Source organism: Chiloscyllium plagiosum, unplaced genomic scaffold (genome assembly GCF_037043375.1).
Source record: "Chiloscyllium plagiosum isolate Xiang-an unplaced genomic scaffold, Cpla_swu_hap1 HiC_scaffold_5, whole genome shotgun sequence".
NCBI classification, from domain to species: domain Eukaryota; kingdom Metazoa; phylum Chordata; class Chondrichthyes; order Orectolobiformes; family Hemiscylliidae; genus Chiloscyllium; species Chiloscyllium plagiosum.
In genome coordinates this window covers 57,602,831-57,674,919 of record NW_028270143.1, presented here as the reverse complement: position 1 = coordinate 57,674,919, position 72,089 = coordinate 57,602,831, and the positions used below count along the sequence as shown (strand labels likewise).

The 72,089-nt window shown below is 41.9% G+C and overlaps 1 long non-coding RNA gene across 1 annotated transcript; it reads left to right on the top strand.

Annotated features, from left to right (window-relative positions):
- Window positions 1-13,811: 13,811 nt before the first annotated feature.
- LOC122549902 (uncharacterized) lies at window positions 13,812-32,220 on the top strand. The gene is made up of 4 exons (XR_006311702.2): window positions 13,812-14,260; window positions 24,089-24,291; window positions 28,712-28,958; window positions 31,665-32,220. It is a non-coding gene; the product is annotated as an uncharacterized LOC122549902 (long non-coding RNA).
- Window positions 32,221-72,089: the final 39,869 nt, after the last annotated feature.

The following is a 72,089-nucleotide window of genomic DNA, read 5'->3' as shown; positions in this document are numbered from 1 at the left end:
ATAATTGGTAGTGTATGGTAAAATAAGGCAGTGTCAACATGGTTTCATCAAGTGGAGGTCATGCCTGACAAATCTGCTAGAATTCTTTGAGGAGACAACAAGCAAGTTAGGCCAAGGAGAGTCAATTGATATTTTCCATGTGGACTTCAAGAAGCCTTTGACAACGTGCCACACAGGAGGCTATTGAGTAAGATAAGGGCCCATGGTGTCAGAGGCAAGGTGTTAGCATGGATACAAGCTTGGCTGTCTGGCAGAAAGCAGAGAGTGGGGATAAAAGGGTCCTTCTCAGGAAGGCAGCCGGTGACAAATGGTGTTCTGCAAGACTCAATGTTGGGACCACATCTTTTCACTTTTATGCATTAATGATCTCGATGAAGAAATTGAAGGTATTCTGGCTAGGTTTGCAGATGATACAAAGAAAGGTAGAGTGACAGGTAACACTGAGGAGGTGGGGAGGCAGCAGAAAAATTTGGACAGGTTAGGAGAGTGAGCAAAGAAGTGGCAGATGGAGTACAATGTGGGAAAGCGTAAGGTCATGCACTTTGATAGGAAGAATAGAGGCATGGACTATTTTTTAAATGGGGAGAAAATTCAGAAGTCTGAAGTGCAAAGAGACTTGGGAATTCTAGTCCAGGATTCTCTCAAGATAAACTTGCAGATTGAGTCAGTAGATATGAAGACAAATGCAATGATGGCATCTATTTTGAGAGGACTTGAATATTAAAGTAGGGATGTACATCTGAGGCTCTATAGGCTCTGGTCAGACCACATTTGGAGTATTGTGTGCAGTTTTGGGCCCCATATCTCAGGAAGGATATATGGCCCTGGAGCTTGTTCAGAGGAAAATCACGAGAATGGTCCCAGGAATGACCAACTTAACATATGAGGAACGTTTGATAACTCTGGGTTATCTCTGGATGACGGGGTGGGGGAATCTAATTGAAACATACAGAATACTGAATGGCCCAGACAAGCTGATGTTGGGAAGATGTTTCCGTTGGTATGAGAGACTAGGATCCGAGGGCACAGCCTTAGATAAGGGGAAGACCTTTTAGAACAGAGATAAAGAGAAACTTCTCCAGCCAGAGAGTGGTGAATCTATGGAATTCACTGACACAGAAGGCTGTGGAGGTCAGGTCATTGAGTATATTTAAGATTGAGATAGATAAGTTATTGAGTATCAAGGAGATCAAGTGTTATGGGGAGAAAGCAGGTCAACGGGGTTGAGAAACTCATCAGCTATGATTGAATAGTGGAGTGGGCTCAATGGACTGAATGGTCTATTTTCTGTTCCTATGTCTTATGGTTTCACAAAGCACAGCTGACTACAATATGGGCTGGTGAAAACAATGACTGCAGATGCTGGAAACCAGATTTGATGGCCACCTCCAAAAAGATCCCACCACCAGGGATATATTTCCCTCCCCACCCCTTTCCGCCTTCCGCAAAGACCGTTCCCTCCGTGACTACCTGGTCAGGTCCACTCCCCCCTACGACCCACCCTCCCATCCTGGCACTTTCCCCTGCCACCGCAGGAACTGTAAAACCTGCGCCCATACCTCCTCCCTCACCTCTATCCAATGCCGTAAAGGAGCCTTCCACATCCATCAAAGTTTTACCTGCACATCCACTAATATCATTTATTGTATCCGTTGCTCCCGATGTGGTCTCCTCTACATTGGGGAGACTGGAGCCTCCTAGCAGGGCGCTTTAGGGAATATCTCCAGGACACCCGCACCAATCAACCAAACCGCCCTGTGGCCCAACATTTCAACTCCCCCTCCCACTCTGCCGAGGACATGGAGGTCCTGGGCCTCCTTCACCGCCGCTCCCTCACCACCAGATGTCTGGGGGAAGAACGCCTCATCTTCCGCCTCGGAACACTTCAACCCCAGGGCATCAATGTGGACTTCAACAGCTTCCTCATTTCCCCTTCCCCCACCTCATCCTAGTTTCAAACTTCCAGCCCGCACTGTCCCCTTGACCTGTCCGGACTTGTCCGACCTGCCTAGCTCCTTTTCCACCTATCCACTCCACCCTCTCCTCCCTGACCTATCACCTTCATCTCCTCCCCCACTCACCTATTGTACTCTATGCTACTTTCTCCCCACCCCCACCCTCCTCTAGCTTATCTCTCCACGCTTCAGGCTCTCTGCCTTTATTCCTGATGAAGGGCTTTTGCCCGAAACGTTGATTTTGCTGCTCGTCGGATGCTGCTTGAATTGCTGTGCTCTTCCAGCACCACTGATCCAGAATACAATATGGGCTGCCTGAGTCAAAGGGGCCACAAACTGTAAATGTCAGTAAAGGCCATCTCTTGTTTGTCCTGATACAATAAGGCAAGTGGTGAAACTCTGACAGGGAATGAGCTTTTCCCACGTTCCATTTGGGGGTAATGGTTGGGCTAATTTCTTCACCAGAAACTTTTATTATTAACTTCTATTTAAATATCAAGCAAGTTGGGACTTAGTAGTAACGTGACTCGATTAGTAATCCAGACTTAGGACAAGGACTGAAAATCCTAACATGATGGTCAAACTGGAATTCAATAAAATCTCCAATTAAAAGATACCCAGTGATGACCACGTAACCACAGTTGAAATCCATCCGCTTTACAAATGCCTTTTAGGGAAGGAAGTTTTCAATAAGAAATCCTTATGGGGTCTGAGCTACTTGTTGCTCCAGAACCACATCAATGTGGTTGATTTTTACCTGCCCTCTGACATGGTCTAGTGAACTATTTAGTTGTTTCAAGATGGCTACACCGTGTAAGGAAAGGATGGACCACTTGGCATTGGAAATAACAACTGCAAGTCCTCTTTACCAATACTTGCACATCATATCAAAATTGGGAGATATATCACACACACCAGTGAAAAACATCCCACCATATTCATATTCACAAAATCTTACCTTACAAACAATGGCCAACACAAAGCTATCAAAGCCCTTAGGCATGTTCTCTCCCACTGGCAGGACAGGTGTAACTAATGTGATAGCGCTGTGGTATAGAGTCCAGAGGGATTTGTCCTGACAGTATTAATCATTGACTCTTGAACCCATGAAAACTCATAACATCACGAACCATCATGGACAAGGATTGGAACTACCTACTGTCCCGTCAGCTGATGAAATAGTATTCCTCCATGTTGAATACTACTGGGAGAAAGCACTGAAAAGGCATAGAGTGGACTCTGGGTGGGGAGCTTAAATATCCATTGGAACCCCAGTACTGACCAAACTAATCAAGTTCAAAAGGGTATCGTTGCTCTGCTAGGTCTGAGACAAGTTGTGAGGGAAACAAGACAAAAAAAAATTGAACTTGTGCTCACCAATGCACCCTCTACAGATATATCCATCAATTATGGTAGAGGTAAGAGAGACCACTGCATAGCCCTGCGAAGAGGAAGTCCCATCCTCACATTGAGGATATCATCCATTGTGATGTATTGTACTCCACAATGCAAAATGGGAAATATTTCAACTAATCTAGCAACTCAAAGGTGGACTTGAATGAGGTTCAGTGAGGTCCTGTGAGGGCATCAACAGCAGAACTGTTATGGAACAACAAAATCTGTAGCTTCATGGCCCAGTATACCATTCACCAGGAACAGAATTGGGTCGGCCATATAAATACTGTAACTACAAAAGCAAGTAGAGGCTGTATAATTCTGCAGGATGCAACTCAACTCATGACTCCCCAAAGCTTGACAACTATCTACAAGCCTAAGTCAGGTCTGTGATAGAACAGCATCCAATTGCCTGTCTTAATGTATCCAACAATGCTCAAGAATCACCAAGACAACAAGGCCACATAGCTCACTAAATTGGCACCAGCATAAACATTCACTCTCTTCACAACCAATGCAAATTAGCAGCTGTATGTACCATCCACAGGATACACAGCAGTAACTCACCAAAGCTCTTACATAAGCATTTTCCAAACCCACGATATCTACCCACTAGAAGAACTATGGAAGCAGGTATATGGATACACCACCACATGTGTCCCTAATAACAATGTGGGTGGCCTTATGCCACAAGTACTGTAGTATTTCTAGATGACATTTCACCACCACCTTCTTCAGGGCAGTTAGGGATGGGCAATAAATGCAAGCCTAGTCAGCACTCATACCCTGTCAATGAATGTAAAGAAAGTTCCCTTCCCAATGAAGGCTCCTTGACCAATAAGAGGGCTATCTCTCCATCTTGCCCAGGACAATGGCACTACCTGTCCACACACCATGTCTTTCAATCTCAATCACTCATGTTTGAAGGCATCGCAGCCATTGTTGTACCCTTGCCTTGTAAATGTACTGTGATTTTGCCCATAGCTCTTGGGAAGGGTTATATTTGGAGACACCATCGTCTTTAATTGGAAATAATGATCCTAATAGAGACCAGTTAACTGGCTACTGCCAGGAAGATACCTCTATATGTATTGCCACTGGTCAAGCATTTCTGCCTCCACATTTCAGGGAAAATTTAAACTATTATTTCTAAAATTATGCTAACTTCTAGTTCTAACTACTTATCCTTATTGCTAATTTAGTAATGAAAGGAACTGAACACTTCCATCAGAAAAATGGATCTTTATTACTTTATGTACTAATGGGAGATTGGTAGTATTTTTGAGATTTTCCCTGAATATTCTGATTCTCATATTCTCCTGCTTATTCTCAAGCTGAAATGACGTCCTGATATTATTTCTTCATTCCAAAAGAGAACTGAAAATTTCCTGAAAATTCAACATATTAATTTCCATATGCCTCTTACATTCTATCATTTTCTGAAACTACACTTCTTTGGATGGTATGGATAATTCAACTTACTTGGAATAAAATAATAGAAAATCAAATTTTGTGCCTACAATTAAATGTTTCCTGAACTTAGCATTTGAAGTGACCCTGAATATACACAAATTGCTCATTATAAAACTATACAGCTAAAAATTCCAAAGAAGATCACATTTAAACATATTCTGACTTTAAATTGTTTCTATTTTTAAGTCGATAAAATTATCTCTTTTTAGTAAACTGAAATAAATATTATAATCCTAAATTCTTTTTGACACGTAACTTTCTTGGAAATGTATGATGCAATGCTACCACACAAAATTTTGAATATCATAGAATGCTGAGTCATTAATTGTATAGTTTGGTCAGTTCAGAATATCTTATCTTCATTGCCAGTATACCTAATATTTGTTTCAATATGACTGGAATGTATTAAAGCATGCAACATGAAGACACTTCATGTGGTTATCTGATGTTACTGTCTGAATAAACCGTTTTACTGGAACTCCAAACATTCACAATATGTACTGTCAGAGAACAATTATAAACTATCATAAAAGATGCAGAGATGTACAGTGGATCTTATTATGGAACAATATTATTGTGTTTAAGAAATATCTGATGAAACTGATGCCTGCGTAGCAATATAGTTTTATGGTACAACAACACAAACAAATGCAGCTCAGTAAAGCCACTAACCCAGTTGTAGCTTCCCTTCTCCAGCAACAAAAGGAAGGGAGAAATAGGAAGTTTAGTACGACACTTTCTATGTGTTGCCATGTGTTAAAAACAAACCGCAAGTTTCCATAAGTACAAAGCAAGCAACTGTATTATTTGTTGCACAAAGTTCTGAAAAGATTCAATTTTAAACTATTTTCTCCAACTAATCTATCCTTTCTCACTAAATGTACTGCCCTTCAACAGTAAAGAGGTTGCTTCAAAGTAGCACACACAAATCAGCAGAAGTGCAACATTCTCAGTCATTAAAAACTGGGATAGAAAACTTCTCCTGGTGAGGTAACAGTTAAGGGAAGTTGGGTTTTCAGTTGAAATGCAGAAAAACAAAGTTGAATGATTAAAAGTCAATGTTTTCATACAATTGTGAAGAAATTTAAGAGAATTCCAAAAGCTATTTTTAGTCTTGAGGCATGGAACACATTTCTTTGAGCAATAAATACTTTGAAGATCAGTTGAACTTAACACAATTCTATGAAACCAAGTTATTTTGTGGATTTAGACTACACTGGGTTCACAAAGGAGATATAGTTATTATCCCACTGATCTAGGGTTTAGGCTTTGGTTTGTACTGTCTATTTCTGTGCTATTTGTGCGAGATAAACTGAAATACAACATTTTTATTTGCATTGAAACTTTCATGTCATGGAAAAGTTATTCTTTGAATGAGAAATTAATGGATTACTAAACAGCAGTGATTCATAATTAGCACTGAACAACCTCTCTATCCAAGAAAAATGAAATATTTGTGAATATCTAATAACTCCATTATGATGTAACACAATACTATAAATGTTTCAAAGTTTACGACATCTGAAGTATTACTTTAATACCAAGTGCTTTGCTGAATAAGCTTTGGCTATGCTAAGGGGATAGAAGAAACAAAGAAGTGCAATTTTGTACCTTCATCAGCCTCTCACTCAAAAGAAAAATGGGATGAGGAGAAAATGGAGTGAAAGAAGGAGGAGTTAGGAGAGCAGGTACCATAAATTGCTTCATCATTTCCAAAGGTAATGGCCTCAATGATGTTCCTTCCCTTAATGAACTACATTATTTTCTCCATGGGGTTAAATCATTAAGGCTTGCTTGTGCTCTCCACATATTTTTTGTTGTTTCCTGCCATTATGTAGCACTTTTTCCTGTAGGAGTGAAGTGTTGGTCATGCAATCTGTTTGGCTGATGATCCTGTCATGATTGACTAGCTTCCAGTATGTGCAGACTGTGAGTTGTGGATGTGAGGTGAAGTGTATGAATGTTAGGGTTGAGTTCCTAATTGACCGAGGTTGTTACTAGGTGGAGCAAATTGGGCAGTTGAACAGGCTGTTGATGCAATTGGTAACATATATCATTTGCAGATGAAGGCAAGTTTTAACAAGTTTTCAATATTATAATCAATCTTACAGCACTTGTACCATGTTTGACAAGCAGCAATGATTTAACAGTAGGTATACAAATAGGATTAGGCCAGTCCCACCATTCTCAGTCATGACTGATCATCTCCTCATTGCCACTTTCCCATATTATTTCCATATCCCTTAATGTCTTGAGTCTCCAGAAGCTTAGCATATTTTGTCCTGAACTTGCTCAATGATTGAGCTTCCACTGTCAGTGGGATAGAGAATTCCAAAGAACCACCATCTTTTAACTGAAGGATTTCCTCCTCATTTCAGTCTTAAATGGCTTGACCCTTATCTTGAGGTTATGGCCCATTGTTCTAGAGTCACCAACCGGGGAAAAATCCTACTTCTATCTGCTCTGTCACACCCTGTAAGAATTCTGAAAGTTCTGTTGATGTCTCCTCTTATTCTTCAAGACTCTGGAGAAGAAAGACTCTGCTTCCCTAATCTCTACTTTTAAAGCAGTCCCTGCTAATTTAGTGATAAATCTGATGAACCTCTGTTGCACTCCCATATCCATTGCTTTTTCCACTCCACTGTCTCAAGAACAGTTATCTGGAGGTCCTTCTACTTTCAATCATCCAATCCCAAACCCTGAGGATGCAGAACATTCTTTTCAGTTCAAAGCCTTCAACCTTCATCAGGAAACAGGAAATCTTGGTGTGTGCTCATGTTCAGCCTTTACCCAAACTACCACAACCTAAAGTGGGCTTTTTGAAAACTACCAGCATTTGGTGCAAACCTAATGTATCTCCCTTTTAAGAGTTGCAGTCTATCTTTAAGTAGTATGAGACATCAGCAACATTTATACCTATACTGATGACTGCAAACAGTGAGCAGTGCAAGTAGTGCTGGCTACATGGAGAAATCATTCATGTATCACAAATTTAACTCCCAGCAAAGCTACAAATGCATGCAGATCATGCACCACGATTTCTGTATTTGTTTCAAGGTCATATTCAAGTTTTGTACTGAGCTCCTTTGAGGGATAATTCTATATCAGACTTAAATTGTAAATAAGTGTTAGTGAAATACTTGATAATTATTTTAAAAAAGGCTGATGTTATGATTCCCACATAAACTAGTCACAGTTTAAAAGGAGAGAATCCCCTTGAAGCAAACGAAAAGAAAATTGACAAATAAGATTTAACTTTGCAAACATTTCCCTGCAATGAACCAAATAAAATGAAATAATCCAAAATTTAATTTACAGGCAAACAATAATTCAAGTCAAAAGGTAAACTCCACTTTAACCAGTCAATACAACAAAGTTACACCGCTTGTTGTTCTCAGCACTTGTATCAGTCCCCACCCAAATGTCATGCCACCTGCAATCTACATTTTTCTGATTGGCCTCCAGTACATAGGATCTCTCACCTCCATGCAATAGTTTTAGCTATCCAATTGCTTTCATTGGCAACCATATCTGACTCAAAGTTACTAGACGTGGGCGATTCCAACCAGGCATCCATCTACAAACCTTCTTTCACCTGCGTCTATAATGGTCTTAATGATATAGCTTTCCTGACTCCCTCTTCCATCAGTCAACTAATGCGCCTAATTTGAGGTCTGCTCCTCTAATACAAATGCTCAGCTTACTTGCATGTTGCTTCATCATGTGCATTTAAAGTTGTATTTTTGTCTTACTGACAAACAGAAAACTTGTCTATTTGTAGAAAGTTTTACTTGCTACTCCCACATGAAGTCTGTGTTCTAAACCACATGTTCTGAAACCAGCTATATTTTAATCAATTATCTGTATATTTACTCTTTATTTTCCATCCCTCATAACAAACCTAGGTCAAGTGACCCCAAACTGAGGAAAGCCAATAATTCCTGTTTGTGGAACTTCCTTAATTTCACTTTGATCTTAAAAAGACAGTGAAAAATAAAATAGAGGTTTTTTTGCAAAGCTCAATGATCATAATGTTGATACAACCTAATTCATTCAAACATAAAGTCATGAAAGATGAACATGTAAATAATAATATAGTACTTAGCTGAATTCACTGACTGTTGATGGAACAATAGAATGGACTAATGTACTAAGTGGGGGTGGATGTAGTCACTCAGTCCACAGTGTATGATTTCAAAATGATTATATCTTGAATTTGTTCCAGAACCTATTGGAAACAGTATGTTAAGTAGACTGAAAAGTGAGAAAACTAAAATAAAAGAAAATACAGGAGATGTTGCAGATCTAAAATAAAAACAGCAAGTTTCATTAAGTGCTGGAGAAACTCAACGGGTCTGTCAGCATCTATGGACAGAAAAATAGAGTTTATGTCATGTTTATGACAATTATTTGCATATGAACAATACCAGCTTTCCCCCTACATCAATTCATCAATTTTCTAAACCATTTAATTTAATAACCCAACATTTTCCTGTTGCTTAGACAACATATAAATGTTTATCATATAGATATAATTTCTAGAATTTATTGCAGTATAGTATCTATAATTGTGCCCAGTTAGTTTGACTTTTTGCTGCAGCTTTTCAACTCGAAATGTTTTATTTCCCTACAGGCTGCCTGAAATGCAAATGGATAATGGCATAGCAAGGACAATAGGACATCTGGGACTTTGGTGAAAGACAGGTCCAACAGTTAATCTCTGTAACCAATAAGACTGAATGGTTGAGAAATAAACAATAGAATAATTGTATAAATAGCAGAGAAGAAAAGTTTGTTTTAAGAGACCGAGAGAGGGAAAAGAGACATAAAGAAAAGGTTACAAATTTAAAAGTTATAAAATTTACAATTTGGCATTCTTAAAATCACCAACAATAAATTATCCACCCCTCATAACAAACCTAGGTCAAGTGAGCAACATCTTAGTAGACTTCACACTTGCATTTTTAGTTTTCTGTACTAAAGAGATTGATTGGCCATCATTAATAATTACCATGTCGTTAAATGGGTTAACTGTTAAGCCTACATTTCAGCATTTAGTTTCATGAATAATTAATGTGTAAGTACAGCAAATTCATGAAAAGTGAAATGCAGTTTTTTTTGCAGAGCTAATGATGGAATAGCACAAATCCTTGTGGTGCTTCATTACATAACTCTTCTTCACCACTGGCTGCAGGTTAATTTGCAAATGAATCATGATGGACTGAATTTTCTGTGGATGTTGTATCTTCCAGGAGTGGCACAGAAAATGGGTACCACTTTTAGTTCAAGTATCATGTGCAACTGGACCATTGGAATTACCCAGTAATTGGCCAGTTTAACATTGGAAAAAGCAATCCAAACCACTCAGAATCAGAGTCCAACAGAGTCCACCAGACAACCCTGAGAAAATAAGAACCTTATCACAGAGGAGCAATGGAACCAATTAGTTGCAGAAAGTACTAACACTAAACACATCAGCCAAGAAAAGATTTCAGTTACTAGAACTCTGTGCTAGTGCTATGGAACAGAATGTCTTATTGGCAAATGTAGTACTGTATTCAGCTTTGGCAAAAATGTGTCAGAACATAATAAATTGCACATAGAACATTATAGCTTAGCACAGACCCTTTGGCTCTCGATGTTGTGCCGACCTGTAGAACCAACCTGAAGCCCACCTAATCTACACTATTCCATTCTTGTCCATATGCCTATTCAATGACCATTTAAATGCCCTTAAAGTTGGCAAGTCTACTACTGTTGCAGGCAGTGTGTTCCACGTCCCTACTACTCTCTGAGGTAAGAAACTACCTCTGACATCTATCCTATATCTATCACCCCGCTACTTAAAGCTAAGTCCCTTCATGATAGTCGTTGCTATCTGAGGAAAAAGGCTGTCACTGTCCAACCTATCTAACCCTCTGATTATTTTATATGTCTCAATTAAATCACCTCTCAACCTTCTTCTCTAATGAAAACAGCCTCATGTCCCTCAGCCTTTCCTCGTAAGACCTTCCCTCCATACCAAGCAACATCCTAGTAAATCTACTCTGCATCTCTTCCCAAAGCTTCCACATCCTTCCTATAGTGCAGTGACCAGAACTGTATGCAATACTCCAAATGTGGCCTCACCAGAGTCTTGTACAGCTGAAGCATGATCTCATGGTTCCAAAACTCAATCCCTCTACCAATAAAAGCTAACACACCATATGCCTCTTTAACAACCGTATCAACCTGGGTGGCAACTTCCAAGGATCTATGTACTTCGACACCGAGATCTCTCTGCTCAACTACACTATCAAGAATTTTACCATTAGCCCAGTACCCTGCATTCCTGTTACTCCTTCCAATGTACTCTACTGTCTCACAGCGTGTAACCCTTACCCTGCTGAATATACACTGACTGTACTGCATTTTTCTGCATTAAAGTCCATTTGTCACCTATCAGCTCAGCTCTGCAGCTTAACTATGTCTCTTTGTAAACTCCAACATCCTTTGTCACTATCCACAACTCGACTGACCTTAGCGTCATCTGCAAATTTACTAACCCAACCTTCTGTGCCCTCATCCAGGTCATTTATAAAATGACAAACAACAGTGGACCCAAAACAGATCCTTACGGTCCCCCACTAGTCACTGAACTCCAGGATGAATATTTCCCATCAACCACCACCCTATCTTCTTTCAGTTAGTCAATTTCTGATCAAAACTGTTAAATCACATGCCTCCGTATTTTGTGCAATAGCCTACCGTGGGGAACCTTATCAAACACCTTACTGAAATCCATATACACCACATCAACTGCGTCACCTTCACCACCCGTGTGGTCACCTTCTCAAAGAACTCAATAAGGTTTGTGAGGTACAACCTACCCTTTACAAAACCATATTGATTATCCCTAATCAACTTATTCCTTTCTAGATGATTATAAATCTTATCTCTTACAACCCTTTCCAACACTTTACCCACAACCAAAGTAAGGCTCACAGGTCTATAATTTTCAGAGTTGTCTCTACACCCCTTCTTGAACAAGGGAATAACATTTGCTATCCTCCAGTCTTCTGGCACAATTCCTGTAGACAATGACAACATAAAAATCAAAGCCAAAGGCACTGCAATCTTCCTAGAGAATCCTAGATAAAGCTCATCTGGCCCAGGGACTTATCTATGTTTACACTTTCCAGAATTGCTAACACCTCCTCCTTGTACACCTCAATCCCATCAAGTCTAATACTCTGTATCTCAGTATTCTTCTTGACTACATTGTCTTTTTCTAATGTGAATACTGACGGAAAGTATTCATTTAGCACTTCCCCTATCTCCCCTGACTCCATGCACAACTTTCCACTACTATATTCAATTGGCCCTAATCGTACTCTAGTCATTTTTTTATTCTTGATATACCTACAGAAAGCCTTAAGATCTTCCTTGATTCTCTCTTCCAGTGACTTCTCATGTCCCCTCCTGGCTCTTCTTAGCTCTCTCTTTAGTCTATCCTGGCTAACTTGTAACTCTCAAGCCCCCTAACTTAACCTTCACATCTCATCCTAACATAAGCCTTCTTCTTCCTCTTGACAAGAGATTCAACTTCCTTACTAAAACACGGCTCCCTTGCTTGACCACTTCCTCTCTGCCTGACCAGTACATACTCATCAAGGACCCACAGTAGCTGGTCCTTGAATAAGCTCCACATTTCAACTGTGCCCAATCACTGCAGTTTCCTTTCCCCATCGTATGCATCCTAAATCTTGCCTACTCACATCGTAATTGCCTTTCCCCTAGTTATAACTTTTACCCTATGGTATACACCTACCCTTTTCCACCACTAAAGTAAACATAACTAAATTGTGGTGACTATCACCAAAGTGCTCACCTGCCTTCAAATCTAACATACGGTTGGGTTCATTACCCAGTGCCAAATCTAATCTGGCCTCTTCCCTTGTTACATCTATTAAAAAAAATTTGATCACTTCCAAAGTATGTGCAGAAATTGAAAACAATTTCAGAACAGCTCCATTAGTCAAGAGTTAAATTGATGCCTGCACTGGGGAGATATCTGAGGCTTTCCAAGGGGAAATAGGAGATCAGTTGCAACTGGACATAATTGAACCTGTTCATGTCAATAGACATCTTACTCAATCTAAACTTGATACAAAGCGAGTAGCACTGTTTTATTTGAATGGATATCAATGGCTGTTGAAAGTCTACAGGTCTGGACCTACTCTGAGGATTAAAGGGAAAATCAAGATAAAAACTGATCTACAGAGGTCTGTTGAAGAATTTTGCCTCATTTGGCAATCATGGCTGGACCCTTGAGACAATTACTCCATAAGGTGTAAGGATGAGAGAACTGACATTGGGAAAGGCCTTCTAAAAAATCAAAGACATGCTGTCTGTTGTCCATTGATCTCCTGCTCCATCTCAATCCATCTCTTCCAACAATTATAGCTGCAGATGCTCAGCCACAGCATAAGAGTAGTGACCTTTCAGAAAGAGTGGTGAGCCTGTGGAATTCATTACCACAGGAAATAATTGAATGTATTCAAGAGGCAGCTAGACATAGCACTTGGGGCTTTTGGGCTCAAAGGTTATCGGATTGGGCTATTGAGTTGGAGAATAAGCCATGATCGTGTTGAATGGCGGAGAAGCTCAAAGGGCTGAATGGCGTCCTCCTGTTCCTATCTTCTATGTTTCTACGTTCTTTAAAGGAAATGGATTTGTGTCAGAAACTAGTTTAATCTTCCTTCACAGCATTAATTGTCATGAAGACATGGAACACAGTTATAGAGAAGGGGTTCCTTTGGTCAAGAAGTTTGCAGCCTACATCTTTAGCCTGAAAGTTCCTATACAGATAGAACAAATGATCGATATTAGATGTCAAAGACCAGGCAAGGATGTGTCTAGGTTGAATGGACATGTCATCTTCACCTTATGAGATTTGCCTACGAAACCAAATATGTGCCTTGGAAGCTGCAACTGATGGTGGATGCTCTCTCCAGAATGACTGCCGACAGTTTGATAAGGAATTAATTGGTGAGTTTCAATTGTATAGTCAGGATACAGTGCTACAGTGGCCAACAATCCAAAAGATGCTCAATTAAATCTGGCAGGAATCAAAGGAAGATCTGGATTCGTCAGTATTGTGACAGATGTTAGCCAGACCAAAAGCTCATTGTGTTGGCCATGAAGCATCAACAACATTGCACTACTATAGATGACTTACTTGGATTTGATCATTTCAGTTTCATTCAGAGGCATCATGCTAAACATTCACACCTGGTACACATGCACATTTCAAAGTCTAAAGCAAGGGCTCAGATGGTGGCTCAGTGGCTAGGAGTCTCAAAGGATATTGATATTGAGCAGTCTACCGTGAAATCTGTTCTATTCTTAGGCCTGAATACAAGAAGTCACTGATCCCTACCTGATCACAGGAACAAGTGAGTACGAATGTATTTTTATTTGACAGATGGCTTAATGCTCTTGTTTTTGATCATTTATCATGGTGGATTGAAGTTAAAGTGTTAGAGTCTTATATGTAATGTTTCCATCACGCAACATCCCTGATGTGGTCATATTTGAAAGTCGACACAGTTTGCTAATAAATCTTTTAACTAATTTTCAGCCACTTCCAGATTTCAACTTGAAACCAGCTTGTTGAGATATCCACAGCCAAATGGCAAAACAGAGTGTGGTTTACAGAAAGCCAAATCCTTTTTGACAACATTGCAATTTTATGCAATTTTGTTAAATTACCGATCCGTCTTACTCCCATTATGGTTTATCACCATCATAATTACAAGGGCAGAAAACTGCAGACTAACATTCCCATCCTATCAAAGAGGTTAATTCCACAGTCGAGTCCAAAAGGCACAAAAGGGTTTGTAACAAGGAGTAGTCTTATTGACAGCAGCAGATTTCTCACTGCAAGAGATGCCACTATTCATGATGGCTGCCAAACCTTGAGTAAGAACACTGGATACGTGGACCTCAATGGGAGTGGTATGGTCATCAAACCTTTGGGGAGGACCAGCAACAACTGTACATTGCGTTTAGAACTGAGAAGGCATACAGAATAACTGGAAGATTTTTTTGAATTGTATGACCTTCATTCATATATGCTTTGTTAGAACAAACCCAGTGAGGAATGTCATGACAGCAATGGTCAAGATATTGATCAGCATCAATATCATTGATACTCAAGCCAATGACCTACAAATCTTAATGTGGCAAAGAGCAGTGGGAAACTAGAGGACTGGGAAGCTCACAAAAACCAATTGAGGGCAACAAGAAAAGAAATAAGGAGTGAGAAGATTAACTATGAGAGTAAGCTAGTCAGTAATATAAAGGATGACTGTAAGAGTTTCTTTAGATATATAAAGAGCAAAAGAGAGGAAAAAGTGGACATTAGGCTGCTATCAAATGACACCAGAGAGATACTAGTGGAGAACAAGGAAATGCCTGAGGAACTCAATAATTACTTCACATCAGTCTTCACAGTGGAAGACACGAGTAATATCCCAAAAATTAGAGGGAATGAGTGAGGGGGCAGAGCTGAGTATGTGGCCATTACCAAGGAGAAAGTGCTAGAAAATACTAAATGCCTGAAAGTGGAAAAATCAAGTGGACCAGGTGGACTACATCCAAGAGTTAGTGGAGGCATTAGTGGTGATCTTTCATGAATCACTAGAATCAGGGAGGATATCAGAGGAGTGAAAAATCGCTAACTTGACACCTCTGTTTAAAAAGAGAGCAATTAGCTTAACCTCAGTCGTGGGTATGATCTTGGAATCCATTGTGAAGGATGAGATTTCTGAATACTTGGAAGTGTATTGTAAAATAAGGCAGAATCAACATGGTTTCATCAAGGGGAGGTCATGCCTGACAAATCTGCTAGAATTCTTTGAGGAAGTAACAAGTAAGTTAGGCCAAGGAGAATCAATGGGTGTTATCCATCTGGACGTCAAGAAGGCCTTTGACAAGTTGCCACATAGGAGACTACTGAGTAAGATAAGTTCCCACAGCATTCGAGGCAAGGTGCTAGCATGGATAGAAGCTTGGCTGTCTGGCAGAAAGCAGAGAGTGAGGATAAAAGGGTCCTTCTCAGGATAGCAGCCAGTGACAAGTGGTGTTCTGCAAGGGTCAGTGTTGGGACCACAACTTGTCACTTTTATATATTAATGATCTCAATGAAGGAACTGAGGGCATTCTTTCTGTTTGCACTTTGAACTGAAGATCACAACCTTTTATTGCACACAAAAGGACAAAACATTAACTATATTACACTATGCAAGAATTGCTTAAAACAGTCTTATGATGAATATAAAATAAAGATTCAACCCTTTTACAATCAATGATAACCTTTCAGGTGTTCAGAACTCAGTGAGGTATCAACGTGTTTCCATTTTCAAGTTTCTTGTTCGGTTGGCACAGCTGTGATTATTTCTAGTGCTTTATTCTTACTGATTTCTAAACACTTTCAGAGCTAACAAGTGGGTTGTCTCTACACCCAGCTTCCTGTAAGATTTTCGCTGGATACCTTAGATAAGGTGTCAAAGATATCAGTCCAATAACGACTCAAAGAAGGGCAAAGCCAGAACATGTGCATACAATTTGCTAGGTTTGTTGACACTGATTGCACGACGGAGACACCTCCTCAAATACTTTTGCAAGTGAATCTTTGATGTAGTGGACGCTGTGTAGACTTTTGCATTGAATAAAATAAGTTTTGCACAGAGAGAAGATCTGTGCACCCTTTGTAAAATCTCATCCCACACATCACCTAGAATTACCTCTTCCAGATCTGCCTCCCAGACAGCTTTAATAGAATCAAGAGAATCTGAGCATACTTTATGAATGTTTGAATAAATAGCTGACATAGCCCCCTTTAATGAAGAAAGTGGTTCCAGAAAGATGTTAAAATCAGAATCATTAGGAAGAGTGGGGAAAACCTGAAATGAGCTACGGACAAAACTGTGAACTTGGAGGTATCTAAAGAAGTGGCTTTTAGGAAGTGAAAACTTGGCAACTAATTGTTGAAAAAATGCAAAAACGCCATCAACATATAAATCTTTCATAGTTTTTATTGCTAACTTAGCCCAACCAGAAAAGGAACTATCCACTAAAGATAGGGGAAAATTATGATTTACTGCCAGTGGTGCCTATAGAAAATAACTGAAAGCCAAAGTGGCATTTAAACTGAAACCAAATTTGAAGATAAAACAATTACATCATTTGTGTAAATAGTGGTTGAAGAAAGGAGAAGTGAATGCAATAAGGTCTTCAATGTTACCAGATGGGTCGAATTTGCCTCAATAGTCAAGCAAATTGGGAGATCATCAAAGTTCTCATATTGGAGCCTATGGTTCAAATTTCTAATGTTTGCTGCCCAAAAAAAAAACCGAAATATTCAGCAGCACTATTTCATTTCGTATCTTTGGCCTCTGTAACAGCTGTTTTTGTAACCTAGGAGATTTCCAAATAAATTCAAGAATAAGACAATCTACTTTACAGAAAAAGGAAAGATGGAGAAAAATAGTATACATTGAAATAAATAAGAATATCATGGAATTTTATTGGAATTAATTCTAGCAGCAGCTGCCAAATTAAGGAGAGACCATTGTTCAAAGTCTCGCTTAATTTGTACCAGTAACGGTTCAACTTTTTTCCTGTACAAATTGCCTAGTGTATCTGCTGTGTGTACACCAAGATAAACAAAATCAGAGTTGGCAATTTTAAATGGTAAATTATCTAGTGGGAATTTCCCGGCAGGATTATTGAGAGCAAATATCTCACTTTTGTTAAAATTCAACTTATACCCAGAAATCTTACTGCAAGATTCTAAGATTGAACGTGTGGTGGGAATGGAGAGAGATAAGTTTGAGACAAATAGCAAAGGGTCATCTGCATAGAGGGCAGTCTTCAACTCCACACCACTTCTAATAATGCCAGAGAAATCAGGATGAGTCCATTGAGCAATAGACAGAGGTTCAATTACAATGGCAAACAGCAGTGGGCTCAAGGGATAACCTTGTCTAGTGGAATGATAAAGGTAGAAATAATTCAGATTCATGTTATTAGTCCTAACAGAAGCCTGCAATGATGCATAGAGTAGTTTGATCCAAGAAATAAATTTTTCCCCAAAGCTAATTTCATCCAAACTTAAAAAAAGAGATAATTCACCCTCTCAAAGACTTTTTCAGCAGTTAAAGGTACCAAAACCTGAGGGAGAGTGGATGGGGAAAAATTGTAAACAACATTAAATACCCGCCGAAGACTAAAAAAAGAGTGCCTGTTGCGAATAAATCCACTTTGATCCAAGGATATGATAAATGGAAGGATGGTTTCCAGCATGGTGGCTCAGTGGTTAGCACTGCTGCCTCACAGCCAGGGACCCAGGTTTGATTCCAACCTTGGGCGACTGTCTGTGTGGAATTTATACATTCTCCCCGTGTCTGTGTGGGTTTCCTCCGGGTGGTCTGGTTTCCTCCCACAGCCCAAAGATCTGCAGGTCAAGTGAATTGGCCATGCTAAATTGCCCATAGTATTAGGTATGTTAGTCAAAGGGAAATGTGTCTGTGTGGATTACTCTTTGGAGGGTCGCTGTGGACTTGTTGGGCTGAAGGGCCTGTTTCCACATTGTAGGGAATCTAATCTAATCAAACATCGGGCCAATAGCTTTGCAATAATTTAAAGTCAACATTTCACAGACTGATCGGACAATATGAACCACAAAGGAATCTTTGCCTTTCTTTAAATGCAAAGAAATTGATGCTTGAGTTAAAGTTTGAGGAAGAGAGCCAGAATTAAACGCTTCAACAAACACATCTACCTAAAGCGGAGCCAGCTTTTTATAAAAGTTTGATTAGTGGGCGGCACGGTGGCACAGTGGCTAGCACTGCTGCCTCGCAGCGCCAGAGACCCGGGTTCAATTCCCGCCTCAGGCGACTGACTGTGTGGAGTTTGCACGTTCTCCCCGTGTCTGCGTGGGTTTCCTCCGGGTGCTCCGGTTTCCTCCCACAATCCAAAGATGGGCAGGTCAGGTGAATTGGCCATGCTAAATTGCCCGTAGTGTTAAGTAAGGGGCAAATGTAGGGGTATGGGTGGGTTGCGCTTCGGCGGGTCGGTGTGGACTTGTTGGGCCGAAGGGCCTGTTTCCGCAGTGTAATGTAATGTAATGTAATGAAATCTAATCTAATCTAAAACTCGGCTGGAAAATCATCGGCTCCAGGACTTTAACCACTTTGTGGTGATCTAGCTGCAGCCTCAAGTTCTATTGCTGTGGTTGATTGTTCCAATTCCTTTGCCATATTTTGATCAATAGTAGGAATGTCAATCTTATCAAAAAAGGTCTCAAAGTCTGCTGTAGCAGAAGAACATTCACATGAAAAAAGTGATACGTAAGATTCCTTAAAAGTTTTATTGATTTCTAATGGGTCTGACGTGACACCTGAATTAATCTGAATTTGTGGGATTAATTGAGATGAGGACACTTGGTGCAACTCATGAACCAACAGTCTACTAATTCTATCTCCTTGTTCATAAAATTTAGACCTAGAGTGAATTAAAAGCTCAGTGCTGTATTGTGACATTACAACATCATTCTCGGCCTATGCGTTCTTTATATACTTCTGAAGACTTAGAGATTGCATAAAGATAATCTAATTGAGATAGACATTGTGCTAACCATGCCAATTTCTCTTTCCTAAGTCTATTCTTATGTGCCGCATAAGAAATTATTTCACACCTGATGAATACCTTCAGGGTTTCCCACAGCAAGGAGGCTGTAATGTCTAGGGTTTTATTAAATTATTTAAAACAATCTATTCACTGAGAGACAAAATTAACAAAATATTCCTCTCAGAGTAAGTGTGTATTGAGATGCCAAGGTGGGCATGTATTAAGAAACTTCTGAAAGTGAACACTCAAAGAGACAGATCCAAGGTCTGATAAAACAATTGAATCATATTTGCAACCAGAAATAGATGTGAGCAGTCTGTCATCTACCAAAAAAGAAATCAACACGTGTAAACGTGTGGTGGACGTGCAAAAAAAAAAATTCCTTCTTAGAGGGATTAAAGAACTACCAGGGATCAACAACATTAAACTCCTCCATAAAATTCTTAATTATTTAGCAGATTTGGACTGGAACAGAGGAAGAACTGTCTAAGTAAGGATTCAATCAACAGTTAAAATCTCCTCCCAAGATTAACTGGCGTGAAGATAAATCTGGTAACATTGAAAGGCACTGTCTGAAGAAAGCCTCATCATCCCAGTTGGAGGCATAAACATTAGCCAAGATTACATCAATGTCAAAAATCCATCCAATAATAATAACAAATCTGCCAGTAAAATCAGAGATAGTTTTAACATAGACGAAAGGAGTAGATTTATGAAAAAGAATAGCAACTACTTTACATCTGCTAGAAAAAGAGGAAAAATACATTTGTCCAATTCAACCTTAGAGTCATAGAGATGTACAGCATGGAAACAGATCCTTCGGTCCAACCTATCCATGCCGACCAGATATCCCAACCCAATCTAGTCCCACCTGCCAGCACCCGGCCCATATCCCTCCAAACCCTTCCGATTCGCATACCCATCCAAATGCCTCTTAAATGCTGCAATTAGAACATAGAACATAGAACAATACAGCACAGAACAGGCCCTTCGGCCCACGATGTTGTGCCGAACATTTGTCCTAGCTTAAGCACCCATCCATGTACATATCCAATTGCCGCTTAAAGGTCACCAATGATTCTGACTCTGCCACTCCCACAGGCAGCGCATTCCATGCCCCCACCACTCTCTGAGTAAAGAACCCACCCCTGACATCCCCCCTATACCTTTCACCCTTCACCTTAAATTTATGTCCCCTTGTAACACTCTGTTGTACCTGCGGAAAAAGTCTCTGACTGTCTATCTATTCCCCTAATCATCTTATAAACCTCTATCAAGTCACCCCTCATCCTTCGCCGTTCCAATGAGAAAAGGCCTAGCACTCTCAACCTATCCTCGTACGACCTATTCTCCATTCCAGGCAACATCCTGGTAAATCTCCTCTGCAGCCTCTCCAAAGCTTCCACATCTTTCCTAAAGTGAGGCGACCAGAACTGCACACAGTACTCCAAATGTGGCCTTACCAAGGTCCTGTACAGCTGCAACATCACCTCACAACTCTTGAATTCAATCCCTCTGCTAATGAACACTAATACACCATAGGCCTTCTTACAAGCTCTATCCACCTGAGTGGCAACTTTCAAAGAGCTATGAACATAGACCCCAAGATCCCTCTGCTCCTCCACCTTACTAAGAACCCTACCGTTAACCCTATATTCCGCATTCTTATTTGTCTTTCCAAAATGGACAACCTCACACTTGGCAGGGTTGAACTCCATCTATCACTCCTCAGCCCAGCTCTGCATCATATATAAGTCCCTTTGCAGCCGACAACAGCCCTCCTCACTATCAACACTCCACCAATTTTCGTATCGTCTGCAAATTTACTGACCCACCCTTCGACTCCCTCTTCCAAGTCATTAATAAAAATTACAAACAGCAGAGGACCCAGAACTGATCCCTGCGGAACTCCACTTGTAACTGGGCTCCAGGCTGAATATTTACCATCTACCACCACTCTCTGACTTCGACTGGTTAGCCAGTTCTCTATCCAACTGTCCAAATTTCCCACTATCCCATGCCTCCTGACTTTCCGCATAATTGTACCAGCCTCCACCACATTCCATACACGTACCACTCAACTTTGGACTGTTTATATTTTTCAAGTGGGTTTCTCGTAAACAGATTATATGAACATTAAAATGGTGTAAATAATGTAAAACCTACTGCATTTAATGGCAGGCATATTTAATGTCCCCACCAACCAAGGGTGTTGAAGTATTAAATGTGTCATATGTAATAAACACACGTAAAATCCCAAATGTGAAATATTAGATAAACAAATATAAACCTTGTAAAAGTGAGGTATGTGCCGCCCCCCCCCCCCTCCATATCCCCATCAGAACAAAACAAACTCCACTATCCCCAATAGCAGTATCTTCCCAAATGGAATACCTGCCCACCAATCCCTCCCCCTCCCAGCAGAACCACCCTCTAGAAGGGTGTGTGTTCTCTGCCCCCCATAGTAAAAAACACTCTCACCTTTTGTTGCTCAAGCAAACTACATGACAACCTTGGGCAATATAAAAATTAACTGTACAAAAACTACGGAGCAAAAATGAATAAAAAATTAAATGTAATGAAAAAAATATATATAGTTAAACAATTAAACTCTGCATTCTTTGGTACCAAAAATGACAAAAATGAAGTCTTGAGTAAGGAAGCATGTACTTCTTGAAGAATGAAGCCAAATATAAGAAGAAAATCAAATCCAATCCGTAAACACAGCATACCATCCATCTTCATCTCCACAGTGGGAAATGTAGTCTTTGTCCATGGTAGTGTAAAGCAAATGTTTAATCAGCATAATTAGGCCCAACCGTCAATCCGGTTCTGGAACCACAATCTTTTTAAGCTTTTTATTCACAAAGTCCATCGCCCGACCCAGGTCATCAAACCTATGACTTAGGCCGCTTGGCAAGATGATACGTAATATCGCAGGATAATGAAGGCCAAATTTAACATTAGGACATGAGTGTCGCTCCTTCTTTACCTTGGCAAAAGTCACACCTGCTTAGCAACAGTTGAGGTGAAGTCTGGAAAAATGGATACTCTCTTTCCATTATCTACAAAGAGAGAAGCATCTGCAGCATGGCGTGGAATGTGATTTCTCACTTGAAACTGGTTCACCCTGAAGTCCATCGGGTGAGATAACCCACCTTCCTTTGGTTTAGCATGCAGTGTGCGATGAGCCCTATCCAACATGGGTTTAGTTTCAAGTCTGAACAAATCCTGTAAATGTTGGGCCATAAATTTTGTGGGGCATGGACCCTCTAATCCTTTGGGTAAACTCACAAGTTGAATATTACACCACCTGGAGTGAGCCTCCAAGTTTTCACCTTTCATAGTGAGAGACTCAGCTGCAGCAGATAATATACTAACATTAGCTTGGAGGCTAGCTATCTGGTTATCATGCTCATTAGCCAAACATGCCAGGTCCAAAATAGTCCTGCATTGTGAAGAAACTTGTTCCTCCAATGGCTTCAGGGCAATTGTTGCCTCCTTTTAACCATCTGAGTACATTTAAGACTGAGATAGACAGGTTCTTGAGTGTCAACGGGATCAAGGTTTAGAGGGATAAAGTGGGAGAATGAGGTTGAGAAACTTATCAGCCAAGATTGAATTGCACAGCAGACTTGATGGGCTGAATGACCTAATTTCTGCTCCTACGTCTTATGGACTTATGGTTTTATCTCCCAAGAGAATTAACAAATTAATAGTTCGCTTGAATTTATGAATCAAGAGACTTGGGAAGAGGCAATGGCCTAGTCGTATTATCGCTGGACTGATAATCCAGAGGCCCAGATAATGTTCTGGTGACTCAGGTTCGAATCTGGCCATGGCAGATGGTGTAATTTCAACTCAGTAAAATCTGGAAGTAAGACTCTAATGATAACTGTGAATCCATTGTCAATTGTCTGAAAAACCATCTAGTTCACTAATGTCCTTCAGAGAAGGAAACTGCCATTCTTATCTGGTCTGGCCTACATGTGACTCCAGACCCACAACAATAAGATTGACTCTTAATTGCCCTCTGGGCAATTAAGGATGGGCAATAAATGCTGGCCTGGCCAGTGATACCCTCATCCTATGAATGAATAAAAATAAAGGAAAGTAGTGTGTAAATGTAACATGTTTGTTTAGGCTGTTGTCTAATGGATTAACTATGAGATCAAAAGCTTGGGAGAGACATATGATTATGGATATGAAAACGCTAACATGAGCTAAGTTGAAACTCTGTCCACCCTGATATATGACACAGCCACTGGGGAGGGAACTGAACACTTGGAGCTGTTTGGGTTGGACTGTATATAAAGTTAATTGTGAACTTGTGATGAGTCACATGTCTTACCTACATCTCATTAGTAATGGCTAAAATACGTAAGCATTAAGGTAACCCAAATATAGATCAAGATTTAGTTCAGCCTTCACCAAAGTCTACTAGAATATCATTGGAAAAATCTTTGGAACAGTATTCTAACTTAACCACAATAGTAATACTCAGACATATACTAATATAACAGTTTACCCAGTATGGGTGTTCTATTAGTCTCTGTGTTGACACTAACAGTTTTAGCTTTTGCTTGCAGGCCTATGATAATAAAGTGAGGGCAAAACCATTGGAAGCCTCACAGCCCCACATTTCCTGACAGAGGAGAAGGGCTAAGAGTGTGATAGTCAGGCACCATCCCAGGAGCAGGAGAATTGACATTTTGAGCATTAGCTCTTCACCAGGAATGAGAAGATGGGCTTGTGAACAATTACTGATGGCTAAGTAGGACTGTCATTGCAGGTGAGTGAACGAGTGTAGGAGTACAAGGGTGCTTCTGAACCATACATGAGGCATAATGCCCATGTGTAAGATCATAAGAACTGCTAATGCAACTGTTACATTCCTCTGCAAAATTGCACTATAGAAAATTGCATTATGGAAAACTGCTATCGAAAATCATGCAGTAGAAGATTGTTCATAGAAAATCACTGTACCCGCTCAGTAGAAAGTTTGCACTATCCAAACAATGTCCACAATTCGTTAGTCACATTATTGCAAATTTGCAGTGATGAAATGTGTGTTATAGCAGAATGACATGAGAGGAGCTTTCAGTGCCTTGAGCCTGTTCTGCCAATTAATAAAGTCATGGCTGATCTAATTGTAACACTTTCCTGGCTGCTCCCTATTGCAAATGGCTTAGAACATAGAACATAGAACATAGAATGTTATAGCACAGAACAGACCCTTCAGCCCTCAATGTTGCACCAATCCGAAGTCAATCTATCCTACACTATTCCATTTTCATCCATATGTTTATCCAATGACCATTTAAATGCCCTTAAAGTTGGTGAGTCTACTACTGTTGCAGGCAGTGCATTCTGTGCCCGTACTACTCTCTGAGTAAAGAAACCACCTCTGACATTTGTCCTATATCTATCACTCCTCATGCTAGGTATCACCATCCAAGGAAAATGGCTCTCACTGTCCACCCTATCTAACCCTCTAATTATCTTATATGTCTCAATTAAGTCACCTCTCAACCTTCTTTTCTCTAACGAAAACAGCGTCAAGTCCCTCAACCTTTCCCCATTAGGCCTTCCCCCATACCAGGCAGCATCCTAGTAAATCTCCTCTGAACCCTTTCCAAAGCTTCCACATCCTTCCTACAATGCGGTGACCAGAATTGTATGCAAAATATTCCAAGTGCAGTAGCACCAGACTTCCATGTGTACTTTCATGTATACAAAAAAAACCTGTCTAACTCAACCTTGAATATATTCATTTTCTCAGCCTCCACTGTTCATTAGAAAAAATCATTTCAAGGAATAATAACCCTCTGAAAGAAGAAATTATATTTTTTTCACTTCCTTAAATGTAGACAGTTTATTTTGAAACTATGACCTTGGGTCTATATTTCCAAATAACATATTCTCAACAACTACCCTGTGAAATCCCCTCAGAATCTTAAAGATCACCTCTGATTGTGGTCAACCCCAGTAAGTCTAGGTCTAGGTTGTTCAAACACTCCTCATAGGACAAAACCTCCTTCCCCAGAATCAGCCTTGTGAATCTTTTATGAACAGCTTCCAATGGAAATGTATCCCTCCTTAAAGGGGATAAAACTGTACTAAGTACCAAGACTTTATACAGTTATAGCAAGATTTCCCTACATTTGTACCCTATCTCCTTTATGTTGAAGGCCAATATTCTAATTGCTTCCTAATTGTTTGCTGTACTCACGTGCTAACTATTCAAGATTTGTGTAAAAAGACAATGCAAATACACCGTGCTACACTATTTAGCAATCTCTCTTTATTTAAATAGTATTCTGCTTTTCTCTCCTTCTTGCTAAAGGGGACAACTTCAGAATTTTCCACATTATACTGAATCTGCTATATTTTTGCCCACTCAGTTAATTTACCTATATCCTTTTGCAAAGTTATTGTATCCCTCTCAAAACTTGGTCCCCCACCTATTTTTGCACAATCAGCAAATTTAGCTACAATTCAATTCAATCATGTCATTAAAAAGAACCTTAAATAATGGAGGTCCCAGCACAGACCCCTGTAAAATGTCACTAGTTATAATTTGCCAACCTGAAAATGACCCATTTGTTTTGAATCTTTGGGTTGAATCTTACTTTTGGATAAATGTGAACGGTGTTGAGTTTTTTGGAGCGAATCTTACCAAAAGTGCCACAATAATTGCCAACCCTACCCCTGAAGACATCTCTTCATCTGCTTTACTCTCTACCTTACCACATATCTTTCCTGGAAGAACTCATCACTGGTAACTCTTCACTGGGGCAGCATGCTGGAAGTCAAGCTCTGCTATTTTTGGAGATTTCGCAATTTATAAGGCCATCAGATCCAGATTGATAGAAAGCACAGACCAGGTTTCTGTACTGAAAGAAAATCACAATTTGTGATAAGCAATTCATTTCTAGCTACAAGTAAACAATTATAAATTGTTAGCATATAATACTATTAATGAAAATACTAACCTCTTCTAAATTTCTCCTTACACAAATAAAGGCAGAAAAATAATAAAGATAAATTGAAGGGAAATCTTGAAAGACAGTTCAGTACTCTTTGTTCCAGGTTTTAGTGTTGAGATAACACTTTTGCTAACCAGCACATTGCTTCAATTATCGTTGTTTGGTCATTTCCATTGGTTGGTAGCAGGCACCAGCTGGCTGGTTCAGTCAAAAAATGTCTCTGACTAATCAATTAAAAGTCGCAGATTATGATAACTGGTGTGGAAAAGTATAATTTTCTTCAGGATTAGAGTGAGTTTTGACTCAGAGAACAGAAGGACTGTTACTGAGCTGAACACTTCACTCTCTCTGTAACTTGTTCCCAGCTCCAAGCTAGATTAGAGTGGTGCTGGAAAAGCACAGCAGTTCAGGCAGCATCCGAGGAGCAGAAAAATCTACGTTTCGGGCAAAAGCCCTTAATCAGGAATAGAGGCAGGGTGCCTGCAGAGTGGAGAGATAAATGAGAGGGGGTGGGGTTGGGGAGAAAGTAGCATAGAGTACAATAGGTGAGTGGGGGGTGGAGATGGAGGTGATAGGTCAGAGAGGAGGGTGGAGTGGATAGGTGGGAAGGAAGATAGGCAGGTAGGACAGGTCATGAGGGCGGGGCTGAAGAGCTTCAGGGCAGAGGAATTGACCTGGGGGTTGCAGTGAGAGAGAGAGAGACTCATTGAGATTCTTGTAGAGAGAGGAGGAAAACTTCTTCAAGGCAGGCATCCTTGCAAGAGGATTCGCAGTAGGGTTAAAATCAATGAGGTAAAAACAATGATTGCAGATGCTGGAAACCAGAGTCTAGATTAGAGTCATGCTGGAAAAGCACGCAGGTTAGGCAGCATCCGAGGAGCAGGAAAATCTATGTTTCGGACAAACATAGGACAAACACTGTCCTCTTGACAGTGAGGAAGGATGTGGCAGGTTACAGCAGGATATAGAGAAGCTGCAGAGCTGGGCAGAAAGGTGGCAAATGGAATTCAATGTAGCTAAATGTGAGGTGATTCACTTTGGGAAGAATAACAAAAAGATGGGGTACTGGGCTAATGGTCGGATACTTGGTAGTGTGGATGAGCAGAGGGATCTTGGTGTCCATGTACACAGATCTCTGAAAGTTGCCACCCAGGTAAATAGTGCGGTGAGGAAGGCATATGGCGTACTGGCTTTTATTGGTAGAGGAATTGAGTTCCGGAGTCCTGAGGTCATGATGCAGTTGTATAAAACTCTGGTGCGGCCGCATCTGGAATATTGTGTGCAGTTTTGGTCGCCATACTATAGGAAGGATGTGGAGGCACTGGAACGGGTGCAGAGGAGGTTTACCAGGATGTTGCCTGGTATGGAAGGAAGATCGTATGAGGATAGACTGAGACACTTGGGGCTGTTTTCATTAGAGAAAAGAAGGTTTAGGGGTGACTTGATTGAGGTGTACAAGATGATTAGGGGGTTAGATAGGGTTGACAGCGTGAACCTTTTCCCGCGTATGGAGTCGGGTATTACAAGGGGGCATAGCTTTAAATTAAGGGGGGGTAGATATAGGACTGAAGTTAGGGGTAGGTTCTTCACTCAGCGAGTCGTAAGTTCATGGAATGCCCTGCCAGCAGCAGTGGTGGACTCTCCCTCTTTATGGGCATTTAAGCGGGCATTGGATAGGTATATGGAGGATAGTGGGTTAGTAGAGGTTAGGTGGGCTTGGATCGGCGCAACATCGAGGGCCAAAGGGCCTGTACTGCGCTGTATTCTTCTATGTTCTATGTTCTAAAAGCCCTTCATTAGGAATAGAGGCAGGGTGCCTGCAGAGTGGAGAATAAACAGCTCCAAGCTGTTCAGTTATCTGAGAACCAGTCACACAGTTGTTGTCAGACAATAGATCTCTGTCACTATCGACCAACTTTTGATTTCATCCGCATAACCCTTCAGCTCTAATTCATCTACAACTTAAACTCCAATTATTCTTGTTCAAGTAGTTGTTTGTAATGGGTATTAGGTTACTTTACAAACCTCACAAATGCAAAGACTAGTTTTAAAGCAGCGTTTTCTTATTTCAGTCCTCATTTAAAAAATATGAAGTTCAAAGACACTTTCCTTACATCACTCAGCAGCTATCCACCATAATAACAACATCTCTTGCAGCTGTGACATCTTTGAAAGCCCACTGTACATCTTGGATTGTGCTAATATCTGGAACTGCCCTGTTAGATTCTGGAGACAGAGGAGAGATGGCTGAGGAAGGGAAGTTTGCCTAGCCTTCTCCAACAGAGGCCTGCAGATCCTGGTCAAGGGTGCAACAAGCAGGTGTACTCTCTTGGAAGACTGTCAAAGGTATCCGCACCACCAGACATGCCAACCTAATAAAAAACTGCACTCAGTTTAATGCTAACTCAAGGCTGTGGAGAACTTGGCTGCAGTGCCAGAAGAGGGTCAAGGTATTCCCATCTTTACAAGGGTAAGTGCCGTACACTGCTGTCTGCAATCTCATACTCACTCTCTACGTTTACCACATATCCATATCTTACCAAGATTCGTGTTCTGATAACCCCTCTGTTCCATTCAAAATCTTCCCTCACTCACTCTGATTATCTCCCACTACACTGCCTTCTCACTCTCTTAAACTACCTTAACAGCTTTCCCCATGTTCACCAGCACTAATAACCATGTCATCCACTTGCATCCTATTTATTTGCCACTTTTACTGCCATAAAAAAGGCATCCCATAACAGAACAGGATGAGACCATTTGGGTGAATGAGTGCCTGGTATCCATGTCCTCACCCTCTATGAGGGCAGAATCTTTACATTCACAGGTGGAGAGAGAGCCGTGTCCCACCAACTGAGTAAGTACCCCTTATGGTTGTACTGCAGTGCTGACATTAACTAGTTGGTCAGTTTCAGGCATCAACCACCAGTTTGAACCAATAGCCTTGATGCCTCATGCCTGTTTTGTCTTACAAGTACAGCTAGTTTTCTGAGTTCAATTTCAGAGAATTGCTCATTCCTCCTGAAGACACATCTCAATCTCTGAGGCAGACAGTGTTGATTAATTAGATGAAGCATTGGAAAGGCTGCTTCCTGCTCTCCCTCAGCTCCAATACTCTGATACTTTTGTTAGCACCTGGATACCCAAGCACCCAAAAGGGCCACAGGGGTGGGCGAACACTGTCCAGGAACTGTTCCGCAAATGGGGAATGGAGAAACAGCCAGGCTGCTCACACTCGGACAACTGCTGGAGACCAGATAGTTGTGCAGTCCCTCTGAGTTGAAGATCCCATGGTCCCTGAGCAACTATCCCCACATGCACAGGATGGATCAGGAGCAGCAAACTGGCCTGTGGGACACATTGACTGGCAATGCCTCAAAACTGCAGCAGAGTAGTGAATCATGCAACTCTATGTCTGCCTCCATGGACAGGGTGGTGTCTGCTGTGGAGAACAAAGCTCAGCACCCTCAGGGGCTAATGGAGGAATGTACACTACTGCACTCCATTGCCCCAGCCACTGATCCTCAGGATCAAAGGCCAGATGAGAGAGCACTCCCCCCCCCCCCCCCCCCACCCCCCAATTCAGATATTCCTTCCTTACAAGGAGTCAGGGCAGTGCCCAGAGGCACTCAGCTGGAGGAGGGGCCATGCAAAGGTCTCGCTGCACTTTCCACTCTGGACACTGAAGAGTTAACTGGTCCTCCACCTCTACCTGGCCTTCCTTGCTCTGACTCTTGGAAACTCAGGCTGATGAGGATCAACTTGTTTCTGGCAGGGAACAAGCAAACATAGTGGGAAGGAGAAGTAGAAGCAAATGTTTCGAGACTATGTTGGTAGCATGGTTAAGACTGTTTTGTAAATAGTTGAGTTATATGTATCTCTGTGTAGGGTCCAGAACATTATTTACACTTTTTGAGGTGCACTGCATGGAGATGTGCACTGAGCTCCAAGTACATTATGTTGGAACAGGGGAGCAATGTACATGGCATTGGGTCAGTCTGATACCTTAGCACTATTCACCACCCCTGACTGTTCAGCTGTTTCTGTGCTCAGGAATGTAGCTCTCCAGTAAGTTCCCTGGCTGTACCAGGGAGGTACCACACACAGGATGATGAGAGAATAGGCACCTAATATGCCTGTGATGTGACCAGCTCTTGGGTTTCTGGCCAAAAGTCTTCTCCTATAGAAGCTTAATGACCGGTGCTTGCTGCAGCTGCTTGCCCCTCTTACCCTGTCCGTTCCGAGTGTCATCATTGCAATTTTCTCCACATTGTGCACCTTCCATTTACTTCATGATGGAAGGTGGCAGTGAGTGGTCCTCATCCTGAATGTGGCAGTAAGCCCTGAAATATGTGTCCATCCATCAACCCCACAGGCAGGTTTCACATTTCGCCACATCCACTCCCAAGGGATAAACCTGCCTATCTCTCCCCTAACACTACTCCACACCTAAACTACAGAGGAGAGAGCTGAAGCAAAGTCTATCAACACTCCCTGAGCAGCCTGACCAGCCAGCCTTGCCCAGACCACAGACTGGTGGCTACACAGGTCTATGCCTCACCCTGACGTAGACAAAGGCTTGACAGTGACCCATGCCCTGGAACACAGAAGCACTGAACTCCTTTGCAATGCTTCTTTGACCAAATGCCTGCCCGTGGCTCAGAGCCCTGGACTGTGGGGAAGGCTGAACTTGAGTCACTACACTAAACCCCCCGTTGCGGGATGATTGCCCACTTGGACTTCACTGAGTATTCCATTAAGACTTTGAGACATGGCCGACCACATGCTGCAGATATAGTGCCTTTTGTGTGAATGCTACTACATCATAATACAGGACAGTAGAGATGCCTCTTTTACAGTGCTGATGCTAGTGCTCCACTAATTGAAACTTACATCAGACTTTGAGAAATACTCCCTCTGATTTTATTTACCCCATTTGCCAATTTTCTTATGGCCCAAGTAGTAACTTCAAGATGGTTAACTATGTGACTCTGTTTTTACATTTGTCTCTGATTGCTCGTACTCCAAGCAGAACCTCCTTTTTGGTCCTACCGATGTCATTGGTTTCCATGTGGACCACAACTGGATCCTTCTCCTCTCACTCTAAGTTCCTCCTCTAGTATTTAACTCTGGCACCAGGCAGAGCCTTTGAATGTTACCTTGTGTTAACTTACAGACTCCCAGGATGTAGGATTGAAAATGCCTTGGAAACAGAGAAAGAGAGAGAAAGAGACACATATTAGAGTTGTTGTCATCTGTGGGGGGATAAGGGTGTCCTGCAATTGGCTATCAGGCAGGATGCTGTGAAACACTGACCACTGATTACTGATGGAACTTGCAACAACTTAAAAATGCTGCAAGATTAGCAGGAGAAGAAATCAGAGAGTGGACCTTCCTATTTCAAGTTTGTTTAGAACTTCAGAGGATGAGGATTTTCAACAGTCGTGGAACATTATGATTCAACAAAATGAACCCATTGAAATCTGAGTGTGAATGCAGACTGTTTCCTATAAAGACTGTAGCTCTGTGCAGAGCATGATGTAATGCATATATGCATTATGGGATTGTTATTTGAGATTAAGACATTAATAATCTATTCTGTACTTTACAGCATGAGTCATCCACTGCTTATCCACATGTTAACGTTTATTTCAGCTTGTTTTGTACAGTTAAAGGTTTAAAACTTAAAATCTTGTCATATGATCATTAAATTACTGAGAGTTCAATGGTTACTGGGAATTAAAATCTCTTGCTTAAAGTTAGCAGGTTTGGCAGGGCTGGAAGATTGCCCTTGCTTTTAGTGTCACTATAAACACTTTTGTATAATCCATAGAAACGCTAGAATATGGCTACTGGTCAGTCAGCACAGCAAGTCCACACGAATCGCCGAAGAACATCACACCCAGACTTACCTCCCCCTACCCTACAAACCTGCATTTCCCAAGGTTAACCCACACATCCCTTGACATTATAGGCAATTTGGTGTGTCCAATCCACCCTAACCTGCAATCTTTGGTCTCTGGGCGGAAACCGGAGCACCTGGAGGAAACCCACGCAGACATGGGGAGAATGTGCAAACTCCACACAGACTGTCGCCCAAGGCTGGAATCCAATCCAGGTACCCGACACTGTCAGGCAGCAGGGCTAGCCACCGAGCCACCCCAACATATTTTATCATACCTTCTTCCTTCTTGCTTTCCAAATTTCCTTTTTAATTTCATCCCAACACTTTATTCTATACTCCTCTGAAAACAGGACAGTACTGAGCTCTAGCTACCCGATATAAACCCGATATATTTGCCTTATTGTACTTTGTATCCTCCTTGACATGTGTGGGGGGTGGCTAGTTTTGGGAGTCCCACCGTTTTTGTTTGTGAGAACATATTCACTGTGTCCTCCTTAAATTCCTCTCAAAGCTCTGACACAGATTCACCTTCAAGTCCAGCTAGTCCATTTCTGCAAAATCTCTGATCAGATTAGTAAAAAATAGCCCTCCTCTAAATGAGACTTCTTGGTTCTTTAAATTCCTTTCCTTAACTGTGATAAATCTAACTGACTTCTGATTACCCATTTATATTCCTTCCACCATCCCAGCTTCATCCCTAAACCTATGGAACCAACCCTTCCTCTGTTGGACCTTTGATATTCTAGCTAAAAAGAACACCTGAATACATTTCAAAAACTCTGTGCCCTTTTATACTGATTCTATACAATTAACATAATAACAGCTGAAATTCCCTGCAATTATTCACAAATATTTTTGAACTTCCAGAATTTTTTCACATATTAGCTTGCCTAGACTTTTGAATCAACCTGTGCAGGTATGTTATTAAGCACCTCTGGAGCAGCTGTATATTTAATCCAGGCCTCCTGACCTAGAGGTAGGGATGTTACCACTGTTCCACAAGAGTCCTTGTTTGTACTATTCAATTCATCAATTTGACCTCATTTGCAAGATGGCGGCACCAGCATGGCAGGCAGCGTTATGGTTCCTGAGCCCGTACCTCCAGGTCGGCCACAGCCTTGTCTCTCTCTCTCGCTCTCTCTCTCACTCTCTCTCATACACCCTTTTCCATCTTTTTCTATGTATTTCATTTTCTTCATCTTCTGATGTCATGGGGAAGTTGGAGCGATGTGGAAGGGTGGTCAGCAGCGGTCCTCAGAGCAAAGGCTGCTGACTTTGGTCGGCCTGGAAACTGGGGTCTTGGGAAATTCAAGGGCTGTCAGTTGAAGAGATGCTTGGTGCCAGAGTGAGACTGTGGAAGGGCCAAAGCATGGTTTTGGGGACTATAGTCATAGAGTCATAGAGATTAGCACTGGTTCACTGCCTCTGCCTCACAGGCGCCAGAGACCTGGGTTCAATTCCCACCTCAGGCCGTGTGGAGTTTGTACATTGTCCCCGTGTCTGTGTGGGTTTCCCCCAGGTGCTCCGCTTTCCTCCCACAGTCCAAAAATGTGCAGGTTAGGTGAATTGGCCATGCTAAACTGCCCGTAGTGTTAGGTGAAGGGGTAAATATAGGGGAATGGGTCTGGGTGGGTTGCTCTTCGGCGGGTCGGTGTGAACTTGTTGAGCTGAAGGGCCCGTTTCCACACTGTAAGTAATCTAATCTAGATGTACATCATGGAAACAGACCCTTCGGTCCAACATGTCCATGCCAACCAGATATCCTAAATTAATCTAGTCCCATTTGCCAGCATTTGGCCCATATCCCTCTAAATCCTTCCTATTCATATACCCATCCAGATGCCTTTTAAATGTTATCATTGTACCAGTCTCCACCACTTCCTCAGGCAACTCACTCCATACGTGCACAACCCTCTGTGTGAAAATGTTGCCTCTTAGGTCCCTTTTAAATTTTTCTCCGCTCACCCTAAACCTATGTCCTCTAGTTTTGGACTCCCCCACCCCAGGGAAAAGACCTTGTCTTTTTATTCTATCCATGCCCCTCATGATTTTATAAACCTCTGTAAGGTCTCCCCTCAGCCTCCAGCCCCAGTGTATTCAGTCTCTCCCAATAGCTTAAACCCTCTAACTCTGACAATGTCCTTGTAAATCTTTTCTAACCCTTTCACGTTTCACAACATCCTTCTTATAGCTGAGAGACCAGAACTGCACACAATATTCCAAAAGTTGCCCAACTAATGTCCTGTACAGCCGCAACATGACCTCCCAACCACTATACTCAATGCTCTGACCAATAAAGGAAAGCATACCAAACACCTTCTTCACTATCCTATCTACCTGCGACTCCATTTTTGAGGAACTATGAATCTCTGCTCCAAGGTCTCTTTGTTCAGCAACATTCCCCAGGACCTTACCTGTCGGAAAGATGTTGTTAAACTTGAAAGGGTTCAGAAAAGATCTACAAGGATGTTGCCAGGGTTGGAGGATCTGAGCTACAGGGAGAGGCTAAACAGGCTGGGACTGTTTTCCCTGGAGTGTCGGAGGCTGAGGGGTGACCTTATAGAGGTTTACAAAATTATGAGGGACATAGATAGGATAAATAAGCAAAGTCTTTTCCCTGGGGTCGGGGAGTCCAGAACTAGAGGGCATAGGTTTAGGGTGAGAGGGGGAAGATATAAAAGAGACCTAAGGGGCAATATTTTCACGCAGAGGGTGGTACGTGTATGGAATGAGCTGCCAGAGGATGTGGTGGAGGCTGGTACAATTGCAACATTTAAGAGGCATTTGGATGGGTATATGAATAGGAATTGTTTGGAGGGATATGGGCGGGGTGCTGGCAGGTGGGACGAGATTGAGTTAGGATATCTGGTCGGCATTGAGGGGTTGGACCGAAGGGTCTGTTTCCATGCTGTACATCTCTATGACTCTATGACTTTGTTAAGTGTATAAGTCCTGCCCTGATTTGCTTTTCCAAAACGCAGCACCTCATATTTATCTAAATTAATCTCCATCTGCCACCCATCGGCTCACTGGCCCATCTGTTCAAGATCCCATTGTAATCTAAGGTATCCTTCTTTGCTGTCCATTACACCTCTAATTTTGGTGCTGCAGTGGTGCTTGATGGAGGTGCTCAGCAGATTGTTGGCTGCGGTGGTGCCCAGATGAGGTCTCCTGGCTTTGGGTAAGCCCACGGCATGGATGTGGGAACTCGGTGGGTTTTCAGCTACTGCAGTAACGGTGCCTGGAGTGGAGACTGCTGATTTCGGTAACCTGAATCATGGACTTGGCAGGTCTTGCACAGAAAATCAACTCGATTTTGTTATTTCTTTGTATTTTTTTTGTACCTAAAATGGCACTTTATTGTGGTGACAACACTTCTGACTATATCTCTTTAATAAATAAATAAATCATGTAATATACCTTCATCATTTGAGAATATTTTAACACATCATCTCTCGTCAGAGCACCAAATTGTTTCTTTAACCAATATTGCCACCTCTCTTCCTTTTTATTCTCCTCCCTATCTCTTCTCATTTCCCTTTTCTTGGTAACTCATCTTTAAACCTCATAACCGAATGTAGTGCTTTTATTCTTCAAACCATGATTGATTAATAGCTGTGATAGCGCAGCAGGTCAGGCAGCATCCAAGGAGCAGGAGAATCGATGTTTCGGGCATGAGCCTTTCTTCAGGAATGAGGAAAGTGTGCCAAGTAGGCTAAGATAAAAGGTAGGGAGGAGGGACTTGGGGAGGGGCATTGGAAATGCGATAGGTGGAAGGAGGTTAAGGTGAGGGTAATAGGCCGGAGTGGGGGTGGCGGCGGAGAGGTGAGGAAGAAGATTGCAGGTTAGAAAGGTGGTGCTGAGTTCGAGGGTTGGGACTGAGACAAGGTGGGGGGAGGGGAAGTGAGGAAACTGGAGAAATCTGAGTTCATCCCTTATGGTTGGAGGGTTCCTAGGCGGAAGATGAGGCACTCTTCCTCCAACTGTCGTGTTGCTATGGTCTGGCGATGGAGGAGTCTAAGGACCTGCATGTCCTTGGTGGAGTCCCAAGTCCCTCCTCCCTACCTTTTATCTTAGCCTGCTTGGCACACTTTCCTCATTCCTGAAGAAGGGCTCACGCCCGAAATGTCGATTCTCCTGCTCCTTGGATGCTGCCTGACCTGCTGCGCTTTTCCAGCAACACATTTTCAGCTCTGATCTCCAGCATCTGCAGTCCTCACTTTCTCCTAATAGCTGTGATAAGATGCAGTAGGTTTACATGGTTGCCTGGCCTCTCAGCTTTATTTACTGGACTTCTTACACTGAAGTGTATTATGTTTTGATGAAGCGTCACTGGGCTCAAAATGTTAACCGTGATTCCTTCCCACAGATGCTGCCAAACTTGTTGAGTTTTTGCTAGCAATTTCTGTCTTAGTTTCAGATCTCCAACATCTTCAGTTCTTTGTTTTATTTTAGTGTTTCTTAAATGAAACTGAACAGCTACAACCATGCCCAGGTGAGAGGTTAGTGTTTATAGATATGGATAAGATATATCAGCCTTTTATTTCACAAGCTTGGATGAACAATCTTTGCTTTTTAGATTTACAGAACAACCTTGATTATCCAAACATCAATTGTCCAAATTTCGGATTATCCAAATAATATCTTAAGTTCCTCTAAAAACATTGTCCGCTTTCTGAACAATCAGTTATCTAACAATCAGTTATTCAAACAAAATACTCCCTGTCCATCCCATTCAGATAATCGAGGTTATTCTGTATGTTTATTTAATGTGTCGATTATATACCAGGATTGATTTTTATTACTAGCTATTCACATGGTCTCTAGTTGAACATTCAGTGTTATTTCATTGGCAGTTGAGTGCATTGGTGGGAACTACAAATAATCATTTTTCTTATAGCTTGCAAAGCCAACATTGAAAGAATACTTTTAACCTGGCCTTGATGTTTTAATCTCTTCTGTTCAAGTGAAAATATAATGATCAGAGATCAGAAGAGTTAAGCATTAATTTAATTTCACATCTCAAAAGACAACATAAACAAATGTAATTCTCAGGTATTATGGTGTGTTTTCTTTATGAAATTCTGTTGAAGTACCTTGTTCAGGCAGAATAAATGCATTAACATAGCACCACAACAAATTTCCAAGGCAATATTTTGCTTTAATTTACGATCATTGTTATGTGAGCAAATGTAGCAATGAATGGCACACAGCAAGTTCGAGCAACAATTAACTGGGTTTCTGTTGGAGGGAGAATGTGGCCAGAATGGCAGGAGAAGTCATTGGCAAAAGTGAGGACTGCAGATGCTGGAAACCAGAGTTTAGCTCAGAGTGGTGCTGGAAAAGCACAGCAGGTCAAGCAGCATCCGAGGAGCAGGAAAATCGATGTTTCGGGCAAAAGCCCTTCATCAGGAATAGAGGCAGGAAGCCTCCAGGGTGGAGAGATAAGTTGGGGGTGGGGACGCTGCTGAGGAGAAGGAAGATTGGGGGTGAGGATGAAGGTGATCGGTCAGAGGGGAGGCTGGGGGAAGGTAGCAAAGAGTACAATGGGTGAATGGGGGTGGGGAAGTTATTGTTTTTGTTCTTTCTGTACCTGGGACAGTCCAGTATAAAAGGCAAGAGTGCTTCTTTTAAACCTGCCAATGAAATTATCATATTACATGGGTGGGGCTCCCCAGCAGGGCACTTTTAGAACTGTTGGGTACCCTGCTCAGTTCCTTGCATTGCCATGTTTAATGTACACACTGTATATTTCACCCACTTGCATGTGAAAATCCTATTTGAGGCCCTACAACTGGAACACAGATTTTCACGTGTAAGCAGCCCACCCTTTCTCTTGTTGTAAAGGGTCGAATTCTTTGCCTATTTGCAGACACAGTGGGAAAATATTTCAGGCCTCAATGGGATGGTCAAAGGCTATCCTATCCCACTCTGATTTTAAATTGTCATCTGCCATGTCTTCAGGTGAGAAATGGGTGACTGATAGTTGGCAATTTTTCCTGATGAATGAAAAGCAAATTCATGCAGCAATGAAACTCAGTATCAGGAGACCCACAACATGGGGACTGATGGAGGGACTGTCTGTTATATAGCTGGAGAATTCATTACTATATGTTTAGTGCCTGCCTCATTCCAGTTCACCCTCATCAAAGTTAAAATATGACAAAGCAGCAATTTGGCAATTGTTTTGAAGATACAAAGTAAAGGTGAGGCTGTGTCTCCTGTCAGGATGACTGGGTAGAAATCTCTCAGCAGCATATTTATCACTGAAGTAGCAATGGAATATGCTTTCCTGGCTGTCAGTGTAATTGCTGAATGGCAGCCAACCCATTTCTCATGGTTCAGTTTTGGTTATGATTATATGGCGGACTCCCAGACGATTTGCATTGCATTAGGTTGTGTGAGGAAGGGGAGAAAGGGTACTCAATTGATGTTAGAACTGGATAAAAAACCTAAACCAGCCATTTTGTATTTATAATAATGGCCAGGACATTCTGAAAAGAGGCAATCGCAGTCAGATTGCCATTCCACTTAATACTGAGCTTTGCATTTAAGGGTGGCTCAAATCAACAGCTCCATGGTGCAGGATAGTGCTGGGAGTGGGTGGGGAGGGGTTGGGGGTAGGTGAAGAAACCAATCCAAGCTCTCTTTTGCCTCAGCATGCTGTGTTGAATATTTTAAAAATATCCAGCAGCATGACCTGACGCTTTGACAAGTGTTTGCAGGAGGGAATGTCAGTGTTGCTAGTGGTCTACAAGGAGGGAGTCACTGTGACAATGTAATGGGTGTGGTGGCTGGTGTGGGAGGTGTTGTTAGGGTTGATGGGGGGGAAGGGGTTAGGGATTGAGGAGGTGTTGGAGAGTGAGGGGAATTGAGGATGAGGGGGAATAGCTGGGTGCAGGGGTGTTGGTCGGTGCAGGGGAGTTGGAGGTGAGGGGCATTGGGTGAAGGGGGAGTTTGGGAATGAGAGTTTATTTTGCTTGGTGAGGGGGGTCTTTGGGGGTTAGGGGCTGTAGAGTGGTGAGAGGGTGCTTGGGAATGAGGTGTAGTTTGGGGATGAGGGGCTGTAGGTGGGTAAGGAGGTGTTGGGGTTGAGGGACTGTGGGTGGGTGAGGGAGTATTGGGGGTGAGGGGCTGTAGGGTGGGGACTGTGGATGGGTGAGGTGGTGTTGGGGTTGAAGGACTGTGGATGGGTGAGGGAGTATTGGGGGTGAGGGGCTGTAGGGGGGTGATGGGGTGCTTATGGGTGAGGGTGTAGTTTGAGGGTGAGGGACTGTGGGTGGATGAGGGGATTGGGGGTGAAGGGCTGTAGGGGGGTGAGGGGGTGCTTATGGGTGAGGGTGTAGTTTGGGGTGAGGGACCGCAGGTGGGTGAGAGGGTGTTGGGGTTGAAGGACTGTGGGTGGATGAGGGAGTATTGGGGTGAGGGGCTGTGGGGGGTGAGGGGATCCTTATGGGTGAGGGTGTAGTTTGGGGGTGAGGGACTGCAGGTGGGTGAGGGAGTGTTGGGGTTGAAGGACTGTAGGTGGGCGAGGGGGGTGTTGGGGTGACAGGCTGTAGGGGGGTAATAGGGTGTTGGGGGTGGTGGAGAGGGTGTTGTATTTGGTGCGTGAGAAGGTATTAGGTGTCAGTGGAGTCGCAAGTTTGTTCTGCGGGGCTGTGTGTTGGACCCTGGTGGGTGGCACTTTTCTTTAGGGTGTGGATTCTGCTCAGGGTGGTGTTTTACAAATTTCTGGGTGCAGTTGAGGTGCTGTTCGCGGCATGTCAGGACATCAGCTTATGAGTTATCCAGGAGGTAGACAAGGTTTTTAAGCATCTACCTTTACTAGGTGACTCTTAGCACAAGCAGAAGCCTCCAATTTGTCTGATGTGAGGGATTTTTCAGAAAGTTCCAGATTTCCATGCTCTGCCTGGAATTCCAAGTGGTCCTGACACACAATTCCAGTCTGTGCTGCTCTAATGTCTATCCAGCCATTGGAATATTTTTGCCTACACTTTCACCACTTTCTTCTGAAAGAGGAAACAGCTAAACAACGAAAGACAAGGAAGTACCAAATCAATTCTAACAGTTCTACTGCTGCAAATCATTCTTCAGCTGCTTCAGGCTCCTGTCACTGTGGAAGAAGTCAGAGCTAGGCTAAAACTGAAAAAAGAAACACAGAAGTAGGTTGGAAGGAAAGATGTTATCAGTCGGAAATTTTGCCATATTTTCTGTCAAGAACAAGCACTGCTTGTGTGAAGGAATAGCAGAAATGCACTCCTGTGTAGTGTGAATCAGAATTCCCTATCAGCAAGTGACAGAATTGAAATTATTTCCCAAACAGACAAAATGTTTCCCCTGGCTAGTAGCTTAAAATGAGGGGACATTGTCTCCAGATAAGGGGAGGTCATTTAAGACTGAGGTGAGGACAAGTATCTTCACTCAGACAGTGGTGAATCGTTGGGATTCCCCAGCCCAGAGGTCTGTGGAAGTTTAACCAATGAGCATGTTCAAGACAGAAATTGACAGATTGCTGGAAGCCAATGACTTCAAGGGAGACAAGATAATGCAAGAAAGTGGCATCAAGGTAGATGACAGAACTGACTAGATGGACTGAACAGTCTACTCCTATTCATATCTTCCTCAAGGGGGTACAGACAATGTACATGGCTCTAATGTAGGGGGTGCTGTTGGTGGAGATGGGTGGTGGTTTGGGAATAGGAAGGTCAGGAAAGAAACAGGGATAGGAATTTAATAGTTAGGGAAATAGACAGGTATTCCCACAGTCCTAATGGCATTTTCAGCATGCCGGGGTGCCAGGGTCAAGGGTATCACTGAGCAGCTACAGAATTTTCTGACTGGAGAGGGTGAGCATCCAAAGCCTATTTTAATATTAGTATTGATTTCAGAAGGTGCTCTGACCAGATGCAGAACGGTGAAATTACTTTCCATTCTCCTGCTCATCATTTCCTTCTTTAGATTAGAGAGAGAGTTTGTGCTTTGCTAAATCTGAAGTTGTCCCTCTCTTTACACGTTGAAGATTTGAAGAATTGACTTAGACAGATTTCCTTCGATTAAACAAAGAAATATTTTTTTAAGAACAATTATTCCTGAGCTAAAAACCAAGCCAAGATAATGTAAAAAAAAACCTAGTGTCTTAGTTCAGTGAGTATTAGGGAAGGCAAATGGAAGTTATCTCAAAGAGAATGGAGTACAAAGGTAGAGGAGGTTTTGCGAAAACAAGATCAGACACTAGTCAAACAACAGCTGGAATACTGTGAATAGTTTTGAGCCCCTCATTTAAGGAATACTGGCATTGGGGACAGTGAAGTGAAGGTTCACTAGGCTGACTGGAAGGACGGACTGTCTTATGAAGAGAGGTTGACTAGGTTGGGCCTGTACTTATCAGAGTTTAGAAGAATGAGAGATGATCTTATTGAAACATCCAAGATTCTTAGAGGATTTGACAGGGTGAGATGTTGAGAAGCTTTTTTTTCCTTGAGATGGACTGTACGACCAGAGGACATAACCTCAAAATAAGCAGTGTTAAACCATTTTAACACAGAGATGATGAAGAATTTTCTGCCTCAGAAGGTAGTGAATTAATGGAATTCCCAGTGGGTTATGAAGTCTGTGTCATTCAGTATATTCAATGTTGAGATTAACAGGTTTTTAAACAATGAGGGAATCAAGTGGTGCAGGCAGAAAGTTGGAATTGAGAATCATCGAATTGCCATAAGCTCAGTGAGTGGCACAGCAGGCTCAGTGGCCTGACTGGTCTACTTCTGCTCCTATGCCTTATTTTCTTATGGTAAGTCTGTAATATTATATCAGTGTACGTAGTAAATATTGCAAGTGAGCTTCAAGACATCTCTCTCAGGGAGAACCCACACTCCCGTCTGATGGGAAAAGGCTGGCTCATGGAGGTCTTCCTGTCGCAGATAGTAACTCTTCACAGTATGCGGGGGGAGCTCTGACCTTTAGATTCCCTGTGCCTATTCTATGTTCTGCACCCAGTGGGTCAAATCTGTAAAAATCACCAATTCAAATGATGAAGGTGACTGTGATGCCATATTATTGTTGAAAATGATGGATATAAATAACAGCAGGGAAACAAGCCTGCAGAAGAAGGGAAGGAAGTGAAAATCACCAGAAGTGGTGATAAAATCTACAGTCTGAAATTTACAACACAGGTCTGCAAGAATTATGAGGGTTACTTTCGTCAAAGTGTGGAAACAGTGCATATGGGTGCTGCACCATTAAAAACCATCTATTTAAGAGACTTGATTTAACACACATTCTTTCAACAAACTTATTATGGTTATGGCTTCAACTTTCTCAGGATTTAATCAGAAATATGCAGCTTTAGTACTCGGCTGCTGATTAGACACATTTTTATAAGATCATTGCACCTACATCCACTCTGTGTCTGAATGCTCTGGTTAATGCACAGTGCATCGCTCAATGATCAAAGGAGAGGAAATGCAAGTTCTCAGGTGCTGTATTGGAGAGGTTGGTGAAGGAAGACTGGAGGAAGAGCAGCCTGAGAGAACAGATACTTGCAAAAGGGAAGAAGGTTTCCTTTCCATCCTCAACCTCTTCCCTCTCGCCTGCAGCAACTATTGCTATCTTGCCTGATGTCATGCCATGTTCCTTTTCCTCTCTGAGCCAAGGTGGGCCTCATGTCCACACATTCTCTTTCTCCTGGTAGCACCTGTAAAATGAAACGACAGACCTTTTCTTATCTGATGAAATCCTTAACACTAAGAGAACTTCCAGAATAAATGTTGCTCAAGTTTTGGGAAAATCTTGAGAAATTTTCTGGAATGTTCTCCTGATGTGGTTCAGAGATCCTCTTCACAGCTCCCAAGCAATCACCCGGAAATTGTGAGTGCCCCTTCAAATGACGACTACCTCTTCTACCTCACCATGTACTTACTTCCAATGAGGAAAGAGTGTTACTCAGAGTGTTCACTAAGAGCCAGCAGGTACTTTAAGTGACAGGTCTCCAGGCAGCCACTTCTATTGCTGACTGACTCATTTACCAAGATGGCATTGTGTGTTAAGATATTGGGTGTAATTTAGGGATCCTAACCTGAGTCTGGATGCCAGACTGAGAAGTGGGTGCTGTTATGCAGCAGCCAGTTGATTACCACGTCAGAGGCACGGGACCCAGACAAATGGGAACAGAAAAGAAGATACTAAGTCTGGTGCAATATGATGGAAGTCAGAGATCCGGCCATGATTTTTAACCTGTCTGCAGTGCCTACTTACCAACAAGGAGAGGCATGGTGGCTCAATGGTTAGCACTGCTGCCTGGGTTTGATTCAGCCTCAGGCAACTGTCGGAATTTGCACGTTCTCTTCGTGTCTGTATGGGTTTCCTCCGGGTGCTCTGGTTTCCTCCCACAGTCCAACGATGTGCAGGTTAGGTGGGTTGGCCCTATTTAATGCAGGGGCTAGAGGGATAGGATGGGAGGTTGGATTTGGGTGCTCTTTGGAGGTTTGGTGCAGACCCGATGGACTGACTGGCCTCTATTTGCTCTGTAGGGATTCCATGAAGGTATAAAAAGCAGTAGAAAAATCACAAACCTGACCAGGTCTGCTCTATCTTTTCAGAAGCCCAAGCCTCATTCTCCACACATCCCACCACCCCACTCCATGCCCCCTTAGTGGGTGGCACGGTGGCACAGTGGTTAGCACTGCTGCCTCACAGCGCCAGAGACCCGGGTTCAATTCCCGCCTCAGGCGACTGACTGTGTGGAGTTTGCACCTTCTCCCTGTGTCTGTGTGGGTTTCCTCCGGGTGCTCTGGTTTCCTCCCACAGTCCAAAGATGTGCAGGTCAGGTGAATTGGCCATGCTAAGTTGCCTGTAGTGTTAGGTAAGGGGTAAATGTAGGGGTATTGGTGGGTTGCGCTTCGGCGGGTCGGTGTGGACTTGTTGGGCTGAAGGGCCTGTTTCCACACTGTAAGTAATCTAATCTAATCTATGTCTGTCTTAATCAGTTTACAGTTTGACGTAAGCCATGGCTAACTGGCTCAGACCAAATACAGGATGGTCCCACAGTCCAGTGATGTCTCTCTGCAAGATCTCTTCCAGTTTGCCCTGGAAAGTGGGGAGTTGTCTTCCTTGCCAATAGGGTCAGAAAACTCTCCTTCTAGTCCAAGACAGGTTGGTCGGAGATTTCAATAGAGTCTAGTGGCCACAGATCATGTAGGTCCAATGTAGAAATAGAGTCAACAATCTTTTTGTCAGAGTGAGTATAACAGAATGCTATGGGTCTTCTGTGGGTAATCATGATTGGATTTCAGAGGGGAGAGGGTGTAGGCAAATGGAGTAAGAATCATAAGACATGCAGGCGCATCATTTGGCTGTGCAACATGTGGGCTACAGGTAGCGACCTCTTTGTGCCAGTGTTACACAAATGCTCTGAGATCACCAGGAGGCCCTATTAAATGTCAAAGGAATGATGACTGAGAATGAAGTCAATTCTCCACTGAGCACAACCTGTCCATGTATAGCCTCAGGTGAATCTGCCTCTCCTTCAACCTAGTTTACTGTATCCGGTGCTCCAGGTGTGACCTTCTCTACATCACGGACACCAAATGTAAAGTTAGGGAACATTTCACTGAGCATCTCAGCCATGTCTGTAAGGGAGACCCCACCTCTCGGTCACTGCCCATTTCATTTCCTCTTTCCACTCCCTCTCCGGCATGTCCATCCTCAGCATCCTCATTGCCACAGTGAATCTGACTGCAAATTGAAGGAACAACATCTTATCTTCTGCCTGGGCAGGATACAGCCCAGAGGACTCAATGCTGAGTTCTCCAATTTCAAATAACCTTCCTGCTCATCCCCCAAATCCCTTTCCAGCCCCACCCCCTCCCTTCCATTCCTCTGATCAACCCTTCCTTCCAGCTAAGAACCGGATTCATTCCTCCCATCGACCAACTAGGTCATAGCCACCACCTGTATTCACCTATCACAACCTCACTATTCCATCCTTCTCCCCACCAAAAACCTTCCCCCTCCCCCCTTTATCTGCAGCTCCCTTATCCCCACCTCTAGTCCTGAAGAAGGTCTGAAATATTGACTTCTCCACCTCTTCATGCTGCCTGGTTCCTGCTTGTCTACAAGGAGTTGTGGAGGCAGAGTCCTTACATATATTTACAGCTGAGATGATGGATTCTTGATAAGTGTGGAGAATCGAGGTTCATGGGGAAAGGGCAGGAAAGTGAACAATAAGGGCCTTATTGAATGACAGAACAGGCTCAAGGGGCTGAACAGCCTATCCTTATTCCTATTTCTTATGATCTTAGGTCTGTCACAACTGCTAGAAGCACTGTCCAGACCTGTGAGGATAATGGAGAAGTCTGTTTTGTCTCAGGGGGGGCAAATGTATGTATCCCCCTCCCAACAAGGAGAGCTCGATTCAGCAGACCATGGATTAGCTGCCAGATATACACTCAGAGCTTCATACCATTTCTCTAGTCTTGAACTCCATACAGAGGTGCTCAGACAAGAAGGTGACAAGATGTGTGACCCTCCCACTCTGGTGGTCAGGGGGATGCCAGTTTGCAATGACAGAATGGAAGAGCACCAGCCTGTCACTCCTAGGGTCTCCTGTTGGGGCACTGTGAAGCTGAGCGAACATTCAGCCTTTTGTCAGTAAGTCCATCAGCTTCAGTAGCTGTGGCCACAGAGGAGGAATTCCAGCAAGCGGGGGCATCAGGCAACAAGAGGATCACCAGCAAGGTCATTTTATGCCACAGTGCAGTGCACTCAGGAGCTAACCCCACTTCAGCTAAATAACTCCACACCATGTTCCAGCATTCATAAATCCATGAGAAAGAACATACAATTACACCAGAGTTGCATGAGTTGTTAACATTTATATGGTATTGTTTGGTAGTGTGTAATTAAATAGTGGTATTATACATTTATGTTATCTATTTCTTTGTGTTGTATAGTATTAAAATATCTCCAGGTTCACTGTGTAACTACCTATAAAATCATTTGCAAGTTTGTATGAGTGAAAGCAAAGTATTGCCTTCTTTGTGATTGGGTTGCCATGAATGGAATTTTGTCGACCAAAACTGCTGACTAGTTAATGCGAGGAGATCTGTAGATTGCATACATTTGGGTCTGATGCAGATGGCTTGCCAAAGGATTCATTTGTGCTGGATTCAGGTCTGAGTGGGGAATTCCTGGGCCTTTTCACAAGGCTTCCTCTGTTCTCCTATTTGGTACAGGCGCCTTGAACTACTGATTTGTCTGTGCTATTCCCTCCTCCCCTTTTTCCACATCAGATGACATGTACGTGTGCTGTTCAATGCAGACGACAGTTATCCAGGAAACTGTCCGGGCAATAGAATAATATTTTCATCAAGCCAACCATTTGCTGAATTGTTACCTATGCTTACCCAAGACATTCATTATCCCACTTCTTGGTTGGCATTTGAGGGTTCTATACTGGCATCGTTAGACAGATCTTGATCAAATATCATTTGCCTGTTGGGATTCATTCCTGCACCTGTGACCTCAGAGTGCTGTGGCATTGGGAAGAGGTGTAGTACGTCAGCATCATGAGAAATTGCCTGGAACCAAGCAAACACCTGAAGAACTCACCAACTGATGATTCATATAGTACCAGACAAGCCTTAATTGCTACAAGGGCACAGTCGATCATATCCTATGTCAATGGGAAGCTTACAATGATCCTGAGCCCACAGATTGCCTGGCTGTTTAGATCAGTTCCAAAGGGCATACATGCTCCAGCTCAACTGAACAGAGTATTCATTAAAAAATTACCATGCAGCTACCTTAAGTAATTGGGAAAGCAAATGGAATGTTAACCTTTCTTGCAAAGGGAATGGAATCTGAAAGTATGGAACAATGTAGGACATTGTGAAACCCTACCTGGAATATTGACCTCAGAACTAGGGAAGGATACTCTTGCATTGGAACTATTTCAAAGAAGGTTCAGTGTTTTATGTGGAGAGATTGAGCAAGTTGGGCTCATTGAATGAGGGGTGACCCCCCTTATTGAAATATGTAAGATTGTAAGGAAGCTTTGACAAGGTAGATGCAGAGACGATGTTTCCTCTCATGGGGGAATCTAGAACTAAGGCCAAAGTTTAAACTTAAGGCATCTCCCATTTAAGATGGAAATGAAGAAGAAGGGTCACTAGTTTTTTTGAATTCTCTTCCCCAGAGAGCTTTGGAGGTTGTGGCATTGAATATATTCAAGGCTGAATTGGACTGATTTTTGATTGACAAGAGAGTCAAGGATTATTGTAGACAGGAAGTAAAATGCTGTTAAAAACACAATCAAATCACACCAATCTCATTGAAAGGCAGAGCAGGATCAGTGAGCTGAACAGCCTACTTTTGGTAAGTTCTTGTGATCCTATTGACTGCCTGGATGTTGTAATGAGCAACCATGAGGAGATCTTGCACATTCCAAAGTGGATCCTTAGAAGGAAATGCTTGTGTGGAAGTTTAAGGCTGAGGTTACTTTTAGAGCCACAGGCTCCTTCAGCCTTCAGGTCCATTGATCATCTGTGTTAGAGACAGCATGTCTGCCTGCCTTCTTGAGGTATATGTATTCCTTGCTGGCATAGTGCTCATTCACTTGAAGGTAGTTTATTCTAACTTTCATACTCTGCCATATTGCAAGGATTTTCACCTGACTTGCCCCTGGTCCCCTTCAACTTGACCCTCATCATTTTTCCTGTGACAAAAAACATCCTGTAGTTTATTAAATAGGGGACTAATTCGTAGAATAATGATAACATTCTGATGAAAATTGACTGAGGGGTGAAAGGCAATTAGTATTTTAAAATAGAAGAGATAACAAAAAGCTAGTCCAGTTTCATTTGACTGATCCTCCTAGCAAGTAAGTCAGGATTTATAGACATCTAAGAGATGTTATGCAGGCAAACACAGAATGAGAATGAAATACTTAAACACATACATTGCAGTCAGCAGTGAAGCAATGGTGCTCACCACTGACCTTGAACAAAGCCGTCCACAATGATATAGCAACATTTGTGGTGTGGTTTTCCCTTTTCCTGATGGCAGTTTACATAAGGGTATAAGAACAGAAGGAACTGGAGCAGGAACAGGCCACAAGAACCTTTGAGAATAAAACTGAGGCTAATCTGATCCTGTTAAATATTTCAAGACCTTGATCCTTGTTTTCCTTATTTTTCTCCTCTGATAACGTTGTACCAAAGGCTTCCTTCTCAACTTGCTTCATTTCTTTTCAAGTTTCCATTGCAAATTTGAAAATTCAATGTCCTGTGGTTACCCAATAGATATGTACAGTGAGACCAGGCATACTGTCTGACCCAGCAGCAAGTGTGGGGTTCTACTCTGGGATAATGGCTTGGACTGCCAACACTTTCCATCGATCCTTTCCTAAAAGTTTGAAGCAACAACTTTATAAAATGGCTATGAGGTCTGGGGAGGCAGTTATGTTAGGAAATTGAGTATTCTTCATGGTTTGGCAGCGGGGGGACGGGGACGGGGGGGGGGGGGGGGGCATTTCATTAACAAGTAGTCTTTAGAATTAACTCAGAAAGGCACATTTCAAGTGAAATAATGTTCAGTTCTTAAAGCAGCACCCAGTCTATTGACTTGTGGTATCACTCGAGGTGTGTTGTGGGGCCGGTGACCAATGCACTTACAGCAGGTGGCTGGATATTGAATTATCTTGAGGAATCAGCTTTTCTCAGTTTTACAGCATTTTTATTTTTAACTCATGGACGGTAGAGTTCCTGAATCATAGGAATTCCAGCAGATAAAGGCCAAAAGGCTAGACTCACAAGGTAAGTGTTTTTATTGCATTGTTCGTGAGCTGGGGGTCACACTTTGTTCTAGCATCCTCTCAGACCGTTGTAACCTCAGATTCACTCTTCCATGATTTCCAATTCAACGAAACAGTTTTATTTTTAAAACTTGACTTGTTGAATTGTGAAAATGGTAAATTGATCTTGAGAAAGTTCCACTTTCCACATTGCTGTACACTGACCAAACATACAGAAAGGAGAGAGTGGAAGTAAACAGAAAACAGATGGGTGGCACAGTAGCTCAGTGGTTAGCACTATTGTCTCACAGCGCCAGGGACCAGGGTTCAATTCTGGCCTCAAGCAACTGTCTACGTCGAGTTTGCACATTCTCCTCCTGTCTGCATCGGTTTCCTTCCACAATCCAAAGATGTGCAGGTCAGGTGAATTAGCCATGCTAAATTGCCCATAGGTGCATTAGTCAGAGTAAATATAGGGTAGGAGAAAGGGTTGGTGTGGACTTGTTGGGCTAAAGGGCTTGTTTCCATACTATAGGGAATCTAATCTAAAAAAAATCAGAAAAGAAGTAAAACTAGAATTGTGGAAAGACAAATCAAATGACTAATGTTAGCTTCCAACATTCTTATTTCATATGGCAGAATGAAAAAAAAAATCAGCTTGTGCTTCCCATTCCATGTTTAGATTAGATTCCCCTACAGTAGCGAAACAGGCCCTTCGGCCCAACAAGTCCACAATGATCCTCCAAAGAGCAACCCACCCTGACCCATTCCCCTACACTTACCCCTGACTAATGTACCTAACACTATGGGTAATTAAACATGACCAATTCACCTGACCTGCACATCTTTGGACTGTGGGAAGAAACTGAACACCCTGAGGAAACCCACACAGACACAGAGAACATGCAATAGCCATACAGATAGTCGCCCAAAGCTGGAATCAAACCAGATCCCTGGTGCTGTGATGCAGCAGTGCTAACCACTGAGCCACCGTGCCTCCCAAGTTGTTTCAGAAATATACATGGGATAGTTTTTGCAATTATGTGTGAATCAGTGACCTGTATTATTCATATGTTTCAATGTAACTCATGTGTTGTTAAGGTCTAACCAAATGTTTTCTGAATAAATATTTGCAAGACCATGACATTGGGAAGTGCTACAATCCTGCACTCTCAGTGAAGAGTCATGTTCAGGGTCGCCATGGTTTAAAGAATCAGGACACAGTGTCATCACTCAAATCCAGTCTATAACCTCCACAAGGGTGGCTTTCCCTCTGCCACTGGAAGATTATGAAATTAACTCTTAAATACATAGTAGACAATAAAATTGATATTCCTGAATTCCAAATTCCAGATAAAGTTTTCAAATGCCCCCCCAAATTCCAAGAAACATTGGTAAGATTCAAAACTCACTTTCCCACCTCTCCTGACCTTATGGTCATCTTTCCCCTGCTTAATTTCACAACATCCTCTTCCACCTCTGCCCCAACTCACAGCCACATGGCACTTTCCAATCCCGTAGTCCAAATGTTCCCTATTTAATTTGAGAAGTGTTGGTCACTCTGATCAAACCTATATTAACATTAAATACAATGGCACGATCAGGTGCCTCAGACTTTTAAAATCTGGGATACAGTTCCTGTATGAGAGAAAAAAATGATAGTCGCAGAGTATATCTACCAAGAGCACCCATTTATTTATGAATTTATCTCAATTGAGCAGTAATTGTTGACTGTATCCACTCTGAGTGATGTAAGGCTAACCTCAAGACCAGCTGAGCAATGAACATTCACTTACACTGTAGCTACAGAAGACAGGAGAATATAATTCACTTTCCAATCAGTTTGAGCTGCCTGGCTCCTGCTTGAATCCTGTCATTCAGGATTCTGTGAAGCTCTTTGGAACAAACAGTGTTAACAAGGCAGGCTCATGTTAATTTTTAAAAATTTCTCAGCTAGCAATGGACATTTTAAACAAAGCCCATTTTTGACTGAATGACACTAAACATGGCTCCCACAGTTTGCATTCCGACGTAATCCACATTTGACTCTACTGGGATGGAAACTCAGGGACTTTGAAGACATCATCAGAGACAATGATTTCCTGGAAATATGCAAATTAATTCCTTCTTGCCTTATTAAAATGGAGATATGCACAGTAACCATAGAATAATGAACCAGTCAGAAGTTCATCACATGGATTAAAAAAAATGTTTGCCTCAGCCAAATGTGAGCTAATTAAAGTTACCTTTTGGAATATACAATGAACCTTTGAACTTCTGATGTTAGTTAGAGATGTCATGTGACCAGTGAGCTATGTGTGTGTTTACCATAGACATGGTGGCACGGTGGCACAGTGGTTAGCACTGTTGCCTCACAGCACCAGAGACCCGGGTTCAATTCCCGCCTCAGGCGACTGACTGTGTGGAGTTTGCACATTCTTCCCGTTTCTGCGTGGGTTTCCTCTGGGTGCTCCGGTTTCCTCCCACAGTCCAAAGATGTAGGTTAGGTGAATTGGCCATGCTAAATTGCCCGTAGTGTTAGGTGCAGGGACAAATGTAGGAGAAGGGGTCTGGGTGGGTGCGGGTCGGTGTGGACTTGTTGGGCCGAAGGGCCTGTTTCCACACTGTAAGTAATCTAATCTAACATGTTTTAGCAGAAGACCATTCACAACTGTGAAAGGAAGAAACTGCCTTTTCCCCCCACCTCCCCCTCTTTCTTCATAGACAATAGACAATCAACAATAGGTGCAGGAGTAGGCCATTCTGCCCTTCTAGCCTGCACCACCATTCAATATGATCATGGGTGATCATCCTTAATCAGTATCCTGTTCCTGCCTTATCTCCATAACCTTTGATTCCACTATCCTTGAGAGCTCTATCCAACTTTTTCTTAAAATAATTCCAGAGACTGGGCATCCACTGCCTTCTGGGGCAGAACATTCCACACAGAAAGACAACACCTTGTTTGCTGAGTTTAGTTGTGTGTATGCTCCTACAAACAGGCAGAGAACATTGAAAAGAAGCCTTCAGTTTCCACAAAGGCATTTCTAGAAGGAGGAGATGGCAGTAGCTACAACCTCAAACTGTCAACCGAGGACCAAGGCCTTTGGCTATTTGCAGCCACACCAGAGAGCCTTCCTTTTGTGGAGCTGAAGAAATCCTATGTGAACACAACAACATAAATAAAGGAGCAGAAGCAGGTTATTTGATCACCTTCCTCAAAATGCTCCAGGTGTGGTCTCACCAAAGGCCTGTACAGCTGCATATTTCATTCCCCTTGGAATAAGCACCAACATTCCATTTTCCTTCTTGATCACTTCCTCTTCTGTGTGCTAATCCTTTTGTCATTCATGTACCAAGACACCCAGATCTCTCTGGAGTACAGAGATCTGCAGTCTTTCTCCATTTAAAAAGCATACAGCTTTTCTATTAGTTATTACAAAGAGATCAAGTTCCCACATTATACTCCATCTGCCATTTTTTTCCCATTCACTTAATCTAATTATATCCCTTTGTAGATTAACTACCTCCTAATGATAACTTAGTCTTCTATTTATCTTGGTACGATTGGCAAATCTATATTAAACACACTTGGCCTCTTCGTCTAATTTATTGTTATTGATTGTAACTAGTTTAGGCCCTGCACTGATCCCTGTGGTACTATTCTATTTACAGCTTGCCAATTTGAAAAAGCCCCTTTTATCCCTAATCTCTTGTTTCCTATTAGCTAAGTAATCCTTTGTCCATGCTAGTATGTTGTTTCTCCACACCATGTGCTCTTGTCATTGTATTAATCTTTAATTCGACATTTTTGAAAAACTCAACTATGTCATGTCTATAGGTTTCTTCTTATCCACCTCCCATGTTCCTTCCTAAAAAAAAACTAATGAAATACTTAAACACAATTTGCCTTTCACAAATTTATGTTGAGTCTGTCTGGTCTCACTATAATTATCAAAGTACCTTGCTTTCATTTCCCTATGATGGAGTTGCTGGGAATGGAGGGTTTGATATATAAAAGTAGACTGGAAAGGCTGGGACTTTTTTCACTGGAATGTAGGAGGTTGAGGGGTTGCTTTATTGAGATTTATAAAATCATGAGGAGCATAGACATGGTGAATGATTCGGGTCTTTTCCCTGGGGTGGGGAATTTCAAAACTAGGAAACATATTTTTAAGGTGAGAGGAGAAAGACTTAAAAAGGAAATGAGGGGCAATTTGTTTACACAGGGAGTGGTTCGTATGTGGAATCAACTTCCAGAGGAAATGGTGAATGTGTGTACAGTTACAACGTTTAAAAGACATTTGGATAAGTGCAAGAATAGTAAATGCTTGGAAGGGATATGGACCAAGTGCAGGCAGGTGGGACCAGTTTAGTTTGGGAACATAGTCAGTATAGACTGTTTGGACCGAAGGGTCTGTTTCCACGCTGTATGACTCTATGACAAATGCCAGGCTAAATAGGCTTTTAAGTTCCTGCTTTCTGTATTCCTCCACTCTTGAACAAAGGTGTAAAATGAATTCTGTAAAAATCACAGCCCAGAATCAATTAAGTACACATACCGAATTGGCAAATGCATCCTTTCTAAATTCAAAATCATGTTAACAATTAAACAGGGAGTACTAAAATAGGAGAGTCACTTGACCATGTCAGAAATATGGGGATAAACATTGGATTTGAAACCAGAGACTAATGCAGGAATTGGAAGTGGCAATTAAATAATTCCTCACCATAATTTTTAAAAACTCCAGAATGGATTTTTTCTTGTCGTGTTACGCTAGTATAGTAAACAACACACCCACTTTCAAAGCCAGTGCTTTTCTAGAACAGTGAGGTTGCTTGATTGATTTATTGTTTTCACATATATGGAGATAAAGTGTAAGGTGTTGTTTTGCATGCTATATAGGCATGCTATATAGACAGTTTGTACCATACAAACTGCTTCACAGTAGCAGAATAGAGTGCAGAATACAGTATTACAGCCACAGAGAAGGTGCAGAGAGAGAGAGATGAGACTTAACATTTGAGGGGTAAGTTCAAAAATCTGTTAACAGAATAGAAGAAACTGTTTTTGAATCGACTCATACATACATTCAGACTTTTATATCTCCTGCCCAATGGAAGAGGATGGATGAGGGTGTGACCGGGGTGGGAGGGGTCTTTGATTATATAGGTTGATTTCCCACAGCAGCAGGAAGTGTAGAAGGAGTCAATGGATGGAAGGCTGGTTTACATGATGGACGGCCTATATTCACAACTCTCTGTAGTTTCTTGCAATCTTGGGAAGAGGTGACTTGATAGATATCCGAGCAAAAGCTAGGAGAGCTGAAATCCAACCGTTTGTGGCTATTGGACTGGATGAACCAGAATCTGAACAATCTTTAATCTACTGCATCCCTCCTGTTCTGAGAAAATGAGAGGCTTGAGACATTTCAATAGTTTGTTTCCAATATGTAAATGTTAAATTTACTACATAAAATTAACATTCAACTTCATTACTAACACTGTTACGTATGTAAAGGTTTGTATTAATTAAACAAAGCATGCCATCATACACAAAAATGGGGAATGCTTTATTCGCCATCTGAAAACGGTTCACTTTGTGATATAATCATTTAGTTATGGTGAATGTTTTCTGAGGCCCAAGTAGGATATCATCTGAGATCAGCTGTAATCTTATTTAACTCATGGTCTTCATCTGAGATGTGGATGTTGGAATGGGATTCAATGCTTGCAAATGACGGCTTCAGTATTATGAAGAAAGATGGGTTTTGATGTTGATTTGTGACTCATGGTGAGTTTGCTCATTGATCCTTTTGGTCTGATCACAATAAATGTTTGGATGTTGTAGGATGTTGTTTGTTTTCCAACTTCATGATCACATTTCACATTTGCCTTATCACCTGGCTTTTGTGATGTCGTTCAAAATGTCATGCTTTGCTCTGCTTTTTACTCATTTGATCCTTCTGCTCTTGATCTTGTTTACGTATGGGCTCAGCATTCGCTCCATGTAATGCTCAGCAACGGGTGTGTGCACAGGATACACAAGGATGAGTGTAGCTGGTAACTTTGCAGTAGTTACCTGAGAGAGAATTGTAAAGAACATGATACAGCTGTTCCTTCCATGACTTGATTAGATTAGATTACTTACAGTGTGGAAACAGGCCCTTCGGCCCAACAAGTCCACACCGACCCGCCGAAGCGCAACCCACCCATACCCCTACATTACCCCTTTAACCTAACACTACGGACAATTTAGCATGGCCAATTCACCTGACCCGCACATCTTTGGACTGTGGGAGGAAACCGGAGCACCCGGAGGAAACCCACGCAGACACGGGGAGAATGTGCAAACTCCACACAGTCAGTCGCCTGAGTCGGGAATTGAACCCGGGTCTACAGGCGCTGTGAGGCAGCAGTGCTAACCACTGGGCCACCGTGCCGCCCAGCACTTGTACTAGTTGTATATTGTATGTATCATGTTTTTCAAGGCATGCATAAATCTCTCCATTTGTCCTTGGAGAACAGGATGTGACTTTTCAATGAATCAAATCCGGGTAGTTTACAATTTACTGAACTCATTACTGTTGAATGGGGTCCATTGTCATTTCTCATCTTCTGAGAGATTCAAAACAATACAAAAACTTGGTCAAGCTGTGGTGAAGTGGTCTTATTGTAGTTGGACGTATCTATTTTAATGATGGATACTGCTGTAGTCATCAGTGACAGCAAGCATGTGTTCACCAGAGGAGCAAATTGCCAAAATCATTACAAACTTCAACCCATGGTGCTAAAGGTAATTCACACACCTTGAGAGGATGATGGAGATTTGACATCATTTTGCTTGACAGGGCAACGCTATTTAGCTTGTGCCATCAGTGAATGTTGTATGACAAATGCTTTTCATGTAACAAGATCAGATGTTGTATCAGTGAGCTCATTCTGAATATTCTGGATACTTTGGTTGCGTAAATGATTTCATTTGTAAATGGTTTGTAGATATAAAAGGGATGTGGATGAGCACTTGAAACGTCAGAACATTCAAGGCTATGGGCAAAGAGCTGGAAAGTGGTATGAGTGTAGATTTAGTAGCTGTTAGCAGTGCAAACTCGATGGGCAGAAGGACCTCTTCTGTACTGTACAATTCAATGATTCAATGATTCAATTGTTTTGATCAATCTTACTAGTTTTGTGATTCGACAGCCATTATACATAGCTATAAAACCTCATCTTGCTTTGATGTTAGCTAATTCTAGTGACTTTAGCAATACATTTAGATCTATAGAGTTAAAGGATCGTGTTTCCTCACCACTTTTAAGACTGACTGTTGGCAATAGAAGTCATGATGGTCTGATGTTAATGGATAGCTCGACTGATACTTACATAGAACTTGTACTCTTGTAGCTTGAATATCCAACACTCTATTTGAGTGAACCAAAACAGGAAGTGCTTGAGAAACTCAGCACATCTGGTAGCATCCATGAAGAGAAACTAGAGATGCTGCCAGACCTGAAGAGTTTCTCCAGCAATTTCTGTTTTACTTTGTTTCAGCTCTCTAGCATCTGCACTTCCTTGTTTTACTCTGTTGAATGGGCACTTTGCTTTGTGTGCTTTGAGCAAACTCATTCATGGTCTAAGATAGGTTATTACAACAAATTTGCTCCCATACAACTAAAGATGGGAAGTGTCAGATATCCATGGGATTGAAATCATTCCTCTCTCTATTTGATTTGTTTACCATCACAATGATAGATGTGGTTCCCTGCAATGTCCTTTCACACAGGAACTGCACCTAAGCTAATCAGCCTTCCATCCGTGGCCATCTGGTAGATCTCTCAATGTTGAAATGGACATTTGTCCAACTTGCTGACAACTATTGTTTGTTCCGGTGTTCTACCGTACCTGATCTATTCCACTGTCACCTGGTGGTCTCTGTTGTCAGATCATGTTGGGGGTGGGGGGGGGGGGGGGGGGGGGGGGGGGAAGGAATTGACAGAATACATATTGAGGCCAGTTTGAATTGATTACAGTATGTCATGAGTCTTAGCAGACTTGGGACTTCCTGCACATTTACAGACTTAGAAACATTTGCAAACATTCCATTCTTCAGGTTCACAGCTGAACACATAACCAAAGAATTCTACTCTGCTTTCATTGACCCAAGAACTTGTCTTTGTTTATGATGAGGTCACGTTACTTAAAATGTTGTAGTTATGAATATAGACATGTCTCAAATTCACTTTCAGTATGATCAGAGATGATAGTGTACTCACTGATGTTCTGTATGTATTCAAGTCCTTGAAGTACAGAATGTTCAACACTGAAATACCTCTTCCTGAATTGACTTCCAAACTGAGCCTTTGTAACACAGCAACATAGGAACAGGATTGATTGATTGATTTATTATCACGTGCACCGAAGTACAGTGAACCTTTGTTTGCGAGCAGTATAGGCAGATCATAGTAAGCAAGGATATACACATCAAAAAGACTGAGACGGAGGCATGCAGGTTACATTGCACAGGGCATGCGCTAGGCGAGATCAGCATTGTTTAAGGCTACAGAGTCCATTCATCAGTCTAATAACAGCTGGGAAGAAGCTGTTCCTGAACCTACTGGTGCATGTGTTCAGGCTTCTGTATGTTCTGCCTGACGGAAGAGGTTGTAGGAGTAGGTCATTCAGCCCTTCAAGCCAGTTCCACTATTCAATGAGATCATGAGTGATCTGTGGCCTATCAAAAAAAGGCCACTGTAAGTGCACAGTGATACAATTGGCAGGTTCAATTTGATAATGGCCTGGATTGAGATCAAGTGTAGTGAAGTGTTTTGCACATTCACTTCCCTACAATATCAATTGTTAATTTAAAGTGTCTTTCTTATTGCATTGGCTTGGGTTTGGTGCCTGCATATCAGCATTGTGCCTAATATGGTTCTCACGCTAAAGTTTCTTGAAAACCTGTATAATTGAGACTCAATAGGTAGGTTTGTCCCCAACTCTGTCAATAATGTGCAGGTGAAGGAGATGCTGAAGTTCCTTCTCTGTCAGCATTTTAACATGAAGTGGTATTTGTGGCTGTTGATGATGAGTGTCTGAGTATACATTAGGGTCTATATGTACCTTGCAGTTTGCTGATATCATTTAAATGGCCATTATACAACTTGATGCTGCATTGTTATATAGTTCATGGGGATTGTCCATGTGACTGCCAGCATATAGAGATGTATTGCATTGAGAAAGCTTTTTAGCATTTCACGTTCTCCAATTATGAATAGAATATAGCATACATTCTGGTGTCTTTGAACAAGACTTGTACATCAAACTAAAGCAGAAATTGCTGGAGACTTGAGTTTCAAAGATCCTGAGAATCTTCAGTGGGGTGATGCTGTTGTCTGGGAATTTTATGTGCCTTGACATTGGTTTAACTTTCTCACACTTTAGTTGGGGCACACATTTTTGTTTATTCATTTATGGGACATGGACATCCCTGGCTGGCCAGTATTGATTGCCCGTCCCTAGTTGCCCTTAAGAAGTTGGTGATGAACTGTCTTTTTGAACTGCTGCAGGCCATGTGCTGGTAGGTTGACCCTCAATACCCTTAGGGAGGAAATTCCAGGATTTTGACTGGGTGACAGTGAAGAAACAATGATATATTTCCAAGTCAGGATGGTGAGTAGCTTGGAGGGGAACTTGCTTGTGGTAGTGTTCCCGTGAACCTGCTGCCCTTGTTCTTCTAGATGGAAGTGATCGTGGGTTTGGAAGGTGCTGTCTGAGGATCTTTGGTGAGCATCAGCAGTGCATAGTTAGTATACACTGCTTCTACTAGGGAATGGATGTTTGTGGATATGGTGCCAATCAAGTGGGCTGCTTTGGCCTGGATAGTGTCAAACTTCTTGAGAGTTGTTGGAGCAGCACACACTCAGGCACTAGGGGAGTATTTGGCCACTTTTCTGACTTATGCCTTGTAGATGGTGGACAGCCTTTTGATGGTCAGGAGGTGAGTTATTCAACGTGGTATTCCTAGCCTCAAATCTGATCTTGTTGCCACCGTGTCCATGTGGTGAGTTCAGTTCAGTTTTCGGTCAATGAAAACCCCCCAAGATGTTGATGTAGGGGGGTTCAGTGATGGTAATGCCAGTGAATTTAATGGGTGGTGGCTAGATAGTCTCTTCTTAGAAATGGTCATTCCCTGGCATTTGCGTGTAAAACCAATACATTGCACTTTTCTGTTGGCATTTATTTTAATAGCTTATTTTTCTGACGAATAGCAAACACAAACAAAATGGTTAGGTTTTCCACAAGCTTTACACTGTTTTCGGTAGCAGGACCAATTGCTTGATATGGGTATGCACCGTCGCTGTGGAAATATTCTTTGGAAGAAGTTACGACTTTTTGTGAGACTGCTTTTGTTGCTTTGTAGGTTGTTTCCTGTCATATCAGTGCTCACAAGTTGAACTGAGAATGTGGTAATTACTGTTGGTAGTTTCAACTTCAGTAGATCTGATCTCCTTAAGTGACAGTGATCTTACTAATTCCACCAGCTCTGGCAGCTTTCAGCCTGTCTTGAGTGCTTTCTGGCACAGTTAACAGGAGAGATAATCTTTGATTATTTATATTTTGATATCCATTTGACATTTTCAACATTACTGAAATCACAGTTGAGCGAATTTGCCTCAACTATGCAATATTGGTTAATGGTTTCATTTGTTTCTTAGTGGATCAGAAGACAATTTTTTAGTGTAATACAGCTTTAAGGGATGTAAAATAGGTTGTCAGTTGATGATTAACAGGTAAAATGTCTCATAAACATCATTCAGCTTTTCATGTCCAAAGTGGAGAAGTTAGCTCCTTTTTTTGCCTTTTGTGAACCTGCCACCAAGCTTTTGAATCATTGCAGCTACTTTTACCAATGTGGGAGTACAACTGATGGTTTTAAATGCACATCAAAATATAAAGATTTGGCATAGATAACATTAAATTGATCAGCAACACAGAGACAGTGCATTGGGATCTGGGATTGCATTCTATGACACTGCAGGCTTATCTCTTGCTAACCCTGAGCTGAAGTGTATCTTCCGCATATTGCAAACACAGCTTAAATCGAAAAGATGTGCTATTTGCAGAAAATAGTCCAGAACCTATAAAGGTTTCACACCTGAAAGCAATGTTTCCTGTTCTTCATCATCCTCATTTATATCAGAAAGTTCTTGGGAAAATAGAGGAATATTCCATGAGAAACATTCAGAATAAGAACTGCACAGGCTGTAAAGTTTGCATTCCTTTTTATATTATTCCAGATTTGCTCTCTCTGTTGGTTTATGTGAATACTGTTTGTAAGTGGACAAAATGTATAATGTAATTTTCAAAACAATAAAATTTATCTTCTCTAAGCACTTAAATTAAGACTAGTAATGCTTAAAGCTCCAAATGGCCTTTAAACATTTTAGGTCTTTGGGTTTCTTTCTTAATCTTTTACAGAATATAGGCATTTCTGGCGAGGTCAATATTTGTTATCGATCCCAAATTATTATTGGGAAGGTAGTGGTGAGCTGCCTTGCTGGACCATTGCAGTTTATGTGGTTGGTGTAGGTACAGTAAACAATGCTACAAGGGAGAGAATTCCAGGATTTTGACCCAGAAATATAGTTTCAAGTCAGGATGCTGGAGGGGAACTTGTGGTGTTTCCATATACCTTGTAATTTTAGGTGGTAGAGATTGCAGGCTTGAACATTTCTGCTGAAGGAATCTTAGTGAGTTTGATGCTGCAATTGCACAGCATTTACATTTTATGTGGTGACAAACTGAAGTGATGAGAGGTTATACTCTGCAGGGAGTATCTCTGCACTTCAGCATCAGGTTGGCCCTGATTCTAAATTTACATAGTGATTTTATTATTGATACAAAGCAAAAATCAATTCTCATCAATTCTACACATGTACTCATAAAGTTGGCAGCAATTATTCTGAATGGGGATTTGTTTGAAGATGTAAGTTTCAATCCAGCAGTAACTTGAAATTAGCTTGTGTGGCAGTACTACTCCACATATTTGCTTCCTTTATGCCTGTGATACCTAATACACAATAGTTACAGACTAGACTGTTTCCTGTGTTGATGATTTTGGTTGATAAGAAACAGGTATGTTAGTAGTGTGTTTGCAAAATAAATCACTATTGAGAAAGTGCAAAAGATTGGTGGAAACCTATATGAGTTATACTTCAGAGAAGTTTTAACTGTTTCCCTTTCAGTTAACAGATTTTCTTTCCCCAGGTGGCCTTGTGCTCTTTCTTTCATGGGTATATCACATTGGAGATTTCAAGCTGTATGTACAGCCAAGCACTGTGAGGTGCTAGTGAAAAATTGTTAATCACATGTATTCTATGCGCTGGAGCTGTAAGCCACAGTCAGCATCTGCTATCGACAATCAGCTATCTTCTTTTCTTGGAACTGAACTGTGGGACAGCTTAATGAGCCAAATTACACACATATAAAAGAGTCACATTTGTTTCTGTTGCTGCTGCTGCTCTCCAGTCACCACCCTAGACTTCTGCAAAGTGGTTTTCTTCCACCCACTCACTCTACTGCCTCTTTACCACATGCTAAATTAAAATGAAACCAAAAAGTACAGAAAAAGCTCTGCATGTGCAAACACAGGCTTGGTTTAATGGGAACTATACTGGTCAATTTATTTCAACTTAGGCTTGCCACTGATAACATGGACTTGACATTATCCTCATAGGAAGACACCAGGGACTGCCAGTATGTACAGTTTTGTTGTTCGCCTATTTGCAAGTGATCTGTGACCTTCAAGTCTAAAGATTTTAATACCAGTGTTAAGGCTCCTTTATAAATATTAGTAAAATGTACTGCAGAGTAAAGTGTGGTGGAATATCAAGGACAGAAACAGTTGTTGTATTACCCTTGAGCATTTCAATTCCTCCAGAATGGGAACGGCAAAGTTAGAAAAAAAAACTTGGTGTTCAGTCTGAAACAATAAAATGTCATTCAGGTGTCTCTCTCTCTAGTTTCAAACATGGGGAGATGGACGCTTAATTATTTTATGACTAATGTTATGGGCCCCATTAAAAAGCTAATGCAGTAGTTTCATGATCATCTTTCAGGAGAGGGAGAGTTGGGAGTTAGTAGGGAGAGGCTACCAATTCCTAGATGCCAGCAGGTGCTAAACATTTCAGTGGGAGTGGGCAAACAGAATATGCCTGAGCAGTGCAGTCGGCACTAACCTCATACTAATTAGGTGTTGTTCTCCATAAATTGTGTATTTCACTGGGGTCAACATTACAGGAGAATTTCCAGGCACAGTTCCATATAACTTATGATCATGGCCTGAAATAACTCTGGTTGTTCGTTTTTATGTTGTCTAACTTGCAAGAGAAAAGGCTCATCCAACCAAATCTGCTCAAACTGTTTTTAATTATAGTTCATCTTCATGTACAAGCCCAACCTGAGAGAAACAATGAGCAAGCATTATTTGAAAAATTGTAGCATAGTCATTTTCCCCTCCATGATCATATTTCATTAGTTCCATTGTCATTGTGAATAACTTGAATTCCAATAGAACCTTCAATTTAGGAAAAAAAATCTCAAAATATTTCAAAGAGGAATAAATAAACCATTGGTGTTGAACCAAAGAAGGAGATTAGGAATTTGGTCAAGAAGTTTGATCAAAGATAGGTTTTGATTGATTCTTAAAAGAGGAGGTGTGAGAGAATGGAAGGATTTAGGGAGGAAGTACTCCACTATAGAATCTAGGCAGCTGGGGCACTGAGGCCAGTGGTATCATCCCCTATCATAGTACAAGCTGAGAGAAAGTGAGGATTGTAGATGCTGGAGATCAGAGAGTATGGTGCTGGAAAAAGCACAGCCGGCCAGGCAGCATCCGAAGAGCAGGAGAATCGATGTTTCGGGCAAGATCCCTTCATCGGGAATCAGACTAGTGAGCTGAGGGGGAAGAGAGATAAATGGGAGGGGGTGGAGTTGGGGAAAGGTAGCTGAGAGAGAGATAGGTAGATGGAGGTGGGGTTAATGGTGCCAGGTTAGGGAGGAAGGTGGAGCGAATAGGTGAAGGAAGATGGACAGGTAGGAGAGGTCATGAGGGCGATGTCAAGTTGGAAGTTGTAACTGGGATAAGGTGGGGAGAGGAGAAATGAGGAAACGGTGAAGTCCACATTGATACCCAAGGGGTTGGAGGGTCCTAAGCTGAAAGATGAGGCATTCTTCCTCCAGGTGTCGGGTGGTTAGAGTGTGATGATGGAGGAGGCTCAGGACCTGAATGTCTTTGGCGGAGTGGGAGGGGGAGTTGAAGTGTTTGGCCACGGGGCAGTGGGGTTGGTTGGTGCGGGTGTCCTGGAGATGTTCTCTGAAGCGCTCTGCAAGTAGGCCTCCCCAATGTAGAGGAGACCGCATCAGGAGCAACGGATACAGTAAATTATGTATGGAAGTACAAGCAAAACACTGATCGATGTGGAAGGCTCTTTTGAGGCCTTGGACGGAGGTGAGAGGGGGTGGTGTGGGTGCAGGTTTTGCAATTCCTGCGGTAACAGGGGAAGGTGCCAGGTGAGTGTGGGTTGGTAAGGGACGTGGACCTGACAAGAGAGTTGCAGAGGGAATAGTCTTTACGGAAAGCGGATAGGGGTGGGGCGGGAAATATATCTCTGGTGGTAGGGTCTGTTTGTAGGTGGCGGAAATGGTGGAGGATGATATGATGTATACGGAGGTTGGTGGGATGAAGGGTGAGGACCGGAGGGTTCTATCTTTGTTGCGGTTGGAAGGGTGGGGTTCAAGGGCGGAAGTGGGAGGAAGTGGATGAGATGTGCTGGAGGGCATAATCAACCACATAGGAGGGGAAATTGTGGTCTTTTAAGAAGGAGGCTAGATGGTGTGTTCTGTGGTGGAACTGGTCCTCTTGGGAGCAAATGCAGCGGAGGTGGAGGAATTGAGAATAAGGATTGAGATAGGATTCTTACAGGAGGCAGGTTGGGAGGAAGTGTAATCCAGGTAGCTGTGGGAGTCGGTGGATTTGTAGAAGATGTTCGTGTTGAGTTGGTCACCATTGATAGAGTTGGAGAAGTCCAGGAAGGGGAGGGACCATGTGAGTGCCCATGGCTACCCCTTTCGTCTGGAGGAAGTGGGAGGATACAAAGGAGAAATTATTGAGGGTGAGGACAAGTTCAGCCAAATGAATGAGAGTATCAGTAGGAAGAAACAGAGGGCTTAGAGGTCTTCGTCATGGCAGATAAAAGTGTATAGGGACTGGATGTCCATGGTGAATATGAGTTGTTGGGGGCTGGGGAAAATAAAGACTTGGAGGAAGTGGAGGGCATGGATGGTGTCCTGAACATATGTGGGGGGTTCCTGGACTGGAGAGATAGGACAGTATCAAGGTAGGTGGAGATGAATTTGGTGGGGTAGGAGCAGGTTGAGACGATGAGTCAGGCTTGTGGATTTTCGGTAGGAGGTAGAATTGGGCGGTGTGGGGTTCCCAGACTATGAGGTTGGAAGCTATGGGTAGGAGATCCCCTGAGGTGATGAAGTTGTGAATGGTCAGTATAAGCTGAGTCCAGCATAGAATGGGCGTTAAACCTGGGCATATACTGGTTTGAATGAATCACCATTGCCTGAGATGAAAAGCCAGATCATTCTTTGTTTAGGTCCTTTGTACTACTAGCCAAGCAATTTGGCAAGTGACATATTTGGTTCATATTTTATTTTGCCTCCACACTGCTCACCAACTCTTAATGGGTTGCACAACCAATCTGGAAATTTTGGTCAAAGGATGTTTCCGTTACTCAATCTATTTCAGCAACTTAATTATTCATAACTTGAACAATTGATGTGGACATGCCCATGTTGGACTGAGATGGACAAGGTCAGAAGTCACATGACACCAGGTTATAGTACAATTTGTTTATTTAAAATCACAAGCTTTCAGAATGCAGCTCCTTCGTCAGACCTGACATTTCCCAGGGAATGAACAAATAACTAAACTGTTACTGTCTCAACAACTATTTCCATACTTAACCGATAAATTTAACTTGACTCCTTGCATTTTCAAATTATAAAATGTTGCAAACAGAAATCCTCATGGTAACTCCACAAATCCCAATAAACACAATTATTATGTTTTTCCGAATGTAAAATTGTAATAATCAGAGCGAATAATGTTTGCTCTAAGTCAAACGATAGACCAATGCTTCCAACAGTCTTGGCAGTACTCAGATTTGAAGCAATGACACAAGGCTTCCAGCTAGGACAAAATCCATGTCAGATGTATGGGCAGATCATCATGTGGAAGGACAGAAAGACACTGCAATTTTATCAAAAGAACTCTGAAACCTCACATCCATCACCAGTAAGCCTCATGTTATGTCACCCTGCAGTGTGGCATGGAGTTTTCCCAAGGAAGTCAGTATCATGATTCTGTATCGAAGACTGAGGTATATCATCTTATCCAAATGTGCAGTGCATGATCAAACTTCTGATGTCATGTTATCGAGATGGAATTTTGGTTGTAACTCAACATAAAAGCCATACCCCACCCCACCTCCCCAAAGACAAGGCACCCTTGCACATCTTAGAACATGTCCTTGAATGCTTACAGTTCAATGTGAGAATATGGCAACTCGGAAATGTTACCATCCAGTCCTAGCTATGGAATGTATTTCTGAGATGAGAAGTTCAGGTGCTACTTTCATGTCATTTTATATAATATTTTTGATGGTTTACATTTGCTGAGCTAAGGTAACCAGGAGTGTGGCGCTGGTAAAGCAGAGCCAGTCAGGCAGCATCCAAGGAGCAGGAGAGTTGATGTTTCGAGCATAAGCCCTTCACCAGGAATGTTGGGTGGTGCAAGGGGGCTAAGAGAGATAAACAGGAGGGGGGTGGGCCTGAGGGTAAAGTAGCTAGAAATATGGTAGGTAGATATGAAGGTGAGGGGTGATAATGATAGGTCGTGGTGGAGCGGATGATTGGGAAGGAAGGTTGACAAGTAGGACAGTTCAAGAGGGCGATGCCGAGTTGGAGGGTTGGATCTGGAATAAGATGAGGGGAGGGGAGATGAGGAAGCTGGTGAAATCGTCATTGATTCCATGTGGTTGGAAGATCCCATGGCGGAAGATGAGGTGTTCTTCCTCCAGTCATTGGTGGCTGGGATTTGGCAGTGGAGGAGGCCCAGGACTTGCATGTCCTTGGCAGAGTGGGAAGGGGAGTTGAAGTGGTCGGCCACAGGGTGGTGGGGTTGTTTAGTGCATACTTCTCAGAGATGTTTTCTGAAATGTTCTGCAAAACCCTCCAACTCGGTACTATCCTCTTGAACTTCCTACCTGTCAATTTTCATTCCCACCGATTCGCTCCACCCTCTGCACCACCTTCATCTATCTATTGCATTCTTAGCTACCTTCACCCCCAGGTCCACCCCCCTCTCATTTACCTCTCAGTCCTCTTGGGCACCCCCCACATTCCTGATGAGAAGCTTATGCTCAAAACGTCGACTTGCTGCCTGACCGGCTGTGCTTTTCCAGTGCCACACGTTTTGACTGATCTCCAGCATCTGCAGTCCTCAATTTCTCCTAAGGTAACAAGGAGACAATCAGGCCACACAATGTAAAAGAAATGATCAAGTGAGATCATAATTCTTATTGTACATTCATGAATAATGAATGATCTGTCAATTAAGCACAAATTAAAACCAAACGAGTGGGATTACTGAATCACTATTTATATTTATTGCAATTGTCTGGGACAGCAACTGAAATACCAGAACTCTCATTCCACCCCTAAAGGTAAAAGCAGAAATTTACTGCCCACTCTGCATACATTGTAAACCATTCTGTTTTGTTGTAAAACTGCCGCCTTTTGATTTGAGGTAGCAAGCTTCTAAATTTGTGTTCTTGTGAGTGAGTTCAAGGCTCCACCTGAAACATAAGATGATTTCCCCATTTTTCATCTTCCCTTTTCTGTTGCCATCCCTATAGCTTCAAAGGCCATCTCTGTTGAGTCCCTGCATTTAGCTGTTAGTGTCCCTACCTAGCTTTGCAAATTCCAAGTACCTTGTTGGTCATGCACATTCCCCACGAGAGGTCAAAGTGAGTTTGACCTGAAAGAACACCATCTCCAAGAGCTCCTAATTCCCTCCGATGAGATCACACCCTTCTACAGTTAGAAATACAGGAACATAGGAACAGGAGTAGGCCATTCATCCCACAATTCATCCTTTTGCCCCATCACTGTTACTATTTCCTCAGTGACCAAGTCCAAAGAACCCCATCCCCAGACTTGAGTTTCCCACTTTTCCCAGACTCCATTGACCATTCCAGATAAGTCTCCTGATCATTATTGAACCAACCTCCAGGACTGACCCAGCCTCAGATTAACTTGGCAGGAAACCCGCTCACTGCGCACAAAACATCTCAAAGATTACTTACAGTGTGGAAACAGGCCCTTTGGCCCAACAAGTCCACACCGACCCGCCAAAGCACAACCCACCCCTACATTTACCCCTTCACCTAACACTACGGGCAATTTAGCATAACCAATTCACCTGTCCTGCACATCTTTGGACTGTGGGAGGGAACCAGAGTACCCGGAGGAAACCCATGTAGACACGGGGAGAATGTGCAAACTCCACAGAGTCAGTCGCCTGAGGCAGGAATTGAACCTGGGTCTCTGGCACTGTGAGGCAGCAGTGCTAACCACTATGCCACCGTGTCGCCCACTGTCACAAAGACTATTGTCTCCCAAATGACCTAAGTGTGATTCCTGGACTGGTTGTACTTGAGCTGCCCAGCCCTTCAGTAACAAAAGTGTGGATCCCTTGATGCTGATGGGAAGTGCCTGACTGACCATGGCCTAACCTCTGGACTGCAATCAGATGAGATGCTTGACTGAGTGTGACCGTAACCCCTGAATGACGGCAATTCCCTTTGACTCCACTAAGAACTGCTCCCTTTTGACTTTTAGACATGGTCATTTGCTTGAAGCACAAGTATTATGTTTACCATCAGCAGCTGCTGGCACCTGTTGCAGGTCTGACCTTGCAATACCTGATATCATATCCATCTATTTTTATGCTCAGTGCTCCCAGCACTGTGACAATGGTTGATATTTAAGGGGATATTACAGAATGTAAGGATTAGATAATTCCAATAACTAAGGGACGGACCCATCATCCGTCAAACAAGAAGTGTTGAAAGTAGTATGAAACTAAAGGAAAACGTGGCTAATAAGATTGTTGATACATCATGTAATTTTCCAAAATTCTCTTGAGTCACCTTCAAGCCCCTCAGCATTCTGGCTTGGAAACGTATCACAATTCTTTCAGGGTTGCTGGGTCAAAATCCTGGAATTTCATTCCTATTGGCATTTTGGGTGCACCAATCTCAAATAGACTGCTGGGTTTCAAGAAGGCAGTTCATCACCACCTTCTCAAGGGTAACTAGAGATGGGCAAAAATGTTGGCCCGGCTGATGGTGTCCATTTCCCTTGAATTAATTTTTTTTAAAATCAGGGATGGTGCAGTTAAAAATATGAAGCTGTCCATTTTGGCAAGAAAATTAAAAAAGAAAACATTACCTGAATAGAGATAGATTACAGAGGTTTGAGATACAGAGGGATCCATGTCCTACTGCATGAATCACAGAGGTTTAGTCTGCAGGTACAGCAGGTAATGTGAGAAGTTAATTGAATGTTATCATTTACCATAGGGAAAATTGAATTCAAAAGTAATGAGGCTATGCTTCATTATACATGGCATTTGTGAGACCATATTATGCATAGTACTGCTCAGCTTACATAAAAATCATGTACAGGTGGTCCCTGGGTATGAGTGGGCTCTGTTCTGGAGTCTGTTCGCAAGTTGATTTGCACACAAGCCAAAACACAATGCAGGAATACAGAAGGAATCTATTTGTAAGTACAGGAAATGCTTGTATGGTGGGTGTTTAAAATTTCACCCCGATATGAGATTATGTTTGTTAGTACGAGTGTTCATAAGTCGGACATTCATAAATTAGGGACACCCAGTGTGTGTGTGTTGGAGGCAGTTCAGAGAAAATTTACTGGAGTAATATGTGGAACAGGCAAGTTCTTTTATCAGAAAAGGTTGGACAGGCCAGGCTTGTATCTACTGGAGTTTAAAAGAATCAGAAGTGACTTGATTGAAACGTATAACATCCTAAGGAATCTTGATATTATGGATTTGGAGAGTACTGTTTTTCTCATTGGAGAATATAGAATTAAGGGTCATAGATTAAAAACCAGAGGCTTCCCATTTAAAACATAGATGAAGTGTTTTTTTTTCCCTATCAGCAGGCTGACAGAAGTTGGAACTCTTTCCCAGAAAACATGGTGGAAGCAGATTCCTTGAATATTTTTAAGACAGAGGTAGAAAGATTATTTTTAAACAATGGGTTGAAAAATGATCAGGGTAGGCTGGAATGTGTTTTTTTTTGTTACAATCAGATCAGCTTTGCTCTTATTGGATGGTGACAGAGACTTGAGGGGTGGAATGGTCTTTTACTCCAGATTCATACATTTTTATAATATTGGTCGAAGTGACCAATTTATGGTCCTTGTGGAAGTGATGTCCTGCCTTCACATTGAGGAGCTCTTCCATCATGTTGTGTGGAAATGCACTAAATAGAATTGATCTAATAGCTTAAATCTGACCATCTATGAGTGGCTTGGGCCATTTACAGTTGCAGATTTGTATTTAACTACAATCTGTATCCTAATGGTTCAGTATATTCCCCATTCTACTATCCATGAGTAAGCAGTTTGCTTGACTGGCACCCATCTAACACCCTCAATATCCACCATTCCCCAACCACTGATGTACATTGTCAGCTTTGCAAACCATCCACAAGATGCAGTGCAGCAACTCACCAAGGCTCCTTAAACAGCAACTTTCAAGTATAGGACCTCTACCATCTCAAAGGACAAAGTCAGCAGGTAAATGGGACCGTTGGTACCTACAAGTCATCCTTTAAGCTACTCACCATCTTGATAGAACTATTGTGCCATTCCTTCAACATCACTGGACTGGAACTCCCTTACTAATAGCACAATGTGTGTACCCACACTACATGTATAAGAAAGCAGCTGACTACCAGCTTTTCCAGGACAATTCAAAGTGAACGATGAATGCTGGCCAAGCCAGTACCACCAACAGACCATATATGAATAAGAGAAAAACACTCCTCCCATTACTACAGTTCTGACTAAAAAAGTTAATTATGCAAATTAGGTATGATAATGCTGCTGATACACATGACAAACCATATTACCCATGAAACATACTAAATAAATTGGTACATTCAAATAATGAGGAAATGATACTTTTCAATGGAATGTAGCAAAAGATGTGTAATCTCTCATTCATAGTATACAAGAAATTGAACGTGATATGTGTGGTAAAACTATGTGCCGGGCACCTTGTCATACAGAAACCTGACGACTATAAAAGGAACAAAGTATTATTACTATTGCAATTGAACTATGATATAAAGCTGCAATTATATTAGCTCAGTCCATCCAAAGTAGCAGTTATGAATGCAGATTAGTTACTGAAACATTGATAACAGTACCTATCAGATACTCTTAAATCTTACCATCACCATTATCACCATACTTGTACCAAAAGTGATTGAGATGTATGTATACTTTGCATGTTAATCTTCCAGCATAGGATAAAATGAAAGGGAGTAGTTTAGATATAAAAGGATTTAAAGTGATAAGGAGAAAGTTTTGAACAAGCTGTCTGGACTTAATCTTGGTTATATACCAAGATCAGATGAGACATGCCCAATGGCATCGAAAGAGATGAGAGAGAAAATTGAGGTGGCACTAGTAATAATTTTCCCAGGCTTCCTTAGAATCTGAGGAGATGTCAAGGTATTGACAAATTGTAAATATTATATCCATGTTCCAAAAAGTAGTACAAAGATAAGCCCAGCAACTCTCAGCCAATCAGTTTAACCTTAATGGTGGGGAAGTGTTTAAAAATGCGAATTCAGCGTAAAATTATTGATGATTGGAACAAACATAGGTTACTTTTAAAAAAAGCCAGAAGAGATTTGTTCAGGGCAAATTAGCTTGCTCGAAATATTTGATGATGTTAATTTATTTTGACGGATTCTGGAAAATCTGGTTTATTTCAAGTTCTGTGGAAATACCTAGAATTATTAAAACGCCAATGAAGGAACATGTTGAAACTTTTTTTTAATGAGGCATTTCTTGGAAACTACATGTTTTTACCTAATTGGCAAACCTGACTGAGGTCACCTCACTGCGCTTTATGACTGTATGAAAGTGAGTACCTTGTTGAACAGTGTTTTGCTTGCAATGTTATTTGGGGGACATGTCTGCTGAGGAATTGATTATTCAGCTCAGCTCTATCCTGTTTTGAAGCACATTTAAAGTGAATCTGATTTTAAATCTAATTGTCCTCTTGAAACAGTGTTTGGAAAACTAACCAATACTGTATATCTTCAGCAAGCTTCATCTGCCAAGATCTCACAGACAAACGCACATGTCTCGTATATGTGTGCCAGAATTGCATTCATCTGAACAGTCCACACTTTCTCCTTTTTCCCTTCAATAACTAGCAATCACTGGCAAAAAATGTTTCTTACAAAGTGAATCTCTGTAGATGAAATCCAATTTTTATATCCTTACATTTTGGGTTACTTAGAGGGATAAACATTTGCATTTTGTATTAAAAATTGAGTGCATTAGTTGGTTTTGCATATTTACTGAATAGGTTTTGTTTTATAATAAATCAGTAATGTTGTATTTTTAAAGAAACCAATTTGATAGATCTTTTTATTTGATATTCTCATACAATGAGCCATATGGAGAACTGGGGAAAACAATTACTTTTATATTGTCACCTATGAAAC